General features: G+C 53.1%; 4 protein-coding genes and 2 non-coding genes across 10 annotated transcripts; 4 read left to right on the top strand and 2 right to left on the bottom strand.

Annotated features, from left to right (window-relative positions):
- Window positions 1-2,737: 2,737 nt before the first annotated feature.
- TRNAP-AGG (transfer RNA proline (anticodon AGG)) lies at window positions 2,738-2,809 on the top strand. The gene has a single exon. It is a non-coding gene; the product is annotated as a tRNA-Pro (tRNA).
- A 1,240-nt stretch (window positions 2,810-4,049) lies between these two features.
- TRNAP-UGG (transfer RNA proline (anticodon UGG)) lies at window positions 4,050-4,121 on the bottom strand. The gene has a single exon. It is a non-coding gene; the product is annotated as a tRNA-Pro (tRNA).
- A 719-nt stretch (window positions 4,122-4,840) lies between these two features.
- LOC133341331 (COP9 signalosome complex subunit 9) lies at window positions 4,841-9,541 on the top strand. Its single transcript, XM_061549873.1, has 3 exons — window positions 4,841-5,088; window positions 7,282-7,354; window positions 8,579-9,541. The coding sequence occupies exons 1-3, from the start codon at window positions 5,020-5,022 to the stop codon at window positions 8,614-8,616; spliced, it is 180 nt and encodes a 59-aa protein (XP_061405857.1). The 5' UTR covers window positions 4,841-5,019; the 3' UTR covers window positions 8,617-9,541.
- Window positions 9,542-14,093: 4,552 nt separating this feature from the next.
- On the top strand, window positions 14,094-24,480 carry LOC133341873 (ectodysplasin-A-like). The gene is made up of 7 exons (XM_061550674.1): window positions 14,094-14,624; window positions 16,981-17,080; window positions 20,250-20,312; window positions 22,389-22,408; window positions 22,808-22,865; window positions 23,268-23,395; window positions 24,202-24,480. The coding sequence occupies exons 1-7, from the start codon at window positions 14,346-14,348 to the stop codon at window positions 24,478-24,480; spliced, it is 927 nt and encodes a 308-aa protein (XP_061406658.1). The 5' UTR covers window positions 14,094-14,345.
- Window positions 24,481-38,251: 13,771 nt separating this feature from the next.
- LOC133341213 (uncharacterized) lies at window positions 38,252-50,575 on the top strand. Of its 5 annotated transcripts, none has more exons than XM_061549710.1 (8): window positions 38,252-38,660; window positions 39,455-39,636; window positions 41,050-41,121; window positions 41,896-42,023; window positions 45,943-46,079; window positions 47,003-47,082; window positions 48,134-48,204; window positions 48,914-50,575. In XM_061549710.1, exons 2-8 carry the CDS (start codon window positions 39,489-39,491, stop codon window positions 49,007-49,009), a joined length of 732 nt encoding a protein of 243 aa, XP_061405694.1. In that variant the 5' UTR covers window positions 38,252-38,660; window positions 39,455-39,488; the 3' UTR covers window positions 49,010-50,575. The 5 variants fall into 5 exon arrangements, with proteins under 5 accessions (XP_061405694.1, XP_061405660.1, XP_061405676.1 ...); XM_061549676.1 differs by having other exon boundaries at window positions 38,654-38,755; XM_061549692.1 differs by having other exon boundaries at window positions 38,654-38,755; window positions 48,134-48,268; window positions 48,914-48,936.
- Window positions 50,576-55,764: 5,189 nt separating this feature from the next.
- Window positions 55,765-67,881, bottom strand: GRK1 (G protein-coupled receptor kinase 1). Its single transcript, XM_061549896.1, has 9 exons — window positions 67,528-67,881; window positions 63,398-63,811; window positions 62,977-63,104; window positions 62,313-62,470; window positions 61,837-61,920; window positions 61,537-61,661; window positions 60,060-60,261; window positions 59,235-59,395; window positions 55,765-56,053 (listed from the first exon to the last, which is right to left on the bottom strand). Exons 1-9 carry the CDS (start codon window positions 67,828-67,830, stop codon window positions 55,913-55,915), a joined length of 1,716 nt encoding a protein of 571 aa, XP_061405880.1. The 5' UTR covers window positions 67,831-67,881; the 3' UTR covers window positions 55,765-55,912.
- Window positions 67,882-69,465: the final 1,584 nt, after the last annotated feature.

The raw sequence follows: 69,465 nt of genomic DNA, 5'->3' as shown, positions 1-69,465 counted from the left end.
TTCTGATGGATAATTAATGAGATCTTATTGTCTCAAGCACTCCTTGTTAAATGAGACCCCATTCACCGCAAAATGCAACACTAATGTTTTTTTTAATATATAGCCTCATTCATGCCAATATCTTGCAATCACTGAGGAACCACCACACACAAGCGGGGAGGCAGTCGTCAGGCGATGAGTCGGTGCCAATAATTGCCCGAGCTTTGCAATCCTCTTAAGATTATATTTTCAGCCAATAATGAGTGTTTATGCATGTCCGAGGAATCGGGAGCCACCGGATAAAAGCCCAAGTCTGCCATGGGACAACACTCCATTCCCATTCCATAGGGACAGATGGAGATCAGTCCTCACTGCTGTAGTGGCTTCTGGCGAAGCCAGGGTATGGCTCATCGACTTCGACTGCAAGGGAGTTTCACGACATCTGTGTGTGATCCATCAACCTTGCTGCCTCGACAGCACTGGGTCACAAGCGCGCGATGACCAAGGGTTGGGGCCCCACTTGGCAGCCAGCATGATGTTTTAAGCAGTATATAGGGGTCGTCCATAAATGACGTCACGCGATTTTGGAGGATTTTTGACCCCCCCCCCCTTCGTCACACGGCGTCACAAAAAGTCAGACTACCCCCCTCTCAAATATGACGTCACAAAGCTCTGCCCCCCCCCCTCCAAATAAAACATGCTTCAAATCGCTTTAAACTCTTGTCATTGTAGTGCGTATTTCATGTGGCGCTGCACTCTGATGTTGTAGGAGAAAACATTTATTAAAAAATCTTTAAGTAAGTAGAACGTGTTTATATTTATTTTAAGTTGCGCATTTTCATGTGACGTCACATTTCTCACCCCCCCCCCCCCCCCCATCGTCACACATAGTCACAAATGTCTGACCCCCCCCCAGGTGCGTGACGTCATTTATGGACGGCCCCATATAAAAAAAGTATTTAAAACGGAGCGCCGCTATAGCGCTAAATGTTTCAGTTTCAGTTCATTTGGTATAACCCTGTGAGCCATTCGGCTCTTGAATCGGGTGCAACCGCAACAAGCAAAAACATGAACAAGAAAACATCTTAAAGAGACTATGTGACTATGTGCAAACAGAAAAATCCAGGAAAAAATTGCAAAGTCTTCCAGAAAAAGCAAAAAAAAATGTTCAAGACCGTGGGCGTAATGCTGTGAGTCGGCAAGAGGAGCCGAGATATATGGACTGGGTGCCGCCGTGCGAGACAAATCACAATCTTGGAGCCAAACAGATTGTGATACAAACAACTCTTCCCATGGCAGTGACGCCACTGTCATGGTCTTAGTAAAACAAAAGCACGATTCCGTTTGTCTCCATATACAGACAACACGTGACATACATCATACCCGTTTGTCCATCAGCCTCAGGTGTGTCGACCGTGAATAAGGACCAGTACCAGACACGTCGGATATCATATTTAGGGGCCGTCCATAAATGACGTCACGCACCTAGGGGGGGTGATCAGACATTTGTGACGATGTGTGACGAGGGGAGGGGGGGGGTTTGAGAAATGTGACGTCACATAAATATAGACAACACGTTCTACTTAATTAAATATACGTTTTTATAAATGTTTTCTCCGACAACATCAGAGTGCAGCTCCACATTAAATACGCACTAAAATGACAATAGTTTAAAGCGATTTGAAGCATGTTTTATTTTTGGGGGGGAGGGGCAGAGCTTTGTGACGTCATATTTGAGGGGGGGGGGGGTCTGACGTCTTGTGACGAAGGGTGGGGGGGTCAAAATCGTCCAAAATCGCGTGACGTCATTTATGGACGGCCCCTTAACATTTCAAGGCCACTCAGTGCAATTGAAGAATGTGTTGAGCAATTGTTTTAGAAACGTGCTTTTAGAGTACAGTAAGTATAACATTTGGCCGCTTTACATGTCCACATGATGAGCCACTTCGTTGAGTTGTATCATTGGTGATTGCCAGGTCGCTTCTGAAAAAGTAATATTTAAAACAAATTTTTTTAAAACACGCTTTCATGAAATGTACTAGTAATGGAAGAACTCCACGACTCCAGGAAGTGGCCCCGAAGCTTGCTATAACGTAAGGGTCCGTGGCCAATTACAGCCAACGTCAGTTGAACGTGGACAATTAGACCCAAGCCGAAACATAACATATAAAAAATAATGTTTTGAAATATGTTTATTCTCATTTTTTATGATATAACATAGTATTGTCATCAGTATGACATAAGTATACCAAGTTTGCAGTCGATACCACATTGGGAAGTGGGTTACAATTGAGCTCCAAGATTTGAGGATACGACAACAACAGAGTTAAATAAAAGCGTGTAAATAGGTGCATTTCAAAATGTCACTGTCCTGGTCACAAAAGCAAAGTTTGTGGGGGCAATAACAGCCAATTTCTATACTTTGTAGGCATAAGCAATGAGAAAATAACACTTACTACCCTAGGAACAAAATAAATTTTGTTACACAGTGAGGGAGTGGATTATGAACATACATTGCCTTTGTGTGCTGGTCACAAAAGCAAAGTTTATGTGGGTCGAGTATATATTTTGTTGTCTTTTCTTGGATTTTCTGTTCATGTTTTTTGTTTGTTGCGGTTGCACCCGATTCAAAAAGCCGAATGGCCCACAGGGCTGTTACCAAATAAATGAACACTAAAACCGAAATGAAAATAAATATTTAAGTTGTCGAGATTGGGCGCCCTGTTAAGTGGCTGCGTGCCGGTGCGTTGGTATGAGCGGCTCGTTGGTCTAGGGGTATGATTCTCGCTTAGGGTGCGAGAGGTCCCGGGTTCAAATCCCGGACGAGCCCAGCTTTTTATTTTATCTTACCGACCAACTTCAACCGTGTTCCACCCGCAGTGTTCTTTCCACACGTTGCTGTGGTTATATATTTTTATTTTTTGTGCAACCTAAACAACATTAACAACATTGACTTGTGTAGATGCAGCACTGCATTCAAATTGTTAAGATTTTTTGTTGTTGCGGTTGATGGTGGCGGGGGGGGCTCTCGCGTGCCGCCACGTGGCCAATGCGCGCCAGTGACTCGCAAAGCGAAGTGACAAAGCAAATCATCCCTCTCGATTTGAAGATTTCGTGATTGCAAGGATTCATATTCTTAGGTTTTTTCGGTAAAGTCACGTAGGTAAAAAAATTAAAATTAATAAAAGTAAAATAAAATTAAAATCATCCCTCGCCGTCGACCACGACCACTCAACTCCACTGCTGGATGACGGCCTCCCTTCCCAGAGCCATCGACGCAACGCGCCAACCTAACACGATGCACCGATGTGTCATTATACTCCATCAAGTCGCCGCACGCCGAGTAGATGTCTCGAGCGGTTACACACAAGGCTGTGTCTTGGCTGTCCCTTACACTAAAACATTTTTAAATGTTATTTTACCAGGTAAGGCGCACGGAGCTGTTTTTCTAGAAGCGAAAGACTCATCATCACGTGGAAATGTAGCGCAGATAAAATACTCTCAACGCGTGTTGTGTCTAAATGTGGAGGGAGAAACCGGAGGGCCGGGAGAAAAATCCACGACATCACGGGGAGAGAGAGAACGTGCACATTCCAAATACACAGCAGCAGCAGGCGTCAGAGTCGGGATCGAACCCCAGGCGAGGTAGTTAATATCGGCGCCTCGAGTTCCCACACGTTACCCCGCCACACGCGGACCTGCCAATGGGACGGACACATTGCGGCTTTACCCATCACTGAGTGGACTGAAGCGGGAGGTGACGGCAAGAACAACAGCAGCAGCACGTGCTCGATGTTTCAATAGCCACGTCGGAAAACGTCAATGCCAACCGGCGACTTTCGGCAGGTTGCCCGAGCATGTTTTATTGATATTCTTAGGTTTTTTCGGTAAAGTCACGTAGGTAAAACATTAAAATTAATGAAAGTAAAATAAAATATTTTATTTTACTTTCATTAATTTACCGAAAAAACCTAAGAATATGAATCCTTGCAGTCACGAAAGCTTCAAATCTAGAATTCATGTTTTATTGATTTATCAATCGGTGATTAAAAAAAATAAAATAAAAATCTGGGCTCGTCCGGGATTTGAACCCGGGACCTCTCGCACCCAAAGCGAGAATCATACCCCTAGACCAACGAGCCGCTCATGCAGGAGCTTGGCATAATTCACCACTTAACCTCACCAAGCAGGGCACCGTGTTCAGATCGCGTTGCTTATAATCGAGTAGTCGAGTCGTAATGCGACGCGGTGATGTGGCATCAACTTTAAATTATTGTTCTCTTTGCTTCGTCCGGTTTTCTCTTGAGCCCGACTCCTCTCTTCGTCATTGGCCTGGAGCGTGACGTCACGCACGAAGGACCAGATGTCCGATGACGTCACAACACGCAGGATGACGTCATCTTCCACCGTCGAGTGCCTGGGAACGTTTGCTGGACGACGTCATCCCGCGTGTCTGTGTTGTCTGTCCGCGTGCCTTGGTGCACCTGGCCTGGCACGTTGCGCCGTGGTGACGTCACCACGACTCAGTTGTTATTGGAGTAGTGGCGCAGTGAGTGGATGATGAGCGCCCTGTTCACGGCTCACGTGATGACGTCATGTCCTCCGCAGGCAAATCGACATCATACATGCGTTTGTAGAATCGATTCGGAAACTTGGATGAATGTTACTAATCGAATCGCCTCTCAGTCTCATACAATAAGAATGGATTGACCCCGAATCGGAGTCGCCTTTTGTCAGCGCGGTGCTAACCACTGCGCCACCGCTCCCCACGGCTCCCCCTTATCGATGTAACCCCCTCTCCACGCCCAGCACACCGCGGGAATCGAACACAGCGCGAGGAATCGACGCGCATAGAGTCGAATCGCACAACGTAATCGATTCCATCGTCACCAACCCGGTCCTCTCTCGCCAGGCCCCCGAGTGAGGATTGTAGCGATTAAACAACAACAACAAAAACAACAAAAACAACAACATCCTCGTTATCGTCGTCGCTCTTCACCACCGTTGTTGCCGTCGCCCCCGTCGCTCGGCGCCCCCGCGATGAAGCCGTCCGTGGTGGTGGATGAGATGTTCCCGGAGGGCGCGGGGCCCTACGTGGACCTGGACGAGGTGACGAGGCCCCGCCGGAGCCGGGCTCTCTCCACTGCTCGATGGGGCTACGGCCTCGCCGTCGTCATTGTTGTTGTTGATGTTGTTGTTTTTGAGCTTCGTGTGCACGGCCCCCACGCAGTTCGCCATTCGCGCCCTGTGTCCGTGACGTCGGTGCCGGGCTCGGCTAGTGCGGGGCCTGTAGCATTTGGTGTTATAAAGGGGCCCTGAATAAATAAATAAAACACGCAAATATTAAAACACAAATGTTTAACTTGCTTGGTAAAGTAATTGTATGTTTTCATTCGCTATACAGCCAGATAATACGGCAAATCGCTCACCTTAAACACCCGCTCGTTCGTTCAAGTTAAAGGCGGTGTAGTACTATAGTAATAGAGCAAGTGCAGACTCACTGAACCGGAATTGATAGCTTGAAAGCGTTTCGCGCGGGGCCCTTGAAAGTGCGGGGCCCGTAGCTACATGTGTAGTAGCTGCATGTGTAGTAGCTACTACATGTGTTGTAGCTGCATGTGTAGTAGCTACATGTGTAGTAGCTACTTGTGTAGTAGCTACTTGTGTAGTAGCTACTTGTGTAGTAGCTGCATGTGTAGTAGCTGCATGTGTAGTAGCTGCACGTGTTGTAGCTGCACGTGTAGTAGCTGCACGTGTAGTAGCTGCACGTGTTGTAGCTGCACGTGTAGTAGCTGCACGTGTAGTAGCTGCTTGTGTAGTAGCTACATGTGTTGTAGCTGCATGTGTAGTAGCTACATGTGTTGTAGCTGCATGTATAGTAGCTACATGTGTTGTAGCTGCATGTGTTGTAGCTGCATGTGTAGTAGCTACTTGTGTAGTAGCTACTTGTGTAGTAGCTGCATGTGTTGTAGCTGCATGTGTAGTAGCTGCATGTGTTGTAGCTGCATGTATAGTAGCTACATGTGTTGTAGCTGCATGTGTTGTAGCTGCATGTGTAGTAGCTGCATGTGTTGTAGCTGCATGTGTAGTAGCTACATGTATAGTAGCTACATGTGTCAATATCTGTATATCTATATCCGGGCAACCGCAAGTTATTTTAATTATTTCATATTCGCGTTGGCTAGGTCATGTAGCCCATATCCATAGCCACCACATGTCCCGAGCACCTGTTTGACCGGATCGAGGGGGCTAAACGTGGCGTGGAACTTGCTAGAGAAGAGATGGAGTGATGCGGTACAAAAGGATGTGGATCTGAGTGGACTTGCCGATGACCTGTACCAGCGGTGTCAAGATCGGCCTCTGTGGAAGAGGCTCGTGAAGGACGCTGCTGGGCAATCGAAGGCAGTCGCCCTCCAACAACAACAGAGGCAGAGGAGCGACGCTTGCAATAACGAGCGGAGCGCCGTGCGGCCAAAACGCGGCAAGTTGGCACAGTAGGGGGCACAGGTGGTACATCTGCCAGCCATCTCAGTCGGTCAACCCATGGCACTTGGGTCTGTTCCGTGACCTGCCAGGGGGTCTTCGACATTTCTTGTACCCTCAAAGTGCACCTAGCTTGGCAAAGCGCTGTCGTGATGTCGCCACCACTTAGTGGCGACCGGCAGTTTTATCTGTGTGTGTCTATGTGTGTGTCTATGTGTGTGTCTATGTGTGTGTCTATGTGTGTGTCTATGTGTGTGTCTATGTGTGTGTATCTGGGTGGGGAGCGGTATTGTAGTGGTTAGCGCGCTGCTCCACAAACCCGACGCCCCGGGCTCGATTCCTGCTCAAGGTCAACACCAGTGACGATTATCTAAACTGATCCTGGGCCTCCCCTAGGTCGACTCAGCATCTGGTGCTGTGTGTAAACATCGCTACTAGGGAGACGGGCGGCCAGGCGTGGTGCTAGCCACCCACCCTCCCTCGTGTGCCGTGCCGACCTTCATATGTGCTCGCTAACAGCCCGATGATGCTGGATGCAATTACCAGCGAAACGTCGTACTCAAATTGTAAATGTTGTGGCTTCAACACACCGGTGGGCTAAAGCAGTGAACTATTTGTCTTTTGTCAACGTGACACTTTTTTACTGATTGGCCGTGTCGGGTGGTGGAGGGTTACGACACATTTATAAATAACGTGATCTAAACCCAAAAACGTTGATTATGAATAACAGCACTCGTCTCCACAGTCTGTCAAGGCTGTACGGGGGATCTTTGTCTTTGTACGGTACAAATCTCCGTGTGTCTCTGTGTGTGAGAGAAGGCAGGAGGCAGCAGTGGGCTGCTCATGGACCTGGCAGCCAATGAGAAGGCGGTTCACAACGACTTCTACAATGGTCAGTGCCCTCTTCAACCGGGCGGTGGTGGTGATGCTTCACGTGGCCTGTGCTCCAGCACTGTGGAGGCAGCGAGAGTTGGTGGCGTGTTATAAGTTGAAATTAGGGGCCATCCATTTAGTACGTACGCAAAAATCTGTCAAAACCTGACCCCTCCCCTCCCCCCTGTACGCACACGGACTTTTTACCCCCCCCCCCCCCCCACCTGCCCGAATCCGATAGAACGGCCGATATTTAATCCACGCAGAAACGATCAAGGATTAATAATATTAACGTGTTTAAGCAAACAGATAGTCCACCGCCGGCTGCATTAAAGAATTAAGTTGTGTACCTTGGTCACTTATTTTGCTGAGCTGCGTGATAGCTCGTAGTCAGGGGGTACGGTGGCATACAAGTGACACCTCTCCCACAGTCCCACTTCTCCCGGCAGTACTTGTTGTCTGACAGCTGGAGACACTGAACTATGGCTCATTTGAAGGCCAAAATAAATTATTATCAAGGCTTCACCCCCCCTCGTTTCCTGCGTACATTGTCAGTAGACCCCCCATACGTAAGCGTACGCATTTGGGTTAACCCCCCCTCCCCCCTCCATGCGTACGTACTAAATGGATGGCCCCTTACAGTCTTATTATTATCTGCACCCTCACCACTCGCCGCACCCGCCTACCACCACACACTCCCCACGCTCTTCACAACCCCACACACTCTCACCACACTCACCACACACTCAACACAAAACTCATCACACACTCAACACAAAACTCACCAAACACTCAACACAAAACTCACCAAACACGACACTCACACTGCACTCTTCTCATCCACACTTGCTGCTCACCACACACTTGCCACACACTCCCCGCATACCACACCAAACACTTGCCACACACAACACTCACTGCGCACTCTTCTCACTCACAGCACGCTCTGTGGCTCGTGCATATGCGACGCTAGAGCCTCGTATCTCTGAGCATGTGCGGCCCACTTGTCAATCCACTGCTGAATGAGGTGCCTGTCTCCCACGCTGTGTCGGTCAGGGGAGCTATTTGACCGCACTTCAGACCAGTCGGTGGCAGGTGGTGAAGTGGGGAGGGGGAAGCCCCGGACTGCTTCGGATATCGCTCACCACTGCCGATAGCTCCACTGTCGCCGAGTTGGTGAGCGCAGTGCGCCTCCCCGCACGCTCCACCCGCTCCGATTGTTTCTCTCTCTTTCTGTCGCCAGATTTCGATGATCTCTTTGACGATGACGACGTCCAGTGAGGAAGCTCCTACCACCCAGGAGCCGCCGGCCAATCGGAACGCGACTTGCACAGCCATGCCACGCCCACTCCCAGCTCGGCTCCACCCCCCAACCTCCCCTGCTGATGATGTCGTGACGCGTGATGTCGGCTTGGAGCGTGGCGTTTCCGCTAAATAAAGATTTCCATAATAGAGGTTTTTTTTTGGGTTAGAGTGCGTAAATACGTGTCGTTAAAACCCGCCATCACCCAACACAGCCAATTAGTAAGGGGTTGTCACTTAAACAGAACGTGCCAATTCAGGCGTCGCCTGATGAAGCTGGTTGTAATTACTGGCGAAACCTCGTACTCAGATTGTTAATGTTGTGGCTTGGCTCTCAAACACACCGGTGTGCTGTACTAGTGACGAATTGGCCACGTTCTGTTTACGCGACAACCCCTTACTAGTTGGCTGTGTCGGGTGGTGGTGGGTTTTAACGACACATTTATATATTTACGCGATCTAACCCAAAAAAACCCTCTTATGGATGATATTGGTCGCGAAAGCCGACGTGTTAAAACTAAATATTTCCACGCGGTACAGAACTCATGCGTGCGCATGATTTTTCTTGTATCCGTACCTTACCCGCTTTTCCTCCCCCCATGTCCCCTGGGTGATCGAGAGTGGACTGCAGATGTCACTTTTTTCCACACTCGGAACTTTGTTCTGTTCCTCTTTACGGGAGGGGGGGGGGTTCTGAACTCGAGGCCCAAGCAGTTCCTCTGTCAATATGAATGTGTTCCGCTCCCCTTGTTCCCGACTAGTGGCTTGTTTGTTCGGAACAGGCATCCCTGGTGTTAACACGCATTTGTTCGTGATTTCATCACCGTTGTGGTTTCCGTTGTGATGATGCGTCAAGTTTCATTGATAACCGTGGCAAACTGTACAAATACAATTCGGATTTGTTGAGCGTGTTAAGTACGACTAATGTTGTGATAAAGATGACCTTGTGTGTGTGCGCAAGCTGGCAGACGAATGGATTGCTGGATGGATAGACCGACGAAGAGATGGATCAGGCTAACAGATGGACAGACGCACAAATTGGATGGGCAGATGTGGTGGTGGGCGACAATAGACGGACGAGAAAGACGCGCGAAGCGACGGGGGACGGCCGATCACACACCGACGGGAGGACAAGACGGCCAGAGAAACGGAGGGGAAGGGGCACGTGGGTTGACAGGACGGACAAAGAGACACGCGCTCCCGTGGCTGGCGATAGGGGGGCTGCCCGCTCCTGCGCTGGGGGGGGGGGCAGCCCGCTCCTGCGCTGGGCGGGGGGGGGTGGAGGACGCGCACCACTCGCAGAGACCCGATCCCCCGGACTCGAGGCATGGCCTGCTAAGTTTAGCTCCGCACCTGTGTTTGTGGCAACCGCTCCCACAGTTGCCATGCGTGCGGAGAGCGCACGCGCGCACGCACGGGCACACGAGCGCACGCACGGTCACACAAACGCGTGAATTCGCACAGACGCATGCGCACACGCGGCCACGCGCTTGCACACACTCCTAAAGACAAAAGGCAGATCCCCCGAAAAGCCTTTAACGGGCTGTTGAGGCAAGTGCTGTTAGCGAGTAGCACCTACGAAGGCCGACATGGCACACAAGGTGGGGTGGTGACTGGCCAGTCGGCCGGCCGCCTTTGTCTCCCTACTGGCAAGGATTACACACTGCACCAGATACTCATTTGAGGCCGAGTCGACCTAGGGGAAGCCCAGAACCGTTTGAGATAATCGCCACTGGTGTCGGCCGTGAACGGGATTTGAACTCGCTCGCCTGGTTGGCATTGCAGTGTGCTAATCCCTGCACTAATCGCACAAACAATCACACTGTCACGTGCAATTACATGTGCACACCACTCTTACACATGTTTGGTAACTTAAAAATTCAGTACGCGAACGACCCCATCATCATCATTGGGATGTTTGGCCAATACAGTACCATACTCTTTGGTCCTTTCGGTAAAGTCATGTCGGTATAAAATAAAATAAATCACGACGTTTCGGGCGCAACACAAGCGTACATCATCAGGTGCTTGTGTTGCGCCCGAAACGTGATTTATTTTCTACCTACGTGACTACCGAAAGAACCAAAGAGTATGGATTCCTGCAGTCACGAAAGCTTCAAATCAAGATTCAATACAGTATCGACCAAATCGTCTTCCAGTACGCTGGAGTGTTAGCTCCAGTGCGCTATTGCCGCTCGCGAGTTGACTCCTCGCAGTAAGGGAATGGTTCATTCAGGTGGTCAGATGAATTTGGCCGAGTACACGCGATTGGGTCCCATGGTGAGGGCATTGATATCGTCGGCACCTGTCTGGGTGGAGATGTTATTGAGTCGGCTGTGGCCTTCAGGGGGGAGGGGCGGGGGGTAGAAGGGGCGAGGGGCGGGGTTTCGTGGGTGGATCTGCGAGAAAAGTTTTTGCTGTCACAGTGTCGATGCTGCTGCTGCTGGCCATTGTGAACCACGGGTTTAAGTTAATATTTAGATGCAGCAAGTGAGAGCGCAAAAGACTAGCATGATACTTTTTTTCGGTAAAGTCACGTAGGTGAAAAAATCAACGTAGCATTGTCCCCACCAGAAGAAGGACGCTTGTGTTGCGCCCGAAACGTGATTTAATTTAGTTTTCATTTATTTTTCTTCTTGGTTCTTTCGGTAAAGTCACGTCGAAGGGAAGTAATAAAATAATAAAAATAAAATAGTGTGAATTATATATTATTTTATTATGTTTTATTTTTATTATTTTATTACTTCCCTTCTACGTGACTTTACCGAAAGAACCAAGAAGATGAATCCCTGCAGTCACGAAAGCTTTAAATCGAAATTCATTTATTTTATTTTTTTCACCTGCGTGACTTTACCGGAAAAAAAACCAAAGAGTATGAATCCTTGCAGTCACGAAAGCTTCAAATCTAGACTAGCATGAGTCATTCGCAAACGTGACCTCGGCATTAGTCTTGTCAGTAGGGGACGATGATTATGTACTGTGTTGTCATTTAATAATTTGCGGGTAATTTTTTCATTCGGCAAAGTTTGACCCTGACGCCGGCACACAAGGTCCTCCTCTTGCAAATGACGTCAGGGGGTGTTTCACGTTGACTGTGAAGCAGACGGCGCGTAGTATCGTTGCGGTGATTGCACACCGCAGTGATGACCAGGGCTGATTGCACACCGCAGTGATGACCAGGGCTGATTGCACACCGCAGTGATGACCAGGGCTGATTGCACACCGCAGTGATGACCAGGGCAGCCGCTGGATGCGATCCGCGGACCTCTGGAACATTCGGCGAACGCGCTCCTGTCAGCCAATGTCACGACCCTTGAAAAGTTAATGGAATTATTTGGCGATGCTGCTGCTGCTGTTGGCAGTGGTGCACACTTTAATACTGCGGCTTTAAAATGAATAAAAAATACAATAGGCGACGTTTTGGGCAATGACCCTTCATAGAACATACAATTTTACTTTTGTATGTGCTAAGAGAACGTCACCTGCAGAGGCGGCACGATGCATTCATGTCGTGCGCATGTGCTTGGTGAATGTTGAATCGTAGGCCCGTGAGAGATGGCCATGGCTTGGATAGCATCCATCCACCAGTGGCTAGATCGTGACTTTGGCCGATTCATCAGAGCGGCTCTCCGCTTCCATGGGAACTCCGGCTCGTGCCCCGACGCTGGAAATCAACTCGGAGCATCGCTAACAGGTGCAGCCACGGCGGTGATAAATGAGGAGGAGGAGGGGGGGGCGGGGAGCTGGAGTGGAGGGAGGAGGAGGGAAGGTCGAGGAGGATGGAAGAGGATGCTTAGGAGGAGCAGGGTTGAGGGATGGATGAGGAGGAGGAGGAGGGGTGATGAGTGAGGGGTTCGAGAGGAGGTAGGGGAGGAGGTTGATGCTGGAGAAGATGGAGGAGGGTTAAAGGATGAGGCTGTCGAGGAGAGAATGAGTTAGAGGGTTGAGGCTCTGGAAGAGGATGGAGGAGGGTTGATGGGTGAAGAGGGAGGGGTCGGGGGTGTTGAAGGATGAAGCGGGGGGAGGAGGGATGGGGCTGCAGAGAGGTGGATGTCCCAGGAGCTGGGGTCTCTGTTCCCCGTCGCAGCTCGGGTTCTCGCGCTGTGGATGGCGACAGCTGCCGTCGTGAAGCCCTCGCGCGGGACACGCGGTGCGGCTCGCGCGGCCTCCCGGGACACTGCGGTTCCAGAAACACCGGACGCACACACGCACACACACACACCTCCGTGTGTCGCCAGTGTGTTTCTCTTTTGTGTATGCGGAGAGTGGTGGCGCAGTGGTTAGCGCGCTGCACTACAAACCCGGCGACCCGAACTCGATTCCCACTCACGGTTGAATATCGAAACGGTCCTGGACCTCCCCTAGGTCAACTCAGCCTCAAACTGAGTACGGTATTTGCTGTGGTGTGTAAACATCAGAACTGGGGAGACAAAGGCGGCCGGTCGTGGGGCTATTTTCACCACCATCTTGTTAGTGTTCACTAACAGAACTTGCCCCAACAGTGTAGGTTACACGGATGATCTTTGTCTCAATAGCGTATACGTCTAAGTAGAATACATGGGGGTAACTCATCATTATCAACACATCGCCATGATCATAATAAAGTACACATCTTTATAATAATCAACAACCAGTTATAATCACAATGAATTGTCAATCATAATCCGTTATCGATCAACCAATAATTATAATCTGCAATATTCGTAAAAAGACATCACCAATATATATTTGTATATCCGACCAGGATGGCTCAACCCATCATATTTACAGGATCGATAAAAAAATACCATTTTGTTGAAATTCAACAGCAGTTCTATGAATAGACTAGGCCCCGCCATTGGAACGTGGAATCTACCACTGGCTCAGGGCTGTAAACAGGAGGTAAGAACCGCCTCACTTCTCATTTGAGCTCGAAATCACTACGATTCTAATCTTGGTAACGACGAAGATTATCAGTAAGTCACCAATCGTTAACTTAATATTTCCAATAATCAATGAACGATGCCCACAATCACGAGTGCAATATTACCGTAATCCTCCCAAAAACATCAAAAACATGTTCGTTGATTTCACAGCACATTAAAAAAAATCTCAAATAACCAATCGTAATTATCATCAATAATTACGTACATCATTCTATCTATCTGGTCTTTCTTATAAATGTGCTATAAAGAAGGGCCATTGCCCGAAACGTCGCGAAATGTTAATAACTGGTTGGGTTTTCCGTTATCGCCTGGGTGGGCGGGGGCACGCCAGGGGGCGTGGTCTAAGCCGTAGGGGGGCGGAGTCTAAGTCTTAGGGGGCGGAGTCTAAGCATTAGGGGGCGGAGTCTAAGCTTTAGGGGGCGTGGTCTAAGCCGTAGGGGCGGAGTCTAAGCATTAGGGGGCGGAGTCTAAGGCTTTAGGGGCGTGATCTAAGCCGTAGGAGGCGGAGTCTAAGCTTTAGGGGGCGGAGTCTAAGCTTTAGGGGGCGGAGTCTAAGCTTTAGGGGGCGGAGTCTAAGTCTTGGGGGGCGTGGCCTGTGCCTTAGCCCCGCCCCCTCGCACCAAGAGCGCGGAGAGCGGAGCCCGAAAGCGGCTCCCGGAGTGTTTCGCGAAAACTTTGGACAATAAACTTTCAACATTCGCCAGTCGAGCGCGGGCGAAGGCGAGAAAGCCCCAATCAAACCCGCCCTCCTCTGCGATGCATTAGCCCGTCCGCGCGTTCCCAATGGCTGTAGACCCCGCGGACCGCCTCGCCGTGGGTAGGCCCGAGTCGGGACCACGAAGCTCGCCTAGAATCCGCGGCGGGGAAGGTGCGCCGAGCCCCGGCGACGAGGGACGGAGGAGAGGGTTCGGCGCGGGACTCCCGGGGCTGCCGCTACTTCTGCTGCTGTTGCTGCTGCTGCTGCTCGTGGTCGCGTACGTGGACGTGAGGCTCCGCCTGGAGGCGCTGGAGAGGCGCTGCGTGGCTGTGGCGGAGCGTGGAGGAGGAGGAGGCTGGGTGCAGGTGGGGTGTAGTGTGGTGTGTGTGTGGTTGGCACGTGTGTGTGTGTACGCGCGTTCGTGTGCGTGTGTGTGTTCATGAAAGTCTGTGAAGGCTATTCCGGGGATCTTTGCTGCTGCTGTTGTGTTTGTTGACCTTTGAGTCGACACGAGCAGAACGTGCACGTGCGTGTTTACGTTTGTGGGCACGTGTTTGGGAGCGGTGGCGCAGCGGTTAGCGCGCTACGCTGCAAACTCGGCCACCTAAGTTCGTCCCCCGCTCAACGGCCAACGCCGGTGACGAATGATTAGAACCAGTCCTGGGCCTCGACTAGGTCGACTCGGCCTTAATTGAGTACCTGGTGCGATGTGTAAAACGTCGCAACTAGTAGGACAAAGACGAACGGGGTTGGTGCTGGTCACCCACCCCCTCGCGTGCTGTGTCCAGCCTTCATATGTGCTCGATAACAACACTTTAAGCCAACAGTCTGCTAAGGCTATACGGGGGTGGGTGGGGGGGGTCTTTGTCTCGTGTTCTATATGTGTGTGTGTGAACACGTGGGGAGTCGTGGCGCAGTTGTTAGCGCACTGCGCTATAAACCCGGGTGACCCGAATTCGATTCTCGCTCAGCCAGGATCGCTGACGAATATCTGCAGTGCTTTGCTCGTGACTTTTCCAAATGTATTTCCCAATTGTGCAATCGGCGTCGGTCATTAGATAAAGAATCCATACGGAACCCTGCCAGAGAAGTGCATCACCCCAGAGCGGCCCACGGAAGAAGACATCACAGAACTACATCCGAGATTCTTTCAACCGACCTCTTATCCCCACTAGGGTGCAGCATATTAATACACGCCCTGCAATAGAGATGTTCGTTGCGTGACAGTCAAATCAGATTGATTTTAAACTGAAGAGCTGGAATGTTAATCTTACGCCTGTATACCTCGGAAGGCCGTGTCTCGTGGCTGTTTTAGCGACGTTTTCATATCGCGATATTGTTGCTGTGTAATGCCATTTGAGTCATTTGCGGTTCGTTTTCAGCATCGGGATGTTTGGCGAATATCAGTCAGTTATGGGATAAAGCCGGAGAATCTGGAAAAAACCCATGCAGAACAGGGGGAGAGGGAACATACGAACCCCACACAGAAAGGCAGCGGAGTCGGTAATCGAAGCCAGCGACTTTTTGATGTGAGACGTGAGTGCCACGACTTCACAATTGGGGGATCTCCCCAATAAACAACGTTGGCCCAACGTTGGCCTATCATTGGCCTATCAGTTCCAATGGAGTGCCAATGTTGGTTCAATTCTCTAGTCGCCGCGGTCTGCCTCTGCAGTCCGCTCTGACAGTGGCGCACTGCTATTCAGAGCCCGCTCTTCGTTTTATGGCGCCGATAGAAGAACAATGGAGACGACACTGGAGAAACGGTTGAGAGTATATACACAGTACAGTATTTCTTCGTTGTTCACGAACTTGCTATCTGCGATTTTAGCTATCGCGAATCACATCTGTGACTCTACACAACTGCATCGAGAGAGAGGAAAGAAATTGACGAGAGAGCATGTGATGTGAGAAAGTGATGAGTTAAACAGACGAGAAAGATGGAGAGAACTTCTTGAACCTTATAAGCATCTGCAGACATTGCGCATACAATATTCGTAGGCCAATATCATCCACGAGATTTACTTTTCATGAGCGTCTCCGGAACGTATCCCTCATGAATAACGAGGGAATGCTATACAAAAATATACACACACACACTTTGAGGAGTTGTCACCATAGCAGTTTAGTGTTAAAATGCAAAAGACTTGTCAATGGAATTGTACAAACACCCCAATGCAGCAGAAACCCTCCTGAAAAATAATCTTGAGACTGAGCGAGGGTCTTCCTGGGCAAGTATACACGAAAAAAGTCTGCTAGCTTTGGCATGGTGCTCATTATGATTGCTGACCTTGAGCCAATGGCGGGAATTCCACATTTCCCTGTTGGGCCAAGTCCATCACGGGAACACATCCAAGAGGATGACTTCCTGGGAGATGGAGTGATTAAATCAGTTCCTATTACAGATGCAGGGTGGATGATCACATTGCAAGAACGTGAGATGTGGCGGTGGCTTTGAGGCCTTCATTCAGCAGTGGATTGAACATGACCGACGATATAAAGTCTTTGTGTCGGGCACATAACAATGCGCGGATTAAGATCTGTTAAGCTCACGCCTGTGAGCGGGCCCTACATCTCGGCACGTCTGACCCGCAGCTATAAACGTGGCACCTCTGCCCTGTCATAAAGTTACGCAACCCTTGCCCCGTGTGGAACTGGTCGGGCAGTTGTGCCTTCGTAGCAATGGCGCCCTTTTACGTCTGACCTTTGTGCATGCGACAGCAACCTCTGTGGGAGGAGGAGGCGGCGGCGGTGGGCATGCGCGAGAGGAGGGAGGCACCGGGCCGACGGAGGGAGAGGCCCCGCGATAGGAGAAAGAAAGGTGGGTGCGTGTGTTTGTGCAGCGCGCTAACAGCTACACTACAGCGGTTAGCGCGCAGCGCTACGAACCCGGCGATCCGAGTTCCATACCCGCTCATGGCCAACAACTGTGACGATTGTCTGAACTGGTCCCGGGCCTCCCCTATGTCGACTCAGCCTCAAATGAATACCTGGTGCGATGTGTAAACATCGCCACTGGGGAGACAAAGGCGGTCTGGCGTCATGCTGGCCACCCATCTTGTGTAACCGTGATCACCTTCGTAGGTGTTATTCACTAACAGCACTTGCCCCTGTAGTCTGTTAAGGCTATATGGGGGATATTTATATTCGTGTTTGTTTGTGGTATGTGTCAATTTATCTTTGTGTATGCCTCTGGCCAGTTGCACCTCTATTCCACTCAACAGCCGAGCTAAGAAGGCACCAAGTTGTATTTTTCCGCTTCAGATGCCGAGCCGTGCCACTCAAGTCGCACGCGACGTGTGACTGAGATGCGTGTAGGTGACGACGAGGTGACACCTCAGTCCCGGCAGTGTTACTGACTCGCGTCACGCACGCTGCACTGGCCCTGCTTGTCCCGGAACCAGATTCGAATGTCTTGCGATGCCAGCGTATCGCGGGTTTCGGTTTCCGGCTCAGCACGGCAAATAGCCAGTGGAAAAAACGACCCGTACCACGAGGACCCCGTGCCGGCTCGGCTCGGATGGTGTCAGTGGAAGAAGAAATATGGGAGACCGTCGCCCTCCCGTGGCAATGGAGGGCGGTGGTGCTACGCTCGCGACAAACGAGCGGAACACCGGGCGGCCAAAACGCAGCCGCTTGGCACAGTGGGCAGCACAGGTGGTGCGTTCGGCAGACATCCAAGTCAAGCCGTAACACCTGGGTCTGTTCCGTGGCCTTTAATCAGAAGCGAGCCTTCAACGCTTCACGTGGTCTCAAGGGGATCGATCACCTGTGTCTTGGTTTACATGTTGTTTGGGTGTGTTTTCGTGCGTGATTATAATGTGTGTGTGTGTCCATCCCTATGTTGTGTGTTTGTATGGAGCAGTAGTAATAATAATCATTCCATCTATTTGCCTTGGAAAGCCTCCACTTAAGCCTTGAGATTCTTTTGGGATGTTTGACTGATTCCATGAATGGGAGTTTGGATCCACGTGGGAGGAAACCGGAGAACCCAGAGACGGCCCGCCAGGCGTACGCGGGAGTCGCACGCTCAACGCGTCCGCACAGAAACCCATTGCTGCGCCGCCATCGTTTCCTGTTCGTCTCACACAGCCCAAGCTTACAACGCCTGGCATTGCCTGGCAGCCTCCCACCCTAGTACGAACCAGGCTGCAGCCTGCTCGGCTTGTTAGAGATGTGATGAGGGCATTAGGGGTGAATTGGTCATGTACGTGCTCGTGTGTGTTTTGTGTGTCTTGTGTGCGAGTGGTCTGTCTATGTGTGTTGTATCTTTGCATGTAGTGTAACTTTGTGTCTGTGTGTGTGAGTGGTCTTAGCGAGTGTGTGTGTGCATGGTGCATGTGTGTGCATGGTGCATGTGTGTGCATGGTGCATGTGTGCATGGTGTGTGTGTGAGTTTATGCTGCAAGTGTCGTGTGCGTCATAATTATCTACGTGTGTGCACGCTGTGCGCAACGTGCACATTGTGCACGTGTGTGTGCTTGTGAGTGTGTAGCGTGTGTACACTGTGCCTGCGTACACTGCGCGTGCGAGTGTGAGCACACTCGCACGCGCGGGTAGGATTTCACACATTCCCCACTAAGTGTGCATTAGCGCCTGTTAATTTAGTGAGCTCCTCTCTTTGCATAACGGCTAAAATTAACCCTCGACTCTTGACAAGACGCCAAGTTTCGCGTCGGGCTTTGCACACGCTCGCCAGTTCAATTACAAACACAACGGCTTCTCAATTACTCCCACAATTCTGCATTTTCAGGGCCCATGGATTTTCTCTCCCGCTCTCTCTTTCTGTCTGTCTACGCATTGGTTGCATTTCTTCCGGTTTCTTACCAGTTGTGCTGTTGGCATCGCCCAGAGCTGACGGTTGTCGTACTGCGGCCAAACCGGTGACTTTTGCGATGGTTTTCACGTCGCCATGAAGAATACATTCGGAAACCCTTCGCAGAGCAAATGGCGACCCTCCGCGCTAGGGAACGCTCCCCCCGCAGAAGCGGTCACTGCAGAGCTACCGCTGAAGTCCCTTCTTCAAGTGACCTCTCCAGTTGACACCTCCGATTAGCACGGTTGGCTACGTACGGTGCGAAAGAAGTTCAACATACATACGACTACTATGCTTATTTTACCTGGTAAGACCCACTGAGCCATATAGCTGTTTTTTTTCAGAAGCCACCTGGCTATCACAAATGATAGCTCAACGAAGTGGCTCATCACGTGGAAATGTACAGCAGCCAAAGACTCTAAATGTAGAAATGTAGAGGGAAAATCCGGAGGACTCGGAGAAAAATTCGCGCGACCACCATGGTACCCACATACAGTCGAGGGCAGCACCTCCCCACCTGGGCTGAATATGTCCTCCCATAACGGTCACGTCGATATTTGCCATTTCCAGAGCGATACTTTTGCCAAATTCAATGGTCACGCTCGTGCCTCACAGTAAAAAGTGCCTTGATTCGATTCCCGACTCGGATGCCAATTCTCCCCCTGGTCCGTGAGGAGTTTGTTTCCCTGTAAGGCACGAAAACTTTAATTCGAAATTGTGTGGTTGTGTTTTACACGACTTTCCTTTAGTTTCACGTGTTTTCGCGTGTTCTACATTTTTTTGTTCCTAAAGAATGCTGATTCAGTGGATGTTGGCGACTGTGGAGAGTGTTCGTCTGTGGTGCATATATCTTTGTAATGTGAGTGTGTGTTGATTTACGTGTGTGTGTCTGCGATCGTATGTGTGTCTGTGTGTCTGTGTGAAAGCGTGTGTGTGAGTGTGTGCACGCTAACAACACTTGCCCCAACAGTCGGTCAAGGCTATACGGGGGGGGGGGGGTCTTTGTCTTTTTGCGTGTGTCTCTGGGGGTGTGTCTCTGGGGGTGCGTCTCCGAGAGAGTGACGGGGGTGCGTCTCTGGGGGTGCGTCTCCGAGAGAGTGACTGGGGGTGCGTCTCTGGGGGTGCGTCTCCGAGAGAGTGACTGGGGGTGCGTCTCCTTTGTCTTCCCTTCCAGGGCCCCCCGGACCCCCGGGAAGGGATGGGAAAGACGGAATCCCAGGACCTCCCGGCCCAGCAGGTGAGGCCACCGCCGCTGCTTCTGCTGCTGCTGCAGTTGCTGCCGCTGCAGTTGCTGCTGCTGCAGTTGCTGCAGTTGCTGCCGCTGCAGTTGCTGCCGCTGCAGTTGCTGCCGCTGCAGTTGCTGCCGCTGCAGTTGCTGCTGCTGCTGCTGCAGTTGCTGCTGCAGTTGCTGCTGCTGCTGCAGTTGCTGCTGCTGCTGCAGTTGCTGCTGCAGTTGCTGCTGCTGCAGTTGCTGCTGCTGCAGTTGCTGCTGCTGCAGTTGCTGCTGCTGCTGCAGTTGCTGCTGCTGCAGTTGCTGCTGCTGCAGTTGCTGCTGCTGCAGTTGCTGCTGCTGCAGTTGCTGCTGCTGCAGTTGCTGCTGCTGCAGTTGCTGCTGCTGCGTTTTTTCCCTCTGGGCTGTGCCGGCCCAAGGGATGGACCGGTTCCATTCCAGGGCCCCGATCTGCGTCCCCTCGCCCCGCCACGTGCCGTGAGCCACGAGCAGCGATGGAGAAGATGCAGTGTGCGCTGCAGTGTGCGGTTACGCGGCGTCTCAGAATCGGAATCTTTTATTTCGTCTGGAGGAATCTGATGAGCTGTGAAGCTCTTTTTATTTTGTTCACAGACGCCCAGTCGGGGCAGGTCAGTGGCGAGTTAGCACTGTTGGCTGCGTACGGTGCAAAAGAAGTTCAGCATTGATGCGTTGCATGCACACCGCATCGTGTGTACAGCTGCATCGGAACCCGGCCACATCTCAACACGCCGCACAGAAACAGTAGGCGTGCTACATTTGTGGAGGCGGTCAACAGACATGTTAATATTATATGGGTCTCCCTGTGTGAGTCGATGGATATCTGTACGAGTCTGTGAGTCTCAATCTTTCATTCTGCGTACGAGTCTATGGGTCTCTGCATCGGTCTATGGATTACTCTAAGTCTGGTATCTGTGTGGGTCTGGGTCTCTGTGCAGGTTAGTACAATGGGGATTTACACAGTGGAGTCCCAAGACGTTGAACAGAGAGACAGGGTGGGGTCTCTCCCCATGCCGTGCAGGTCGTGTAGGTCGTGCCGAGGTGAATTTACCAAAACGTTACCACTTCTGGCCATTCGAGAGTTGCCCACCGTGCATCCCCCGCGGCAAGCCCGGGACGAGCACCAAACCCCCAGCTCTCTGCGGGCTTGACCTCTGCTTGACCTCTGCTTGACCTCCCAAATCCGATGGGACCCCGGAGCGTCCGGGCCACGCGTCATTCCGTGGAGGGATCTCGCGTTGCCCGGAGAAGGCCAACGATAGCGCAGAGACTGATGGTGACGGTCGCTGACCCAGTTGCTCCACTGCCTCGTATGTACTGTGCGTGTGTGTTGAACTTCTTTAGCACCGTACATAGCCAACCGTGTTAATCGGAGGTGCGGGGGAAGGACAACAAACTAAACTACAAAAGCAGTTCTAAAGAACTGGGTTTTTTATCTAGATTTAAGTGCTTGGCTCCAATGGCTTCCTAATATCGAAAGGAAGTGCATTCCAGACGGCCGCAGACACGCATCTGACATCACGCGACGCAGTTGACCGTCTTTGTTCGATGGTTAGCCAGAAGCTGCGGCTGTGAGGGTGACCGGAGTTCACCAGATGTTTTATGCTCCTTGACTAGATCAGCTAGGTGTTGCGAGATATTGCAACGTGTTGCAAGGTGTTGCAAGGCGTTGCAAGGTGTTGCAAGGTGTTGCAAGGCGTTGCAAGGTGTTGCAAGGTGTTGCAAGGTGTTGCAAGGCGTTGCAAGGTGTTGCAAGGTGTTGCAAGGCGTTGCAAGGTGTTGCAAGGTGTTGCAAGGCGTTGCAAGGTGTTGCGAGGCGTTGCGAGGCATTGCAAGGCGTTGCGAGGTGTTGCACGGCGTTGCGAGGTGTTGCAACGAGTTGCGAGGCGTTGCAACGAGTTGCGAGGCGTTGCAACGAGTTGCGAGGCGTTGCAACGAGTTGCGAGGCGTTGCACCGCCTCGGCGCTGTGTCGTCGACCGTAGGCGGACGCCGCCGTCGCTCGGCGTGCCGCTGCTTCCCGCGCCGTGTCTCCTGACGCTCGTGTTGTCTTTGTGTGTCCGCAGGCTCGCCCGGATCGTGTGATGTGAGTACACGGCCGTGTTTTTTACACCTCCCCCCCCATTTGCGTTGTTGGATCTTCCACCGCGATCAGGAATGGGAAGCGTTGCGTGTCCCCGTTATGGCTCTTCCCGCGAATTCCGTGTCCTGGTTTTCGTTTTTTTTCCCAGAATGCCTTTTTGTTATGGTGACTGAAGTCCCACAATGGCACGTTCTCGTGGCGGGTATTCCACAATACGATTGTCGTGTTCCGAGTTTACATTTCCGTCATCTCTGTGGGGGTGGTGGTGATTGAGGAGGTGACGTGGTGGTGGTTGAGGAGGTGACGTGGTGGTGGTGGTGGTGGTGGTTGAGGAGGTGACGTGGTGGTGGTGGTGGTTGAGGAGGTGAGAGAGACTGTGGCCCCCTCCCCCCTCTCTCTCAGGACATGGTCAAGGTGGCCCATGTGCCCGGCATTGATGCCATCGTCAGCGTGGAGAAGGGTAAGTAGCGGGTGGGGTGACCGCACGCGTGTACCTCGTCGCACGGTCAGTGAGGTGGGACCCGAACACAAGGGTGTACGTGTACCATGGTGTGTGTGTGAGTGCGTGCCCCACGCTGTGTGTGTATGAGTGTGTGTGAGTGTGAGTGCGTGCCACGCTGTGTGTGTGTGAGTGTGAGTGCGTGCCACGCTGTGTGTGTATGGTGCTAACGTGCGTGTGTGTGCCGTGGTGTGCGTGAGATCTTAAAGGGGGTGTGTGTGTGTATGGTGCTAACGTGCGTGTGTGTGCCGTGGTGTGCGTGAGATCTTAAAGGGTGTGTGTGTGTATGGTGCTAACGTGAGTGTTTGCCACGCTGTGTGTGTATGGTGCTAACGTGAGTGTGTGTGCCGTGGTGTGCGTGAGATCTTAAAGGGGGTGTGCTCTCGGACTGGGACAGGGAGCGCCTCCTCCTCTCCCCCGGCGCGTTTCGCCTCCTGCGCTCCGGCGAGCTGGAGGTGCTCATGCCCGGCCTCTACTTCATCTACAGCCAGGTACTCGCACCGCAACATCAACTCGGGAAAACCACGCAGCGCTAAAACTACGAACAAAAAGTATTTTTTATTTTACTAGTTAAGGGCCGCTGAGCTGTACAGCTCTTATTTCTGAAGCGAAGTGGCTTATCGTGTGGACATTTACAGCAACCAAATACTCTTAAACGCATGTTTGATTCGAAATGTGGGTGGAGAAACCAGAGCACCCGGAGAAACATCCATGCAACCACGGATGGAGAGACACGCAAACTCCAAATATACAGCGGGCATCGTCAGGGTCGAGATCGAACCCACGACCTCCTGTATACCAGGCGAGGTAGTTAACATCTCTAGCCACCGTGATGATCTGTGTACACCTAGGCTGGACTACAGCATGGCATTGGCACCGTTGAAACGTGATGCTTCGTCTCGTTTTACAGGAGGTCGTGGGTTCGATCCAGACCCTGACGCCTGCTGTATATTTGGCATTTTCATATTTTTCTCTCTCCCTGTGGTCGCGTGGATTTTTTTCCATGTCCCCCGGTTTTCCCCCCCACGTTTAGAATCAACGTGCATTTAGAGTATTTGGCTGCTGTACATTTCCACATGATAAGCCACTTCATTGAGTTATCATTTGTGGCCATGTGATTTCTGAAAATTAGCTACATAGCTCAGTGGGCCTTACCTGCTAAAATAAAACTCGTTTATTTTTTTTGAGTTGCTAAAGCATTAAAGCAAGCGGCAAAGCCCTGCCCCCCCCAACCTCCCCCCCCCTTGTCCCCCCTTCCCTTTCCTCCTTCACCCTCTCACCCCCCCCCCCCCAACAGGTGTTCTACCGGAACTTCTCGGACGTAACTGGTCACGTGCTGGTGCTGAACGGCCGCGAGGAATTCCTGCAGTGTTCGCTCAGCGCCGGCGTCGGCCTGGGGGGCTCGGGGGGGGGCTCGGGGGGGGGCGGGGGGGGGTTCGGCACGTGCCATGCGGCGTGCGTGCGAGCCCTGCGCGCCGGCGACCGGCTGGCGCTGACGGCGCTCTACCCGCGCACGCACATCACCTCCCACCCGCGCGCCACCTTCATGGGCGCCGTGCGCCTCGGGGCCGGGTAGCGCCAGCGGTGGGTGGGGGGAGGGGGGGTGGGGGGGTGGGGGGGGGGCCGGTGATTCCGTGAAGGAGCGGTGGCGGAGCGGTTAGCGCGCCGCGCTGCGAAAGCGGCGAACCCGAGTTCGAATGCCCGGTCGCGGCCGGCAACGGTGGCGAATATTTGAGCTGGTCTTGGGCTGGCCTCCCCTAGGTCGACTCGGCCTTAAATGCCTGCCAGGTGCGGTGTGTGAACATCAACACTGAAGAGACGAAGGCGGCCGTGCATGGTGCTGGCCACTCACCCACTCGCATGCCATGCCGGCCTTGATAGGGTGCTGGCTAACGGCACTTGCCCAACAGCCTGTTAAGGCTTTACGGGGGGGGGGGGGGGGGTCTTTGTCATGTCTTTCTGAGATCTCGGTCCGTGTGTGTCTTTCGAGCCCTGTGCGTGAGTGCGTGACTGCACTACGATCCCGGACACCTTGGTTCGATTCCTGACCACGGCTGACACGAGTGGCAAAGTGGTGTCTGAACTTCTCCTGTGCCTCCTCGAGTTTGACTTTAGCTTTAAATGAGTACCTGGTGCGCTTTGCAAACATGTGCACTGGGCGGAAAGGTTGGTGGCCAGCTGTGGGGCTTGCCCCGGTCGTATTGACAGGTGCTCGCTAACAGCACTCGCCCCGACGCTCTGTGGAGGCTCCACGGGGGGAGAGCTTTTGTCTCTCGCTGTGTTCCAGTGCGTTTTGTGAAAAGTGCCTTTGGCTGACCACCAATTGCCTTGTCTCCAAGATTCCTGCGAATCGCCACGGGTCAGCTTGAATCATGAAGTGTGATGAAGGGGGTTTCGAGTGCTGCTTTGAGGGGGCTGAAGATAACCTCTTCCACCCTTGCGCTCACATGGAGGGGTGTGTTTGCGCTGTGTCGCTCTCCAATGAAAACAGTTACGCTTCCCCCTACTGGCCAAATGGGATGGCAGCCTCCAATCAGCTTGCAGGAGGAGGTCACATGACTACGAAAGGTTGCGTACACAGTCTGTTCTGTAACAACGTTGTAGTTGCATTCCTGAAGAACGCCGCGTTATGGAAAAATCGCGTCCTCGTATATGATGTCGGGTAAAGCACAGTCCGCGATAAAACGTGAGGTGCGTCCGCAGGCTGAACAAAGACTGAGGCTCGTGGGTAGCATCGAGAAGCATCCAGCAGCATCCCAGTGCCTCGTGCGATGATGCTACGCCGAGGCAAACCGCTTGCCCGCTTATCCCACTCGGTCACGTTATATCCCAATTGCATCCGCATTATAAACAAAAACGTGTTCCCCAATGCATTTATCGCATTGCATCTAAATTCGCGTTTTGAAAAGAACACGGAGCGTTAGAGGAGGACGGACCGCAATCCCGGTGATGGGCAAGCCGGACAAGTTGGTGGGGGGGGGGTGGGCGGTGGGGCCACGTGGGTACGACCCCTCCGTCAACTTCGGTAGGCCCCAAGCTTCACTCTGTGCTCGGTGCGCTCACCGTCACCCCACGCATCACCGTAGACACACCTAGACCAGGCCGTGTTTTTGGGGTTGGATCTCGTAAATATCAATATGTCATCTAACCCGCCACCGCCCGACACCGCCAATTTTAGTGAGGTTTTGTTCACGCGAACAAAACATGGCAATGTGTTACGACTTGGCCACGCACCGCTGCGTGTGCGTTGGCAAGAGTAAAGCCCACAGCATTTACAGTTCGAGTTCTGTGACGTGTCGCCGGAATTGTGAAGAAAGTCTTCCTGTTTCTGCTCTTGGTGATGTTAACGTTGCCGTGTGAGCCTCTTCAGGTGCGAAGACCCGGCAGCATCAACATGCTCCACGGGGCCGCATCGTTACCCAACCATTGCCCCAAGTCGACCCAACGGCAGTGTGTCGCACTCCCCAACGATCTCTCGTCTTCTTACCGCTGCGCCGCCGTCCGGCGCATTCGCGGCTTGTTACCGCGCCGCTGCCATCGTCGTCATCGTCTTCCGGGGGACAATGTCCGACGTTTCGCTCCGCGTACTCGGAGCAGCGCGCGTAGCGAGACGCCAGCTGACTCGCAGAATTGTCGATCGGATGTGATTGGTTGCTCGACAAGTCCGGGGCAGTGGAATAGGGGGGAGGGGGGGGGGGGCTTGTTAAGTTTGTGAACTTGATGCCAACTGATTTTTTTAAGTGTTTTCCGGATTTTATTCCGATTGTGCGTCTTCATCACCGCCGCTTTCATCATCACCACCACCACAGTCATCACCTCCGCTATCATCACCACCACAACCATCACCATCACAACCATCACCACAATCATCACCTCCGCTATCATCACCTCCGCTATCATCACCACCACAACCATCACCACAATCACCACTATCACAGTCATCACCTCCGCTATCATCACCTCCGCTATCATCACCACCGCAACCATCACCACCACAACCATCACCACCACAACCATCACCACCACAACCATCACCACCACAACCATCACCACCACAACCATCACCACCACAACCATCACCACAATCATCACTGCCGCTATCATCACAACCACCACAACCATCACCACCATCTCGACCATCACCACCACAATTATCGCCACCACAATCATCACCGCTAACATCACCACCACCACAACCATCACCACCATCTCGACCATCACCATTACCGTTAACCACACACTACTTGTAGCAAGATTCAGACTTGCTGCCTTGCAAGAGGTTTCTATTTGGTGTTTGAACATTTTAACACCTCCTGTTTTATTGCCAGAAAGGGTAAAACCTCTTCTTATTTCCACACTTGGATGGTGGCAAAAGCTCCCAGTGTATTGCGTATTTCACAAGCATGCAGTTGTGTAAAAGGCCAAGTCCTGTTTAGACCCCAGATGCGGGATGAGAGAAGTGGTCTCTGGGCACTCCTGACATCGACCCCAAACTCCTAACCATGAGCCCTAACCTAGAGCCCTAACCATGAGCCCTAACCTTGAGCCAAAACCTTGAGCCATAACCTCCAACCCTAACACTAACCAGTAAAAACCCCCTTCGCCCCAAACAGCTAAACCAAACGTATACATGACAACTACAAAACGCTGAACCTAAACCGTGATTCCAGACTCACCCTTAACCTCAAACATATAACCTGGAATCCTGACCCCTAACCATGACGACTAAATAACAAATTCATGACCTTCCATAGGTCAATCTTGACATTGTTCACCAACGGAAGCCCAAGAAAGCGCTGTCATTGGACGAACACTTGGCCTGCGATTGTACAAATATGTGCAGGGCCAAGAGTGGGCCCACAGACCCCTTTCCTTTACCCGCATCTGGAGGTGGCAGCAGCGTTTGGGACGGGGGGGGGGGTCAGTGTTGTAAATACATTGGATGTGTGTGCGTGTGTGGCGTGCGTGCGTGTACATAAAGCGCGTCGGTGCGCATCGGTGTTGCCCATTCTCGTTGTTATTCTGCCAAAGGGACGTTGAATGTAACCGCTGCGTGCCGAGCACAGGGCCGTGGGGGTCGCGCGACCTGCCAGCTCAGTTGCCAGGGCAACCGAGTTGCCAGGGCAGCCGAGTTGTCAGGGCAGCCGAGTTGCCAGGGCAGCCGAGTTGCCAGGGCAGCCGAGTTGCCAGGGCAGCCGAGTTGCCAGGGCAGCCGAGTTGCCAGGGCAGCCGAGTTGCCAGGGCAGCCGGGTTGCCAGGGCAGCCGGGTTGCCAGGGCAGCCGGGTTGCCAGGGCAGCCGGGTTGCCAGGGCAGCCGAGTTGCCAGGGCAGCCGAGTTGCCAGGGCAGCCGAGTTGCCAGGGCAGCCGAGTTGCCAGGGCAGCCGAGTTGCCAGGGCAGCCGAGTTGCCAGGGCAGCCGAGTTGCCAGGGCAGCCGAGTTGCCAGGGCAGCCGAGTTGCCAGGGCAGCCGAGTTGCCAGGGCAAATCGCTTCAATGTGCCAACGGCTACCGGTCGGAGTCCGTGAGTCGCTGCTTCCCCACACCCAGTGCCTCGGCTTCTCTTCAATGATTGTCCGGCGTGCGCCGAGATCCTTTCCCCTCGATGCAGCAGACTCCCTCCCGGGTGCAGCGACGTAGTTGTAGTTGGTGGTGCACCGGCTGTCACAGTGCACCCTGCGTTTAGCCACGTGCAGTGCCGAAAAAAGTTTGTGAACCCCCCTCTTTAGGATTTTGACATATTTTACTTATTTGAAACCTAAAATGTTATTACATCTGAATCTAAATCCGAACAAAAGATAAAGATGACATGTTTATAAACAAATGACGTAATAACACGATACTCTTTCAACATTTATTCATCGTCAAATGATTCTACATTCAATAAGCAGGTGTGAAAAGGTAAGGTTTCATTCAATAACCGGGGACATCCGCTTGAGCAGCAATGATTGCACCTCAGCATTTCCTGTAACCGTTCGTCAGTGTCTCGCATCGGATTTGAGGGATTTTGGCCCATTCCTCCTCACAAGATCTTCAAATTGGGGACATTTGAGGGTTGCCTTGCATGGTCGGCTCGCTTCAGGTCCTGCCACAACATTTCGATGGGGTTTAGGTCCGGACTTTGACTAGGCCATTGTATAATGTAGAATTTCCTCTTCTGCAGCCATTCTTTTGTAGCTCTGCTTGTATGTTGAGGATCAGTGTCTGGCTGCAAGACCCACGTTCGGTTCAGCTTCAGCTCATGGGCGGGTGGTCTGACATTCTCCTCTAGAATCTTCTAATGCAATGCAGAAATGTGTCTGATGCCAAGCCGTCCAGGTCCTGAGCAAAGCAACCCCAAACCCTCACATTCCCACTAACCGGGCTTGACAGTTGGGATGAGGTTTTTCTGTTCGAAAGCGGTGTGTGGTTTTTGCCAAACAAAACGTTTCTCACTGATGACAAAAGTTCCACCTTTGACTCGTCTGTCCAGAGAACATCGTTCCAGAGTTATTGTTCATCATCTGTGCGCTCTTTGGCAAACTTCAGACGGGCAGCAATGTTCTTGTTGGAGAGCGGTGGTTTTCTCCTTGATATCCTTCCACGAGCACCATTCTTGTTAGTTTTTTTTTTCCCGATAGTTGAGTCATGAATACTCACATTAGCCAGGGCGAGAGTGGCCTGCAGATCCTTGGATGTTTCTCTGGGCTTCTTTGTGACTTTCTTGATGATTTTACGGTCTTAAACTTTCTTCATTTGTAGACTCTCTGTGTCACAGTGGATTGGTGGAGCCCCAAATCCTTAGAAATTGTTTTGTAACCCTTTCTGGACTGATGAGCATTAATAACTCTCTTTCTGAGGTCCTCAGAGATTTATTTTGATCGTGGCACCACTTGTGTCCACACGCACCTGTATGGTGAGGCTCAAGCTCGCAAAGATTCTGATCGTTTTATCGGGTGGGGGCCTTCCAAACTCACCCCTGAAGATCTTCCTAATTAGCTAAACTCCTAATTATTCCCTTAATTGTGCAAATGAAACCAGTGGTTCACTTTTTCACACACCCTGAACCTTAATTTCTCATTAATTTAATTCGTACATGATTTTGTTTCAAAAGACATGTAATTGCTTCACTTAAACCCTATTGGATATTTAAGAAAATACCAGTTTTGATTCAAGAAGACTATCATGGCGGAACTATGGAATTCCATAATTATCATTGGGGTTCAGAAACAGTTTTCTCGGCACTGTTGTAGTGTACCGGCTGTCACGCTGCGCCCTGCACGTAGCGACATCTGATGGCGAGATGGAGATGGAGGCCGCGGATTTGCCGCAAGTCGCCGGTGAAGTCTGGAAGGCCCATAGGTGTGGCGTGAGTCTGTTTTTGTGTTGAAGGCCACGTGCAATCTGTGTCCGGCGTGCAGTTCATTTCCCACGAAAGTGCTTTCGCTTCGTACGTACGTGTGTACGTTGAGCTTCTTTCGCACCATACCATTGCACAGCCAACCTTGCTCATCGCAGGTGCGGTGGACGGGGGGTAGTGGGGGGGCAAGGGCGACAAACCAAACACAAATATTCACTTTAGTTCGAAGTCGCAATGTTGGGTCACTTTAAAAGCGTCGACTGTTTATTTCGAATTTTTTTTTACCAAACCAAACACAAGAGAGACGCTCGCCTGTTGCCCGTCTCGACAACGCCGACCAGTCGCGAGGCTTGCGCCTTGCATCGACGAAATCACATCTGGTGACCCCCCCCCCCCCCCCCTGGCAACATTATATTTCACCAGCCTTTGCGTGACAGGTGCGGTGATTAACACCATTGGTACCTCATTTGCCAGTAAAAAATATGATAATTGGGTTTTTACTCTGTTATCTGGCAACAAAACTGACACCTTTTTTGCAGGTATTGTGGTCTATGCAAACATGACTCCTCGTAAAAAAAGGTGTCAGTTTTGTTGCCAGATAAAAGGGTGAAAAAAACAATTATCAGGTGCGGTGATGTTCCTGATAACGTTGCTGGGCACATGCAGTTGGATGGAGAACAACAGGAACATTGAAAACGTCGTCGTCGTCGTTGTTGTTGCTCGGGGGAAATATGTGAAGGAGCCGAACAGAGAGGAAGGCCTAATCACAGAATGGCTTGATGGCAGCCTGCGAGATTGATGCCAGGATGATGCGCGCATGTTTGAGCGTACTGGCACCAAGGCAGAGGAAAGTGGAAACAATTGATTAAATGTGCAGTGGACACCTTCGGGCGATCTGCCCATGCGTCGTGATGATGATGAATGCTGCTGGAACATATTATTGATCTGGAAAGCCACATCGGCCGATGGCGTATTATTATTATTATTATTCATACGTCGAGTCGTAGACCAGAGGGGGGGGGGCGCTTGGTGGGCGTGCAGGGACCGCGGTGAGCGAGCGAGAGGAGCGCCACAGATTCGTCGTTCGTGGGATCGCTGGATACCAATGACCCCGTGTGCGTGTTCGGCGTGCGTCAAAACTGTTCCGCTTTTTTATGTTGCCAGCTCAGGCCCACTGAGGTGTGTAGCTCGTTTTCAGAAGCGACTTGGCCACAAATGACGGCTCGACGAAATGGCTTATGATGTGGATTCTTGTTTCTGTACAGCAGCCAAATACTCTAACGCACGTTCACTCTCAGTGTGGAGGGGTAAAACCAGGCGGACCCGGAAACAAATCCACACCACCACGGAGAGAGAGAGAGGCCGCAAACTCCAAATCTACAGCACGCGCCCGGGTCGGGATAGAACCCGCGACCTCCTGTATACCAGGCGAGGTAGTCAACATCTCACCATCGTGGAGGGTTAGCTGCAAAGCCTGCCTTAATCATTCACTCTTGACGATGTCCGTCGCTTTGACATTTCAGACCTCTATGAAAGTAACGAAACAAAAACCAAAATCGGAAGTCCCTTGCCACTTCGTGGCAAGTGGCGGCGTCACCGTGCCGATGCGAAGTCTCCTCCGGTAGTCGGTGCGTGCACGAGGGTGCAGTGACTCGGCTAGCCGGTTGGCGTCAGCAAGACACTGACCGGGCTGCAATCGGGGAGAGCCGGGAGACGAGAGACCACGGCCACACGCGGCTTTGCCACAAATCGGCTGTGGACTGCTAAGTGGTGCGGGGGGGGGGGGGCGATCGCAGTCCGCTAATCGGGGCGGCACCCGCAGCCCCCCATCAGTCGGGATTGGGTCTTTCACGAGATGAGCTCCGTGCATCGTGAAACTCGCCGACTTAAGCTGCCCCCCCCCCCCAGTTTTGTGAAACGCGACTCGGGGAATGTCCCCCCCCCCTGGTTCTCGATTCCCTGGCCGTCGTTTAGCGGCGGCAGCTTCTGCGCGCTGCTGCTGCTTGCTGTGAGCGGCGTGTTCGGGACGACTTTTGGAAGTTCCGGCACCACGACTTTTTTTTTTTGAAACTCCGCCGGGATTATTTTGTCGCGAGTTTTCCCCCCTTCCCACACCCTCACTCCCCTGTACAGTTTTACTGTTTACTGCCGGTTTTGTTTTCGCTCTCGCTCTGGTTTGTCCGATCTCGTTTCTGGAATTTGAAGCGAGCTAAATAAAACAAAGTGAATACGCAACGCACGGAGTTGCTGCTGCTTGCTGCTTGCGACCGCTGCCGTGCTCTTCAATGGGTTGCGGTAACCGGTTGCCTTTCCAGGATCAGAATCTTTATTTTAAACTGCAGGAGGAATCCGATGAGCTAAAAAAAATCTTCACGGATGGTGCCGTATGGGACGGGGTCAGCAAGTTACAACAAACGATCGATACGAAAAACCCGATCGGAGTGCAAAAACAGGGTAATAAAGTCGCTAATCATCGATAAAAAACGAAATCCATTCCAGAGGTCACCAGTTCAGTTCGATTTTCCTCGCGCGGCGGTTGAGCCCCCCCCCCCGCGTTGTGTCCACACAGCGGCACGCATGGGTCCAGCAGAGGTCAAGAGTCCATCGGTAGGTGTGCCCGTGGTGGGGTCAAGTGTGGTTGCCCCCCCCTCCCAGCTCTTCCTAGAAGCCGGCCTCGCCAGCGTGGAGGGAGTGAGGGTGGATCAGTGGCCACGGAACGCGCCCGAGAGAGGAGCGATGGATTGCGGAGATGGGACCGGTGACATCGGTTTGTGTCAGCAGGTTGATGATTAACGTCGCACTGATTGAGGAAGGTCACGGGTGGGGGGTCCTTAATCCAGCAGTGGATTGACCATGGCTGATGATGATGTTTACCTTTTACAAATGCATGCAAAACAATTGTGAATGTGTTACTGAATATCCACTCATGGCTAAATCTTCATATTCCAATGTTAAGACTCCACCTGTGAACACTGTTAAAACTCATGGTGCAGTAGGAGTATTCTTGTTACCGTGTGGTGGTGTTTCGTGCATTCAGCCTCTGGTGCCTCTGCTACGAAGAAGGACCATTGCACCAAACGTCGGCTATGGGGGGAAGTGTTTTTGAGTTGAACAGAATAATCCACGATAATTGTTTTTTTTACCCTTTTATCTGGCAACAAAACTGACACCTTTTTTTACAAGGAGTCATGTTTGCATAGACCACAATACCTGCAGTCGGAATGCAAACCAAAAACATAACTTTGATAATGTATGCACGGTCCTTGAAATTGATTGGTCCACACCCGAGTGCGCCTTTTGGCGTCATCTGGTCCAACACCAGGGTGAGACTAGGCTCTAAAGAAAGCTGTCTCTGGTGTGGACCAATCAACTTCAAGGACAGTGCAAACATCAGAATTATGTTTTTTGTTTGCATTCCTACTGCAGGTATTGTGGTCTAGGCAAACTTGACTCCTTGTAAAAAAAAAAGGTCTCAGTTTTGTTGCCAGATAAAAGGGTAAAAAACCTATTATCATATTTTGCTACTGGCAAATGAGGTTCCAATGGTGTAAGAGAATAATCCACGTGTGTTGATTGACGGCGATTTCGCGAATGGCCGGGCGTGGAGGTAGGAAAGTGAAACTTTTGTTTTACTCGGCAGGACCCACTGAGCTACACAGCTCATTTTCATAAGCGACCCGACCACAAATACTCACTCACCGAAGTGGATTATCACGTGGAAATTCATAGTCGCCAAGTACGCGTGATGTTAATTCTAAATGTGGAGGAGGAGGGGAATCAGAGGACCCGGACAACATTCCACGCGACCACGGGGACGGTGAGAGAGACGTGCAAACTCCAAATACACAGCAGGCGTCAGGGTAGCGGATCGAGCCCACGACGTCCTGTACACCAGGCGAGGGAGTTAACATCTCGGCACCGCGGCGGTTGGGTAGACGGGCAGGTGGGTAGGTGAATAGGTGGGTAGGTGAATCGGTGGGTAGGTGAATAGGTGGGCAGGTGGGTAGGTGAATCGGTGGGTAGGTGAATAGGTAGGCAAGTGGGTAAATGAATAGGTGGGTAGGTGAATCGGTGGGCAGGTGGGTAGGTGAATCGGTGGGTAGGTGAATCGGTGGGTTGGTGAATCGGTGGGCAGGTGGGTAGGTGGGAAGGTGGGTAGGTGAATAGGTAGGCAGGTGAATTGGTGGGAAGGTGAATAGGTGGGCAGGTGGGTAAATGAATAGGTGGGTAGGTGAATCGGTGGGCAGGTGGGTAGGTGAATCGGTGGGTAGGTGAATCGGTGGGCAGGTGGGTAGGTGGGAAGGTGGGTAGGTGAATAGGTGGGCAGGTGAATTGGTGGGAAGGTGAATAGGTGGGCAGGTGGGTAAATGAATAGTTGGGTAGGTGAATAGGTGGGCAGGTGAATAGGTGGGCAGGTGGGTAAATGAATAGTTGGGCAGGTGAATAGGTGGGCAGGTGGGCAGATGAATATGCGAGCCAGGTGGGCATGCGGCCAGGCAGGTGCAGATGTGAACATTCTGTCTCTGCTGGCTGTCGTGTTCCCCACCGCTAATCTCGTCAGCAGGAGATTATCTCCCTCCCTCTCTCCCCCGCGCCGCCCTCCCCGCCCGCCCGCCCGCCCGCCCGCCCGGGTTGAGCCGCAGTGGCGGCACTTGAGTTGATTGGAGCCTCTCAGGGGCTCTAATCTCGGGGCGCGGGGCGCAAGGACGCGACGGTGGAAAGCCGAAATATAAATACCGCGGACGCACCGTGAGCCGCCGGCCACGCCCGGCCGGGCGGTTTTACTCCGGCAAGGATTGACAGCCCCCCCCCCCCTCTCCTCTCTCTCTACCCCAGCCCAAAGACGGTCACCCACGGACTGCAGTACCCCCCCCCCCTCTCACCGCACCCCCCCCCTCTCACCGCATCCCCCCCCCCCCTCTCACCGCACCCCCCCCCCTCTCACCGCACCCCCCCCCCCTCTCACCGCACCCCCCCCCCTCTCACCGCACCCCCCTCACCGCACCCCTCCCCTCTCACCGCATCCCCCCCCCCTCTCACCGCACCCCCCCCTCTCACCGCACCCCCTTGAGCGGAGGGATTGTGGACCCCCCCTCCTCCTCCCTCTAGCCCCACTAATGAAGGCTTCAGAGCCTCTCTTGTAAATACATGTTTGTCAAGCTCTGGCCGCTGCTGCCGCTGCTGCCGCTGCTGCGTTATTATATTTAGCCGAAGAATGTTGCTGCGGCAACGGTGGCCTGCACTGCGCACGTGGGCCGTGTGCACGTGGTGCATGTACACTGGCGCGTGTGCACGTGATGCGTGTGCACGTGATGCGTGTGCGCACGTGGTATGTGTACACGTGAGCCGTGTGCACGTGGTGCGTGTGTGCACGTGGTGCGTGCGCACAGGGGCCGTACACACGTGGTGCGTGCGCACGTGGTGTGTGTAATACGGGAACACGAGAGCCAGAGCGGAATTCACGATGGGCAACAGCGGATTACTCAGTAATGTTTCACGTTCGTCTAAAGTTTGTTTAGCATCGACTGCGTCGTGCCCCCCCCCCACCCCCCTTTAAACAAGGTCACTTGGCAGAGTTGTTAATCTGGAGACGTGGCGGTGTGTGGACTCAATGGGGAGCGGTGGCGCAACGGTTGGCCCACTGGAAAGACAAAGGCGTCCGGGCGTAGCGTTGGCCACCCAACCCCTTCGTGTGCCGTGCCGGCCTTAATAGGTACTCGCTAACAGCACTTGCCCCAACAGTCTGTTAAGGCTATACGGGGGGGGGGGGGTTGCTTGGTTTTTCAGAGATGTATGTTCCATGTGTTTGGCACGTGTCCCAGCCAGCCCGTGTCGGCCGGTCGTGGGATGCACGAATCTTCGTTTAAAAGTCTGGACTCTTGCCACGGAGAGAGATTACATAACTTGTATTATTTTATCTTTCCAGGTTACGCCCACTGAGCTATATAGCGATTTTTATTACGCGACCTGGCTATCGCAAATGGCAGCTCAACGAAGTGACTTATCCACGTGGAGATTTATCGCGGCCAAATGAACGTGAAGGGGGGAAACCGGAGGACCCGGAGAAAAATCCACGCGACCACAGAGAGAGAGAGACACGCAAACTCTAAATCTAGAGCGGGCGTCAAGGTCGGGATCGAACCCACGACCTCCTGTATATCAGGCGAGGTAGTTCACATCTCCTAGCCACCGTGGCGCCCAATTCCTTCTCTCGTATAACATTAATCAGCCAGCGAGTGCTGCGCTCTTCCATACAACGCACGCGGAACTGGTGACCTGGGAAATCCGTTGGCCAGTTGCGGGCGATTATTGCCGCTGCAGCTGCAGCTGCCGTGAACCCAGCAGAGTGGCACGCGGTGTCGTTTCTCGGACCCGTGAAAGACGTCACGGTGTCTTTAACGTCCACGATGGGTGAAGCAGTCGGTGCGTGAGCGACGTGTCGTTATAATTCCACCCGCAGGATTAACCAGGGCTGCCGCTGTATATCGAACCCGCTGTAGGCCGCGTCACCGCCCTAGCTTGGTCGGCGATGGTTCAGGCGCAGCCGTGCAATTGCTCGCCCACGCCACTGCTGGCGAAGAAGCCGCCTCCACTAGAGGGAGCCCTGTAGCTACAGTGGTATTTGGCCTACTCTTCCAACCGCTGGCCAGATATCTCTGAAGATGCAGAAGTCCCCACACTCTGTAGTAATAGGGTTTTACCCTTTCAACTGGTACAAAAACTGACACCTTTATACAAGGCATCATGTTTGCAATAACCACAACATAAGCAGTCAAAATGCAAACAAAAAGAAACAACTCTGATAATCATAATGATATTTTGTTTGCATTTTGACTGCTTGTGTTGTGGTTATTGCAAACATGATGCCTTGTATAAATGTGTCAGTTTTTGTACCAGTGGAAAGGGTAAAAACCTATTACTATATTTTGCCACTGGTAAAGGAGGTGTCTCAGTGCAAATGCTTCCCCACACTCTGCTCTACCCCACCACCCGCGCCCGATACTCGGCGAGTACGAAGCGTGCAGGTGTTTGTTACCCATCACTCACAGCGCTGGGTGGGCAGAGGCGATCGGGGGTTCGAGAAACTCGCACCACGGATGCCACGGTGGCTAAGAGATGTTAACTCCCTCGCCTGGTATGCAGGAGGTCGTGGGTTCGAACCCGACCCTGATGCCCGCTGCGTATTTGGAGTTTGCGGTGTCTCTTTCCCCGTGGTCGCGTGTATTTTTCTCCGAGTCCTCCTGTTTTTTCCCTCCACATTTAGAATCAACGTCACGCGTTTTAGAGCATTTGGCTGCTGTGCATTTCCGCGCGATGAGCCACTTCGTTGAGCTATCATTTGGGATGGCCAGGTCGCTTCTGAAAAAAAAGAACTTCGTAAAATAATAAAACCAGGTGTAATAGTAATCACCATGCCAGAAGATCGAACCGGCGAGATTTTGATATTGCAAGTCCAGTTCGCGCGCCCCAATCATTCCATCACAGCGACATTATCCACGCGACTCTCGGGTTACGGGCTACATTACTAACTTGCCCTCCCCTCCCCCCTGGTTGGGTCATTTATTTTGTGTTCCACCCGGCGGCGCGCGAAAGTCATCCAATTCTCGGAGTTCCACGCAGCTGTTCCGCCAGCTGCGGTCCGCACAAGATCGCGAACCGCGCCTGCGATGTCTCTCGATTGTCTGCGTTGTTGGGGTGAACGGCGCCTGCGAGAAAAATGAACGTTCACACGACAAAGTGGCTTGTAACGTGCAACATTTATAGCAGCGAAATCTGAATAGTTGAAATGTACGTTTCTCAATGTGGAGGGTAAACAGTGAAGGACCCCACGGCGAGAGAGAGAGAGAGAGACAGCGCACACTCCACGTGTACAGCAGGCGTCAGGGTGCGGATCGAACACCCCACCTCCTGGCATGCCAGGCGATGTTGGAACGCGCCCGAAAGAGGACGACCCATGTGGAGACGGAACGACGAAGCCCAAACTCAGGCGCAGGGAGCTATAGAAGGACGTACGTGGATCGGTGGCATCGCGGGAGGATAAGAGTGCCTTCCTTGATCCAACAGTGGATAGATCGTGTTCGTGTCCAGAGATCGAGGTGGCCGAGGGCTCATTTAGCAGAGTTGGCTTCGTAATAAAAAATATTGTCTGAAAAATATATATATATGCACAGGAAATCTATTTCAATCCAAAATATGCTGTCTCCATAGCGATGAATGTGCGTGCAAAATATACACTGATCAACATTGGAAATTTGACAGCGTGGGAAGTGGGGCTGAAAGCCCCCCCCTCCCCCCCGTAGATTCCAGCCGATGTTTTGTAGTGAGCATCGGGACGACGACGGCGAGAGAGAGAGAGAGCGTTGATGAGTTCCTGCGAGAGGCTGGCGAGGGGGGCCTTTGCGGGTCTCAAGCTCCCTGAGGTGAGGGTCCCATGGGGGGCAATGTCCAAGCCTTGCTACTGCCTTGTGTGCAGGCTCCCTCCGTGGCGTGTGTCGGATGCTTCAGCCCTCGTCAGGTGAAGACCGTGACTACTCCACAGCAGTGGTTCGTAAATCTTCTTCTTGGTTCCTTCGGTAAAGTCACGTAGAATGGAAATAATAAAATAATAAAAATAAAACATGATTAAATCATTCTCCCGACGTTTCGGACCTCTTCTCGACAGGACCTGTTCTTCACCTGAGGACGGCTGCTTGCGTTGTGGTCGAAACGTCGTGAGAATAATTTATTATTTATTATTATTTTATTATTTCCATTCTACGTGACTTTACCGAAAGAACCAAGAAGGTTCGTAAATCGTTGCTGCAGTCTGCATCCCTGTGGTTCTGAATCGTTAAACAAATGTACAATGTCAATACATCGGGTTTTATGAAACAAAGTAGTTGTATTCTTGGTTCTTTCGGTAAAGTCACGTAGAAGGGAGATAATAAAATAATATAAATATAAAACAATAAACATTCTCACGACGTTTCCACTACAACACAAGCAATCATCATCACACTGGTGAAGTGGGTAAACATTGCCACTAGGGAGAGACAAAGGCGGCCGCGTGTGGTGCTGGCCAACCACCTCCTCGTGTGTCTAACAGCACTTGCCCCAACAGTCTGTCAAGGCTACACGGGGGATCTTTGTCTTGTCTGTGAAGGTGTGTGGAGTCCGTGAGAGTGACGACCGCGCGCGCGTGTCTCTGCATGTGCGGTGGCCGCTGGGTCAGTAGAGAGGTCACGACACGTGTGCAGATTGCCGAGGGGATGCTGGCGAGTGGGGGGCCGAGTTTTGGCAGGAGTCGCGGTGTCCCGGGGCTGACGCTGCTGCCGCTGCTGCTGCCGCTGCTTCTGGCGCTCATCACCCGCCCGGACGTGGTCGCCTCGGTGCGGACTGGCGCCGCCGCCGTCGACGGTAGGGGAGGACGCTCGCCCTCGTCTCTCTCTCGTCTCCCTCGCCTCCCTCCCTCGCTCTCTTTTTTTTACGATCAGTGGAAACAAGAAGATGCTCGGTGTATTCGGCACTTTGCTTCGTTCATCATTTCGTAATTTTTTATTATTTTTTTTTTAACTTGGCTTTATGTAAACCCCCCCCCCCCCCCGTCTAGCTCACTCTCTCGCTCGCTCGCTCTCGTTCTGCACGCAGCCCCCCTCGCAGTCCGACGGCCTCCGACGGGGGGTAGCTTACTCGCTCGCTCTCACGACTATCCCTGCGAGTGACGACGACGACTGTGATGGCGATGCTGCTGATTGCAGCAGCAGCAGCAGCTTTGTTTCAGGAGCTAAAGGGGTCAACGCTCAATGTCTGCCGCTGGTCACGGCGAGAATGTTCGTGGAGTGGGCTTTTATTTGGGGCCGTTCCACCTCGTCCGTGAAAAGAGCGCAGGCCACGGCGGTGTTGCATGTACGTAGGGTGTGTTATGTGGAACTTCTTTCACACCGTACGTAGCCAACCGTGCTAATCGGAGGTGCGGGAGGGAATGGCATCGTTCATAGGACCGTAAATCACCGGCACGGACGAAATGAGTTCCACGTAGCCCGCATGCCCAGCCACCGCGTGCCCAAGCAGCTTCTGTTTGGCCGCATATCGGGGACAAAAGGGACACGACACGGGCTGGAGAAGAGATCGAGCTGATGCGGTACGGGAGGATGTGGAGCTGAGTGGACTTGCCTACGACTGGTACCAGCGGTGTCAAGATCGACCTCTGTGTAGGAGGCTCGTGAAGGACGCTACTGGGCAGTTGGAGGCAGAGGAGCGATGCTCACATTGAGCGGAGTGCCGGGTGGATAAAATGCAGCAAGTTGGCACAGTAGGGGGCACAGCTGATGCATCTACCAATTATCTCAGTCAGCCAACCCATGGCACCTGGGTCTGTCCCGTGACCTCCTGTCAGCGAGCATTCGACACTTCACGTGGCCTGAAAGTGCACATAGCCTGGCACAGGTGTCGTGGTGACGTCATCGTCGCTCCGTGGCGAATGGCGGCTGTGTTGGTATTGGGTGTGTAGGTCGCGGTGCGGTGTGGGTCAGCATGAGCGGTGGCGCAGCGGTTAGCGCGATGCACTACGAACCTGGCGACCCGGGTTCGATTCCCGCTCACGGCCAACACCCAGTGACGATTATCTTAAACGGTCCTGGGCCTCCCCCAGGTCGATTACCTGGTGCGGTGTGTAAATATCGCCGCTGGGGAGACAAAGGCGGCCGGGCGTGGCGCTGGCCACCCACCCTGTGCCGTGCCGGCCTTCATAGGTGCTCGCTAACAGCACTTGCCCCCACAGTCTGATGAAGCCGATACCAGGGGGGGGGCTCTTATCTTCGATGCGTGTAGATGGGTGCACTCGCAACGGCGTGGTGGCTGTGCACCTGGTGCCCCAGGACACGGACCCGGCAGTAAATCCAGGTGGGTGGGGTGAGCTCTTCAGCTCAGCGCGCTGCTCCTGCTGAGAAGCATGTGCTTCGAGTGTTTGGCATGATACGCCACTTCCTTGAGCTGTCGTTTGTGGGCAGGTCGCTTCTGATAAAGAGCTACATAGCTCTGGTAAAATATAATAATTAGTTTAGTTATTTACGTCTTGATTTGAAGCTTTCGTGACTGCAGGAATCCATACTATTTGGTTCTTTCGGTAAAGTCACGTAGGTAGAAAATAAAATAGATCACGACGAAGTACGCCTACTTCAGCAGTTGTTTCTTGCCGTGGTTGTCCCACCTGATGACGATTGCTTGTGTTGCGATCGAAATGTCGTGATCTATTATTTTTCTACCTACGTGACTTTGCCGAAAGAACCAAAGAGTATGATTTACGTAATAAAAAAAAATTGTTTCGTTTTATTAGTTTTTTTGTGTAATTAATTTGTTTACCTTTCCTCTACTCTGCACTCGCGTTGTATTTTTGCTGCATTGTTTGTTGTTGTCGTCACCTTCCGACTCGCCCCGACGTGCTTTGTAGCTCACCGGATTCCTCCACTATAAATAAACATTCTGAGTCCGAGCTGTGCACGAGGGGGCTGCCACACTCGCCATGTGCCGCGGCTGAGCCTCCTTCGAAATGTGTCCGCTTTAATAAAGACGACATCGGCGACGGTGATAATGTATTATGTTGAACTTCGTTCGCACCGTACGTAGCCAAGCGTGCTAATGACGACGGTGATGATGACGTTGGCGACGGTGATGCAGGTCCCGACAGGCTGTTCCGGTGGAGATGCACGGTCGACAGGGAGGCGGAAGCCCCTTGCCGGATTGAGTTGGTCAACAACAGCAAGATGAGGATCATCTGCCCTGGGATGTACTTCGTGTACAGCCAGGTACGCGGCCAGGAGGGCAGAGCCCTGACCTCGACCGCCCTCAGGCAATGACAGCGTGGGACCACAACAGGGACAGCTGGAGGAGGGAATGGGGAGGGGGGAATGGGGAGGAGGGGATGGGGTGGAGGGGATGGGGTGGGGGGGATATGGTGGGTGGAATGGGGTGGAGGGGATGGGGTGGAGGGAATGGGGTGGGGGGGATATGGTGGGTGGAATGGGGTGGAGGGGATGGGGTGGAGGGAATGGGGTGGAGGGAATGGGGTGGGGGGGATATGGTGGGTGGAATGGGGTGGAGGGGATGGGGTGGAGGGAATGGGGTGGAGGGATGGGGTGGAGGGAATGGGGTGGGGGGGATATGGTGGGTGGAATGGGGTGGAGGGGATGGGGTGGAGGGAATGGGGTGGAGGGAATGGGGTGGAGGGAATGGGGTGGAGGGAATGGGGTGGAGGGATGGGGTGGAGGGAATGGGGTGGAGGGAATGGGGTGGGGGGGATGGGGTGGAGGGAATGGGGTGGAGGGAATGGGGTGGAGGGAATGGGGTGGAGGGAATGGGGTGGAGGGAATGGGGTGGGGGGAATGGGGTGGAGGGAATGGGGTGGAGGGAATGGGGGGGGAGGGAATGGGGTGGGGGGAATGGGGTGGAGGGAATGGGGTGGAGGGAATGGGGTGGAGGGAATGGGGGGGGATGGGGTGGAGGGGATGGGGTTGGAGGGATGGGGTGGAGGGAATGGGGTGGAGGGAATGGGGTGGGGGGGATGGGGGTGGAGGGAATGGGGGTGGAGGGAATGGGGTGGGGGAATGGGGTGGAGGGAATGGGGTGGAGGGAATGGGGTGGGAGGAATGGGTGGGGGGAATGGGGTGGAGGGAATGGGGTGGAGGGAATGGGGTGGAGGGAATGGGGTGGGGGGGATGGGGTGGAGGGATGGGGTGGGAGGGAATGGGGTGAGGGAATGGGGTGGGGGGGATGGGGTGGAGGGAATGGGTGGAGGGAATGGGGTGGAGGGAATGGGGTGGAGGGAATGGGGTGGAGGGAATGGGGTGGGGGGAATGGGGTGGAGGGAATGGGGTGGAGGGAATGGGTGGAGGGAATGGGGTGGAGGGAATGGGGTGGGGGAATGGGGTGGAGGGGATGGGGTGGAGGGAATGGGGTGGAGGGGATGGGCCTGATGGAGGAATGGGGAGGGGGGGAATGGGGTGGAGGAAGGGGGAGGGGGGAATGGGGTGGAGGGGAATGGGGTGGAGGGAATGGGAGGGGGGGGATGGGGGGACGGAATGGGGTGGAGGGAATGGGGTGGTGGGGAATGGGGGTGGAGGAATGGGGAGGGGGGGAATGGGGTGGAGGGAATGGGGGAGGGGGGAATGGGGTGGGGGGAATGGGGTGGAGGGGATGGGGTGGAGGGAATGGGGAGGGGGAATGGGTGGAGGGAATGGGGAGGGGGGAATGGGGAGGGGGGAAGGGGTGGAGGGAATGGGGTGGAGGGTAATGGGAGGGGGGAATGGGGGTGGGGGGGAATGGGTGGGAGGGGATGGGGTGGAGGGAATGGGGAGGGGGGAATGGGGAGGGGGGAATGGGGAGGAGGGAATGGGGAGGGGGGAATGGGGTGGAGGGAATGGGGAGGAGGGAATGGGGTGGAGGGAATGGGGAGTGGGGAATGGGGTGGAGGGAATGGGGTGGAGGGAATGGGGTGGAGGGAATGGGGAGGAGGGAATGGGGAGGGGGGAATGGGGTGGAGGGAATGGGGTGGAGGGAATGGGGAGGAGGGAATGGGGTGGAGGGAATGGGGTGGGGGGAATGGGGTGGAGGGAATGGGGTGGAGGGGATGGGGTGGAGTAATCCAGCAAAGGGGCAGCGGAGAAATGATGGAATCACGGGCGTCCGAAGGGACAGGGACTGCGACGTGCCTCTTGGGGAGACGGCTCCTCACGGGGGCGCGTGGTGCTCCAGCGAGGGGGTTATTCACGACCCCTTTTCACGACCCCCTTTCACGACCCCCTTTCACGAGTGCTCACGACCAAGACGTCCTCAATGCCAAAGGCGCCGATGCCGCAACCATCTGCCCTGACTGCCTCTCTCCGCCATCTTGACATCTGTGGAAAAAGAGCTTCACAGCTCATCGGATTCCTTCCGAAATAAAACACATTCCTGCGGAGGGAGCTGGTAGGAACGTTGGGTTGCTCGGTCAATGGCCAGGGTCAACGGCGGCGTGATGTATTCCGCAAATATGGCCGACTGTGAGGGCGGGCACAAGCCGGCGTGAGTAGGTTAAACGTTGAGTTTTATAAGGGCACCACGGGGTGACCAGCCCCTCCCCACCCAGCCCCACCCCTCCCACCCCCCACCCAGCCGCACCCTCCCCACCCAGCCCCTCCCCACCCTTCCCTCCCCACCCAGCCCCTCCCTCCCCACCCAGCCCCTCCCTGCACGACGGACACAATAATCCCCTGTGGGCTGGTGTAACCAGGAGGTTCCTACCAGTATAAATATTCTGATCTGCTCTTAGGTGTCTTCCCCTCGGTAGCCGGGCCCGTGGAGACGGCCGCTCCCACGCCCGTCTCGGCAATCGGCCCTCAGCCCCCCCTCCATCCTGCACACGCGTCCCACTCAGCTGAACACAAATACATCCATCTCGTGATGAGCTCATTAAAGCGGTGTTCATGCGAACTGCGTGCTCACAATCGCCGAGTAGGAACCGCAGACAAGCTGGAACCCTGCCAGGTGAGCTGACGCTAGCGGCAAACAACTGCTCTGCGATTTAAAGCTTTCGTGACTGCAGGGATTCATCTTCTTGGTTCTTGGTTCTTTCGGTAAAGTCACGTAGAATGGAAATAATAAAAAAAACAGGTCTGAATTCAGACTCTGTCTTCTCGACAGACCTGTTCTCCACCTGAGGACGGCTGCTTGCGTTGTGGCCGACACGTCGTGAGAATTTTTTTATTTTGTTTTATTTTTATTATTTTATTACTTCCCTTCTACGTGACTTTACCGAAAGAACCAAGAAAAACTGCTCTGCGGTTCTATACGTGTTAAGATGTTATCAGCCCGACCGCCTTTGTCTTCCCAATGGCTATGTTTTTCCACACCGTGCTAGATACTCTTTTGAGGCTGAGTCGACCTAGGGGAGGCCCAGGACCGGTTCAGATCATTGTCACCGGTGTTGGCCGTGAGCGGGAATCGAACTCGAGTCGCCAGCCCCGTCACCCCGGTGGTGAGATGTTAACGACCTCGCCTGGTGTACAGGAGGTCATGGGTTCGATTTCGACCCTGACACCTGCTGTATATTGGGAGTTTGCGTGTCTCTCTGCCCGTAGTCGCGTGGATTTTTCTCCGGTCCTCTGGTTTTCCCCTCCACATTTATAAACATGTGTTTAGAGTGTTTGGCTGCTCTAAACTTCCATCCGATAGCCCACTTCGTTGAGGTCGCTTCTGCAAAAGCTCAATGGGCCTTACCTGGTCAAATAAAACGTTTGTTTAGTAGTTTAGTTTCATAACGCAGCACGCGAACCCTTATACCACTGGCCCTGATCCACACACAGCGACACAGCCCGATAGCTCCCTGACAAGCATCTTCCCCTCTCTCTCCACTGACCTCTTGTCGTCTCTGTCATCTCTTACAAAGCGGTCTCCATAGCCCACTAACACACAAAAAGAGACACCTGACCCGCTGAAGCAATGCGCCTCTTCGCTAAACAACAACAACAATAATAACGATGACAACAATGACACGTTTCGATTTAAAGCTTTCGTGACTGCAGGGATTCATCTTCTTGGTTCTTTCGGTAAAGTCACGTAGAAGGGAAGTAATAAAATAATATTACTTCCCTTCTACGTGACTTTACCGAAAGAACCAAGAAGAACAATGACACCTCTTTCAGGCCATGACGATCGGGGCGTGTTGTGGTCGCCTGTTTGTTCGCACAGATCGCTTACAAGACGAACAGGTCGGTGGCGATGATCGGTCACAGCACCGTGAAGTTCAAGCGGCACTTCAGCAGCGTCCGCGGGGAAGTCCGCAAGGCGAGTGTGCTCATGGCGAGCACCCTCGTCAGGAGCTCCGGGTGAGGCCGCTGACCCCCATCGCTTGTCGAGGGTTCACAGTGGCCGGGTCAGAGACACCAGGGGTCAGAGACACCAGGGGTCAGAGACACCAGGGGGCAGAGACACCAGGGGGCAGCGCCGCTGAGGTCCTGCACGGGTTGCAATCTGCGATGGCAACGCAGTCAGCCGTCGCCTGACCGAATTGCGGTGTGCGCGTGGTGCGCTGATTTGTGATGTGGGTGGTGAGTGGCGTGGTGCGGTGGTGAGTCATTCTGTACGTGGCATGTCCTGCTTGTGGTGAGAGTGTGGTGAGTGTAGTGAGTCATTATGTATGTGGCATGTGATAATTGTGGTGAGTGTGGTGGGTGGTTGTATACGTGGTATGTGCTGCTTGTGGTGAGTGAGTGGTGAGTGAGTGGTGAGTGTGTGGTGAGTGAGTGGTGAGTGTGTGGTGAGTGAGTGGTGAGTGAGTGGTGAGTGTGTGGTGAGTGAGTGGTGAGTGAGTGGTGAGTGTGTGGTGAGTGAGTGGTGAGTGTGTGGTGAGTGTGTGGTGAGTGGGTGGTGAGTGAGTGGTGAGTGTGTGGTGAGTGAGTGGTGAGTGTGTGGTGAGTGAGTGGTGAGTGAGTGGTGAGTGTGTGGTGAGTGAGTGGTGAGTGAGTGGTGAGTGTGTGGTGAGTGAGTGGTGAGTGAGTGGTGAGTATGTGGTGAGTGAGTGGTGAGTGTGTGGTGAGTTGAGTGAGTGGTGAGTGAGTGAGTGGTGAATGTGTGTGTGGTGAGTGAGTGGTGAGTGATGAGTGTGTGGTGTGTTGAGTGAGTGGTGAGTGAGTAAGTGGTGAGTGTGTGGTGAGTGAGTGGTGAGTGTGTGGTGTGTTGAGTACATGATAACGGTCCTACTGACAGGCCCTCTCGCGGTGTCCCTCCCTGCCCCGACCACGGCCCCCAGCGCGGGCTGCCAGGTGGAGGGGTCTCCGTGTGGCTGCTTCGAGACCAGCTACCACGGGGGGGTCTTCTTCTTAGCCAAGGGTGGGCACGCACAAGCACAACACACACACAACACGCTACACGCACACGCACGCAACACACACAACACACACGCACAACACACAACACGCACACGCACGCAACACGCACACGCACGCACACACAACAACACACACACAACACGCACACGCACGCAACACACACACGCACGCAACACGCACAACACACACACAACACGCAACACGCGCACGCAACACGCACACGCACGCAACACGCACACGCACGCAACACGCACAACACACACACAACACGCAACACACACACGCACGCAACACGCACAACACACAACACACACGCACGCACAAGCACACACACGCACGCACAAGCACACACACGCAACACACACAACACGCACGCACACACGCACAACACACACGCACGACACGCACAACACACAACACACACGCACGCACAAGCACACACACGCACACACACAACACGCACAACACACACACACACACGCACACACACACGCACGACACGCACAACACACAACACACACGCACACACAACGCACACACGCACACACACAACACACACACGCAAGGCCCTGTTGTCCATCCACTGCTGGATGCAAACACTTCACGGACGCTGGCTTCGCGTGCGTTGGGTGAATGTGCGTGGGAGCATCGATGTGTGGCAGCAGCGCACGCGACAACAGTGGCTGCTGATGCTCTGCCCTCTGGCTGAGAAATCTGGAAGCTCTCTGTCAACAAAAAAGTGCATTGTGCTATAATCTGAATGGACGGTGGTGACAATGAGGGTGGTGATGGTGTAGCGGTTAGCGTGCCGAGCTACGTACGAGACCACCACAGTTCGATTCCAACACCGGTGACGGATGATCTGAACCGGTCCTGGTCCTCCCCCTAGGCCTGACTCAGCCTCAACTCGAGTAGCTGGTGCGGTGTGTGAACACATCGCCACTGCGGAGACAAGGCGTGGTGATGACCACCCAACCAACCACTTCGCCAACAGCCCCGTTAATGCTTTGCCTGGGCAATCTTTCTCGTTGCTGGTGATGGACGTTGATCAGATGAGGAGGTGGCTGTGAGGCCGTTCGACGCCTACATGAACACCGCGGACTTCTGCCTGGGACACAACGAGGTGTTCCTGGGGGCCTGGTGCATGGAGCCGCTGTCGCGCAGGGCGTCCCCGTGATGGTTCCACGGTGGCGATGAGTGGAGAGAGAAGCACGATTTCAACTCCCATACCAGAGCGCAGAGGAACACATATGGGTGTCAGAAATGAGGGGTTATAATTATACTGGTAGTAACAACCTCTGTGGGTTTTTTTTATTATATAACAGCGCCTTTCATTTTTCGATTTAAAGCTTTCGTGACTGCAGGTTCTTTCGGTAAAGTCACGTAGAATGGAAGTAATAAAATAATAATAATAATAAAAAACATAATAAAATAATTCTCACCAGTGAGAATTATTTTATTATGTTTTATTTTTATTATTTTATTATTTTATTATATTATTTTATAGCGCCTTTCATGTTGGAGTACTTGAATCTCAAAGCGCTGCACGTAAAACAAACTTGACTCGCAAGTAGAGATAGCGACATATACAACCTGGTAATAACAATGTCAAGTGACTGCTCTCCGAAATGCCAATAAGATGAAGAAGCTGCTGATGTAATCAAAGCGTCCTCTCATCCGGGTAGCTGCTGCTGCTGCTGTTCTCGGAAATCTGTAAGATCTGTAAGTGTTCCCGAGTCGACTGAGGCCAATTTTTTTGCCAATTTTTAAGATGATAAAAAAAAGTCTTTAGCCGAGATATTAATGATTTGGCGTTCTTGACTCTATTGCAGCGTTCTTCATTGCAAGGCCCGCGAGTCACTGGCGGCCCCCTGGTGGCCTTGAGTGCGGCCCCTGACGTCAGCCCCCCGACAAGACACAGCGAGTGAGAACACCCCCCACCATCAGCGTGCTGTCAGAAACCCAACAATGGTTTCAAATGAGTGGCGGGCCTGACACTGATGATGTCTTACCGGCGAAAGTGTCCCCCCCCCCCCCCCCCCACTGAACATGAGTGAAGAGCACTGCTCTATAGTACCGTGAGACACGGCCTTAAAGGAGGCCGTCTCTGGTGTTGGCCAATCAAAATCAGCCTCAAGCGCAATACGGCACGGACATTAGCCCGCATCTCCGATTCGCACGGTTGGACTACATTTTAAACCTACGTGAAAGCATGTTTGTTTGCATGTTTTACCACAAGTGTGTGTGCTTAATGCAGACTTGATGCCTTCTAAAGGTGCCTATTTGGTGTTTTAACATCTTAGCACCACCTCGCGGTGGCTGGGAGATGTTAACTCCCTCTCCCGATATACAGGAGGCCATGGGTTCGATCACGACCCTGACGCCTGCTGCATATTTGGAGTTTGTGCGTTCTCCCCGTGGTCATCCGGTTTTCCCTCCACATTTAGTAACATTCGTCTCGAGTATTTGGCTGATATAAATTTCCACTTGATAAAAAGCCACTTCGTTGAGCTGTCGTTGGTGGCCAGGTCGCTTCTGAAAAGTAGCTACATAGCTCAGTGCGACTTACCTGGTAAAATAAAAAAAAATAGTTGTAAAGTTTAATATTTTTCTCATCTTCCCGAGTTATTTAAATTCCTGGAGTTTCTCAGTTATGTAACAGTAGTACTGGAGTAGCAGTAGTGCTGTTACATAACTGACCACTCTCACAGTGACCACCACATTGCTGGTGGTGTCAAACACTTTGGCTTTATCCCTGATAAGACGCTTGGGAAAGGAAGATGCACTCCAGGCTTTGTGCCCAGTGTTAATAAACATTTTGCAAATACAAAGACAACGATCCCCCGTATAGCCTTAACAGACTGTTGGGGCAAGTGCTGTTAGCGAGTAGCACCTACGAAGGGTGGCATCCCACCCTAATGAGGGGGTGCGGTGGTCAACACCACGCCCGGCCGCCTTTGTCTTCCCAGTGGTGATTTTTATTTTTTTTACACATCGCACTACGTACTCATTTGAGGCCGAGACGACCTCGGGGAGGCCCATGACCGGTTCAGATAATCGTCACCGTAGCGGGATGTGGCACATTAGGAATGGACCACTCCTTTAATTATGTCCTTGTGCAGCAGCAAGGGAGTAAAGTGTGGTTCTGTGATGTGCTGCGCAGTGCATCAATGCATGTTGTGTCCAGCAGCATGTGATGACTGAGTTAGGCCTGTAGGTGGCTGGCAGGGTTATTGAATAACCGCACTAGTACACCAGTCACGTGGTTAATGGCGACTCGGTTGAAGAATTGCTGTGTGTGAGACACGTGCTGTTGCATCTTACAGATTGACCACAATAAATGTGTTTGCCCTCGATTTGGAGCACCTGCCCACGTCCTTCATTTCGAGTGTGCCAACAGGGATATCGAACTCGGGTCAACGCGTTCGCACACCGCGTCAACCCACACGGCTGACTCCGTAATCTTGTACAGGGACATTGAGTTTCCAGGTCCGTACGGCGTACAGCCGTTTCAATACGGGCAACAACAACAACAACAAACGCGTTTTGTCTTATTTGTTTGCGTTTCTCCCTTGTGATGGGACTTTGTAGGATGAACGTTGATATTTATAAGGGGCACGGGGGTGACCAATTGGTCTGTGATAAGGTAGGGCACTGATAAGGGATTGCCAGGCGTGGGTTCGTAACGCAGCGCGCGAACCACTCACGACACGACCGTAGGTATGCCGACACGGTCACACACAGAGACACGCAGATACACACACACACCAACACAATAATCAAATTATAAGACGCCGTCAGTAGCGCGTCTTATAATCCGGATAATTCGGCAGTGAACCCAGTCAGGCACCATCGAAGGCCATCCCTCCCTAAACACGCGAGTTTATTTACGTCCATTTACATCGCGATTGAAGGACAAATTGTCGTTTTAAAAGCGAGACTCACAATGACAGACCAGTCAGTACACATGACGTTGTTACAGCGTGGTGCCGGCACCCGAGTGCAGGGTGAGTGTGGGGGGGCGGAGGGAGAGGTGGGAGCGGTGGCGCTGCGATTAGCGCCACCGCAGCCACAGCAGCGCGGGTTGCAGCCGAGTGCGTTGTTGGAAAGCCACGTGGGGCTCGCAGGTGTAGCGGTACACAGGTGTAGTGGTACACAGGTGTAGTGGTACACAGGTGTAGCGGTACACAGGTGTAGCGGTACACACACAGGTGTAGCGGTACACAGGTGTAGCGGTACACAGGTGTAGCGGTACACACACAGGTGTAGCGGCACACAGGTGTAGCGGTACACAGGTGTAGCGGCACACAGGTGTAGCGGTACACAGGTGTAGCGGTACACAGGTGTAGCGGTACACAGGCAAGCATCGTGTCAGACAACGTCGACTTCCAGCAAGTGACTCGGTCGTGGCTAGCGACGACGATGGTGATGGCGGTGGGTGGTGATGAATTACTTTTCAATTGAATTCGTGCCACGTCTGGCGCAGTTGGGGTGCGACATGTACACACGCACATGTGTGTGTGCTACGCACGTGTTACATTGGTAAGCACGCGTGCACCATGTGGCTGGGAGGGGAGCGGTGGCGCTGCGGTTAGCGCGCCACGAACGCCCCCCCCCCCCACGGCAGCCCGAGTTCGATACCGGCAGGTATCGGGAGACAAAGGCGATGTCAGGGGGATCTTTGTGTGTGTGTGTGCACGTAGGGAGAGGTGGTGTAGTAGTTTAGCGCACTGCGCTACGGATTAGATGAACCGGTTCTTGATCTCCCCGAGGTCGGCTCGGCCTCAAATGAGTACCTGGTGTCGTGCACGTAATCATCGGCAGTGGGAAGACAAAGGCGGCTCTGGACGTAGTGTTGGCCACCCAACACTTTGTGGAGGGCACACGGGCCTCTCTCTGTGTGGGCCTCTGCTGTGCGCACACGGCGGTGGTACCGTGTTAACGTGTACGGTGGATTTTGTTGTTGTCAGTTTTTGCCCAAACCGACCTTCTAAAAACGCGAATTTCTTCCTAAGGTAGCCACACAAAAAACCCGTTGCTTTTGTTTGCTTTTAAAGGAATTTTTTTATTTGAAAAGTCGGGCCTCCTAAACCCTCACGTTGCCATGAAAACAGAGGCCCCCAGGAGGCAGACGGGGTCACGTGATTTCACGCTGCCATTTTGTTTATCTCAGATTTTCAAACGCCGTCGACAAAATCGCTTTAACAAATTCACATCTATCCGATTCATATTTAGTATTTTTTTCTTTTCGTTTTAGTATTCGGTTAGGCCTCGTAAATGATCCGACCAAATTTCTCTTGCGACATAGTTAAACAACAACAACAAAGCTACGATTAATTATATCGCCCTGTAGACATGCCACCGTAGCACCAAAGTTGTTGGCCCAACGTTGGCCTAACAGTTTCCACAGTTCACTGGGTGACTGCGGAAACCCAATACAGATTTAGCGGTTGCACGCTGCACACGCTGAACACGTTCCTATGCTAAGAAAAGCGCTAAATAATTTAAAGACGGAGGGAGAAAAGCTCTTGTCAAGTGCGCATGTGTGTGGGTGTGTTTCCCACGAGCTTATTAGGGCTGCGGTACCTCAAATATTGGCAGAAGTGCGACGTGGCGATCTGAAGTCTGAGACCAGGAAAAGCGCTGCGCAGAGACGATCTCACAAGTGAAATGCTGTGGAAGGGTGGCATCTGTGTGCAGACTGCCCTACATGATATCACCACAGGATTGGAAGGATGCCCTGGTAGGTCCCCCTCTTAAAGAGGGGGGACCGCACGTATTGTAACAACTATAGTAGCATCTCTCTTCTCAGTGTGCCGGGAAAGTTCCTGGCAAGGATTATGTAACATCGCCTTGCCAGGCAATGCAAGAAGCTTCGGGTCTTCTCGGCCACAGTCATGGCCTCCCTTCTCTATGCTTGTGAAACATGGACCCCTCTAATGGAACATCTGCATTCGGTTAGAAACATTCAGGCTGGTATGCCTACGATCCATCCTGCGCTTAACCAGGCTAGATTGTGTGAGGAGCTCATAAACCTTTGAAAGATCTGGACACATTCCCATCAGTGAGCTCTTCCAGCAAGCAAGTCTGTATTGACTGAGTCATGTAGCCCAGATGTCCAAGCAGCTTCTGTTTGGCTGTATAAAGGGGGCTAAACGGGCACGACATGGACTGGAGAAGCGATGGACTGATGCGGTACGGGAGGATCTGGACCTGAGTGGACTTGCCAACGACTGGTACCAGCGGTGTCAAGATTGGCCTCTATGGAGGAGGCTCGTGAAGGACGCTCTGGGCAGTTGGAGGCAGTTTCCCTCCAGCAACAATGGAGGGTAGAGGAGCGACACTCACAACAACGAGCGGAGCGCCGGGTGGCTAAAATGCAGCAAGTTGGCACAGTAGGGGGTACAGGTGATGCATCTACCAGTCTTCTCAGTCAGCCAACCCATGCACCTGGGTCTGTCCCGAGACCTCCTGTCAGCGAGCCTTTGACACCTGAGGTGGCCTCAAAGTGCACCTGGCCTGGCACAGGCGCCATGGTGACGTCACCGTCACTTAGTGGCGAATGGAGGGTATTGGTGTTAGTTTTGGGTTTTCCCACGGGACACCCCGTTACTCAGAGCAGTCTCTCACGCACGACGCGTTTAGCAATCATCAGGCATGTGCGACGTGTTGAGACTTAAAATCGTTTTTTGAAGTGGCCTGAATGGGGGTGAACCCGACAAGGCGGTGGTGGGTGACGGTTGTCACCGAAGCCCTGCTGCGGAAGGTTCTGGATTTGGTGCCAGAGGCGTTTTGTAACACTCCGGGCAGAGTTGTGAAAGGATTTCACGCTGCGGTTTAGGAAAAAAAATGTCCTCCACAGATGCAGCCCAAAACCATTGATGATACGGTCACCTGTACTGACGACTACCTGGACGGTCCACCGTCTGTCTTATATCCATGATGTACTCGGGCTATTATTGCTCGTAACACCTTTATCCTACAAGCAACTATGGCAATTTGATTTTATACGTAGACTTTCACGACTTGATATTATGTATGTTGAACTTCTTTCGCACCATACGTAGCCGACCCTGCTAATCGTAAGTGCATTCATGATTCATAGCTTCTTTAGGATTAGATTGTCGTGTGGATATACTGTCAATTATTTAACTATAGCCCTCCACCAACCCGAACAGAGCCAATCAAATCAAGTTGTCATGTCGGCAATTATGCCAATTGGATTGGTTTTTCAGCAAAACCGGAGGAGTGGAAAAACGAGCTAAATGCTGACAATTTTGCATGACATTTCGCTGAGATTACAACCAGCATATGGCAACTTGGTACAGCAATGGCGTAAGATGACGTAGTTCCATCAAGCCAACGAAAATAAAAGTTTGGTTCTCCCATGTGGTTTTGGTTTGCACTGCGTGTCATTTTACGGTCCAATGTCCAACGTTTTTCTTCACGTACTGGGAGCTTCTTTAGCAACTAAGTGCAGTTCAATTTGGGAAGAAGCTCCAAGCACATGGAACGAAACCCTCGGATACGGCGCCGAACAACGACGACGACACGCGTTGCAACTTGAGAACGCACCGCAGAGAAGCCGTACAGCAGCTCAACCTAGAAAAAACTACGCAGGAGAAGACAAAGAGTTTGTTGACAAGTGTAACGATGCGATTGTTTAGAGGGAGATCGTGCAACCTTGGGTAGTCCATGTGACGACTATCTGAAATCTAATTGGAGGTTGCCATCTCCTTTTCCTAGTATGGGGGGAGCCATTTTTTTGGGGGGGAGCCATTTTTTTTGGACGGCCATTTTTTTAAACAACCGTTTCCTGAAACAATTGCCGGTAACAATTCCCCTAAAACTTGCCATCTAGCCATGGTCTTCGGGCAACATGCAAATGCCGCTTATGAGAGCTCTGACATAAAACATCCTTATGTTTCATTGCAACTGTGATAATTTGCTTAATTGTACATACAACGACGCTGGCAATGTTAACTCGATTAGTTATCCAGGCTGATAATTTAAGCGATTGCTTTATGAAATAATTTAAAACGTCGACGTGTTCTACGCTGACAGCCCATTCCACGCAGGTAAACTACGAATGTGTTCTCAGCCGAATATCACACGTGCGGTAAGTTTTCGTTTAATTACAGCCGCAACACAACACGCGACATCGCCTGGTGACGCTGCCTGTGCTTGCCTCATCGGATAACGCACGCATGTAATGTGTGACGCCATCATCACCATGGTGGGGGGGAGGAGGAGGTTATTTACTGTTTTAAAAATGTTCATCCAGTTTTGGGCCAACCTTGTCAATAATTGGACTAAAGGGGTAGGGGTCCCTAATATCGCGACACAACTTTAAAATACGAATAAAAATACATTTATATTGCATCATGTTTGCGCACATTATAGTTGTGCCCCTTTATGGACAGATGGATGGAACTAATGCCGACAGCCTTCGTTCGAAAGCGTTACAAATGATAAAACTATAAACATGATGCACGTTGACAGGTTGTACCGCGTGTTTGTTCGGTACGATGTCCGACGTTTCAGCAGCATGTGCTGCTGGGAACTTTTTCGGGAAGTAAATTCGGTTTCCAACAAAAGACTGCCCGAAAATTCACAACACATAGGAAATCCGTATCCAGTGGCTGAAGAAGCTCCCAGCACGTGGGGCGAAACGTCGGATGTCGCGCCTAGCAACGTGCGGGATGACCCGACAACCGCGAGAACCTACGCCGGTGGTATCTCTCTAGGAGGCTCTCTAGGAGGGGTAGTACTCAAGATTCTCCAGGAGCTCCTTAAATCTTCCCTCTGAGTGGCCGGGCAGCACCGCGGGCTCACAGCACGGTGCATGTGGAGGAGCGAGCGCCGGCTCCATCCGATGTCGGGACCTTGTCCTTGCAGAGGTCGTCAGGCAGGGAGCCATTGGCCGGCCAAAGGTTTAGCTCCCCGAACACACCCGTCTCGATCATCTCCTCCTGCCAGGGATGGACAATCGGGAGGCACGGAGAGGGGGGAGAGACGGCGGGATGGTCGTAATGTTCGCAATGACGCACCAGTGCGCCCTTCAAAGTCATTGATCCGCACCTAGCACGATTGACTGCGTACAGTGCGAAAGAAGTTCAACATACGTACGTACATGACACCCAAGTATTCCCGCATTGACACGAGTGGCTCAGATATCTGTGTTGAACTGACGCTAAGATCCTGGGTTCAGTCGCCTGTCTCCGACGACTGAACAACAATACCCACTTTGGTTCCGCACTTACGTTCGCTACATTTTATCTCTAGACATTAAAAATATAAGTTTTTACTTCTCGTGTGACGAATATTATTCTCTGTGGCAGGGCAGGTGGGAGAGTGTTATAGTGGCCCCTAGTGTGTGGGCCAGCAGCCACTTGAAGGGATCCCAGAGGTAGCTCTGCGGTATCCACTTTCCGCGGGCCGCCACCAGCGATTCGTGCAATAACGATCGTGGACCCCTGCTTCTTCTTCGAGACAAAACAATACCAAAACCTCTCCCCCCCTGCCCCCCCCCCTGTTTATTGTTTCACTTTCCAAAGCAGGCAGCTGTGCGGCCGAGAGAGCGTGGTGAGCGGCGATCGAGGTGGAGAATGCGAGAGGGAGCGGTGGAGGACAAGGGCTGTCAGCGTGGCCCGTCAGCTGCCACAAGGCCGCGGGTATCAGGTTAGCATCCTTCATCGCCCGCCCGCCCGCCCCTCGCGGACGGTCCGATCGGCACGAGGTTAATTTCTCTTTAACGCTTTCCAACTTAGCTTGAAAGCGTTCGAGCGTCAGCTATGTCCCTCCATCAGTAGCTGGGGGGGAAGGGAGGGCAACCATAACTCACGTAAAGACGATCCAACATGAACAGAACTTTAGAGTGACGTTGCGTTGCTGTGAAAGATGAACCCCATTGGAAACCGGCTGCATTGGGAATATAATTTTTTTGATTTAAACATGCCAACGCATTTGACCCTGATGGCTGTTACCCAAGCAGACTTTTATGCCGCTAATGAAACGCTTCCGAAAGGGTTAAGCACTCCGCGCGTGTGCACGCGCGTTCCTCGCAACGCGTTGAGGCGCCCGTACGGCTTTTGCTGCTGTTTGTGCTATTTGTGTTCAAGTGTGGTTTTCAAGAAGAAGGGATGTTAAACATTGCACGGACGGAGACACATGATTGAGTAACGTAGTGTGTGACGGATCACAGCAGGGTACACAACAAGATTGTAGAGGTGTCAGGGGAAGGGAACCCACCAATAGGAGGGTTAGTGGGACGGTGACAGGAGAAGGGGGAGGGGTAATCGAGGAGATATAAGGGGAGAACGGGCGGGAAGAAGGGGCTTTTGGCGGGAACGAGATTGGGACGGCTGGGGACAGGTGTGGATGGGAGAAAATTATTAAAAGACGAACCCCCTGCAACCTTGTGTCGGCTCTCCTTTACAAGATCGTCAATTAGAGTAAGTAAAGAACGGTAGGGTTAGATTTCTTGAACGTGCAATGAGAAAACACGAGAGTGAACGTCAATTTTGACTGTGAACATTCTAGGGGCAGCAAAAAGTGTCACGGGAAAGAGAGGGAGAACTAACAGAGAGTGGCTTGGCCACACAAGAGATTGGTGCCAGAAAGATGTGCGCACTGCTTGAGCACATTAGCACCACCAGACAGAGAGGGGAGTGGAAACAAATGACGACATGTGCAGTGGTCACTCATGGGCTACCTGCCCATGGATCGTGATGATGATGATGACAGCAAGAGATTTAAGTTATAGAAGCAATCCGAACAATTGGATGCAACTGGGAGAAGTTGTTGAGTCAATATCATGGACAGAGAAGGGGGGAGGCCGCGATTGAGGACATCTTTGAGAGAGGCCACGGCGCACGGAGGGCGGGTTTATGATTGTGTTGTTCCTTGTTGCTCCTTTCAACAACTACCCCTCCTCGAGTATCCACGCTGTCAGACAAGTTTATTTCCAGGCGGTTTGAATGCGACAGCAGCCAACCCCTCCGTTAACCACTCCCACCTGTTCTCCCAACTGTCACCATAACTACACTTTTAATAACAACCCCACTCTTTGTTTAAACCGCCGTCAGACCATGTACAATTTATAATATAATTGTTGAGCAGCCTGGAATGATGAGGCGCTATATGAATCTATGTAAGAAGATAAGATAAGTCACGAGTGATTTGGATAAAGCGCTGTACGCGCAGCCTGTAATTGTAACTTGCGGCCTACGCGTTTGTATGCATGTATGTTGAACCTCTTTGCACTGTACGTAGCCAACCGTGCTAATCGGAGGTACGGGGGAAGGACAACAAACTAAACAGAAAAAGCAGTGCTAAAGGAATTAATCTTCAATCTAGACGATTTAAAAGTGCATAACTCCAGTGGCTTCCAAATATCGTAAGGAAGTCTTCCAGACAGCCGCAGAAGCACATCTGAAAGCTTGCGATGCAGTGGCCATCTTTGTTCTATGGTTAGCCAAAAAAAATATCTATACAAGAAGATAAGTCACGAGTGATTTTAATAAATGCTGTAAGCGCAGCCTGTCATTCTAACTCGCGGCCTACACGTTTAATGGCAACCTCGCAGGGTGCGCCACGGTGGTGAGATGCTAATGACCTTCCGACCCTGACACCTGTATATTTTGAGTTTGCGAATTCTCCCCGTGATTGCGTCGATTTTTCTCCGGATCCTCCAGTTTCCCCCCCCACATTTAGAGTCAACATGCATTTAAAGAATTTGGCTGCTATAAATGTCCACATGATGATAAACCACTTCGTTGAACTATCACTTGTGGCCAGGTCGCCTCTGAAAAAGAGTGAAATAGCTCAGTGAGCCTTACCTGGTAAAATAAAAAAAATAGTTAAAATAGTTTAGTTTACATGATCGTTTCCGTGATGAACACTGCCATTCGACTGCAAAGCTCATGTGAGCTGCGGTCGAAGCGCTCCTTCACCGCGTACACTCGAGCTGTGCAGGGAGATTGCGACGCGAACCGTCTCGCATCATATTAAAATATCCCCGAGCATGCCTCTTGTCCCGCAATGGCCGGTGATGCCCTTCCCCGGCACCTCCCATTAGCACGGTTGGCTACACACGGCGTGAAAGAAGTCCAACGTCGATGGCGGTGGCGCCGACTGTCGCCGGAGGCGCACCTGCCAGGGGATGGGGATACTGCCCGTCGAGAAGGAGTCGTAGAAGGCCTTGTCCTCCTCCACGAGGTTCACGCCCCTCACGGAGGAGAACGCCCCCACCTCGTCCACGTCCTTGGCGTACACCGTCTTGGAGTCCGGCACAAACGGCGGCTCCAGGAGCCCTGGGGGAGGGCGGTGAGCGAGGGGCAGCGAGCGAGGGGCAGCGAGTGAGGGGCATCGGGGGACATTGGGGAGCGGGGGGCGGGGGGTGCAAGGGCGAAGGGAAACGTGAAATGTGTATGCGTGTGAGGGCCAGTAGGCAGTGATTATAAAAAGGTAGTGTCCACCAATGTTTAGTGAAAATGCCCAAATGGGTGTCAGGTCGCTATGGCAGCTGCCTACTGAAGGCTATGGGAAGCTGTAGGATGCTGTGGAGGAGCTCAGGCAGCAAGGCTGTATTGGGGGAGGCTATGCGACGAGGCTGTGGTCAGCTGGACTGGCCAGGTGGCTCAGAGCAACAGCGAGCGACTCCCAATCGGAAAGTCGCGACCGTATGACTCGGCGATCCCTGCACTACGAACACGGCGAGCCGAATACATGTCCCGCTGTCGGCCGTCATCGGTGATGAATATTTGAACTGGTCCTGGGGCGTCCCTCCCCTAGGTCGGCTCAGCCTCAAATTAATAGATTATCCTGTGCGGCGGCCGGCGGCGTGGCGCCGACCACACCACCGCGCCGGCATTACGCTGGTGCCACTTCGCCAAGAGCGCTTGCCCACAATGGCCCGTGAAGATGCGGCACAGCGAGTGACTTTGTCCCCGTGACGACTGGGCGGGCCCAGCGTACCGGCCTGCAGGCGGCCCCAGTTGATGGAGGCGAACAAGCCGTGCTTCTTGAGCTCGCCGCAGGAGCCGTCGCGGAAGCCGAGGCGCTCCGCGGGGTCCTTGGCCAGCAGCGCCTCGCACGTCGCACGGCAGTCGGCGCTGAAGCGCTCCGAGTAGCTGGCGCTGTCCTGCAGGATCCGCCGCTTCACCTCCTTGTTCTCCACCTCGTCGCCGCCCAGGGGACAACAGCCAGAGCGTTGAGTCGAGGGGGCCCGGCTTTACGACGGAATGTATTTATCAACAATCAACTGGATCAATCAACTTCAAGGACAGTGCATACATTATCAGAGTTTTGTTTTTTGTTTGCATTACGACTGCAGGTATTGTGGTCTATGCAAACATGACTCCTTGTAAAAAAAAGTGTCAGTTTTGTTGCCAGATAAAAGGGTAAAAAACAATTATCATGTATTTTTCGATTTAAAGCTTTCGTGACTGCAGGGATTCATCTTCTTGGTTCTTTCGGTAAAGTCACGTGACTTTACCGAAAGAACCAAGAAGAATTATCATGTATTTATCAGTTTTCCATTGCCCGCAGACACCACCGCCGGTGGAAGAGGGCCTCCATCGGAGGCAGGACGCCACGGTGGCGAGATGTTGACTACCTCGCTTCTTATACAGGAGGCCGTGGATGCAATCCCGACCCGTGACGCCTGCTGTATATTTGTAGTTGGCGTGTTCAATCTCCCCATGGTCGTGTGGATTTTTCTCCGAGTCCTCCGGTTTTCCCCTCCACATTTACATTTCCACGTGATCCATTTGTGGCCAAGTCGCTTCTAAAAAAGAGCTATATAGCTCAGTGGGCCTTACCTGGTAATATAAAAAAATAAATTGTTCTGGAGGGTATTTGGCCTACTCTTCCACCTCGTCGTGACGAGAGGACACAGCTGGAACAATTAGGTCGGCAATGACCATTTGCAGGTCGGTGCCTGCTACATACATCTTACACCACACAGGGGCAGCTGCCACTGGGGGGGGGTCCCCTTGGCTATATGGCAGCAGGGCATTGGAATGGTTGAGATGAGATGTCATGTAAGGCTCTTGGCCTTTAAATGAAAATCCTAACCGTTAAGTTACTTTTAATGAACTATAAAGTAGAGTGTCCCCCCCACACGTCCCGCATATCCCCGTGCGTCCCTCCCTCTCCCTGTGCATCCCTGTGTCCCCACACATCCCTCCTTGGTACGGTATGTCCCCACATGTCCCCCGCTTGTCCCCATGTGTCCCATTGAGTCCCCACGTGTCACAACGTGTCCCTATTGCGTCCCTCCGCGTGTCCCCATTGTGTCCCCACGTGTCCCCACGTGTCCCCACATGTTCCCATTGTGTCTCCGCGTGTCCCCATTGTGTCCCCACGTGTCCCCACTTGTCCCCGCTTGACCCCTTGTGCCCCACTGAGTCTCCGCGTGCATCCCTATTGCGTCCCCCCGCGTTTTGAGCACCTTCTCCCCGCGGTAGCGGAACGGCCCCTTAGCCTGGATCATCTCGTAGATGGTGACGCCGAGGGTGAAGTAGTCGACCGAGTAGTCGTACGGCTCGCCCTTCAGCAGCTCCGGCGCCATGAAGCCTGGAAACGCACAGACGGACGGACGCACGCGCAATGACCACGCGCGTACGCACGCACGCACGAACGGCTCCTCATGTGTCGTGATACGGCGCCAGCGAGCGGCGCAATCGCCGTGCGGAACGAGGTGAAGGGAGCAGAGTTTACGAAGAGAAGCGAGCGGAGAGGTTTGCCGCACCCGGTGTCCCGGCGTAGCCTTTGGTCTTGTCCTGTCCCTCCTTCATCTCGATAGCGAGACCCAGGTCGGAGAGTCTCACGTGGCCTGCGGACACGCGCAGCGCGGGCTGTTAGCGAGGAACCTCTTGGTGTTGTTCACAGACGGCTGAGAATACGGCAGGGATTTCCGCAGTGCAATGCCTCACGATGATGCGGTGCAATATTAGTTTTCAGCGCATTGCTATTATTATTATTGCACAATCAGTTTTGCATTTGTATTCTTCAGTTCACGTGCCTTTGATGAACAAATAATGATTTGCGTCAAAGTTATTTCATGGGAGCAGACAAAGGAAGTGGACACGTGGACGACTACATGGGCGCGTGGATACGAGTAGGACGCGTTGGACAGGTAGCGTGGTGGAAGGACGGGCGAGTGGCTCGCGAGTGGACGGGTGGACACGCGGAGGAGCGGGGCCGGCAGGGTGGACGCGGTGTCACCCATGTCGTCGAGCAGCACGTTCTCGGGCTTGAGATCGCGGTAGACGATGCGGTGCTGGTGGAGGTGCTCGAGGCCGCACACGATCTGCGCCGCGTAGAAGAGGGAGCGCGCCTCCGGGAAGCCCTGGTTGGCGTCGTCCACATCGTAGATGTGGAACCTGCTTCGGAGACACCGCCACGCAGCACCACCACCGTCATGCACCACCAACACAGCACCACCACCACCACACAGCACCGCCACGCACCACCACGCACCACCACGCAGCACCACCACAACATGATCTCAGAAAACCACCCCAGAAGAAAGCGACTCCAGAAGATGACCCTGGGAGATGAAGCCGTGATATAGACGACGACCCTGGAAGGTGACCCTGCAACACGGACTCGTGTAATCCGCGACGTTTCCGGCATCGCCAAAACGTCTCCTATCATCTATTTTAGCGCAAAATGCCTTGGAGAAGACCCGTTGCCCGAACCGTCGCCTATAAGATGTTTTTTTCCTTTCAATGCCGCGGTGTTATTGGCGAAACGTGTTGAGTCTTTTCTCTCGCAATGACACGAACGACAATAGTTGTCCGGGCGAGCTCCGGTTGTTCTCGGAAGACAAGAGGCATCGTCTCCTCGTGGCGCGCCCCGACTCGCGAGCGGGCTAAGATGCCATCACCTGAGGTCTCCGCCGTTCATGATGGTCATGACGAGGCAGAGCTCCAGCTTGCTCTGGAAGGCGTAGGAGAGCGACACGATGAAGCGGCTGTGCACCTTCTCCAGGATCACCTTCTCCACGATCGCGCCCTGCGGCGAGAGGCGGCACGACGGCGAGCCGCGCCGACACACGCGAGAGTGCACACCGCGTCTGTGGCAAGCGCATCTCCCAAGCAACCGAATCTTTGTGTCCTAGCATCTCTCGCTGTAGATTTGGAGTTCTCTCCCCATTTGGTCGCGTGGAGTTTTATCTGGCTGTCATATCCTCGACATTGGCATTCAGCTCCTGAACCACATTGCTGCTACCGACATACACGAGAATAGAATAGAATCATCGCAATCGCCACCACCACCATCATCATCGTCATCCACCACCTCCTCACCTCATAGCCTCCCCTCTTCTTCAGCCGCTTCTTGTTGAGCTTCTTGTTGGCGTACAGCTTGCCCGTCGCCTTCGCCTGGCAGGCGCACACCTCGCCGAAGCCGCCCTTCCCGAGCACGCGGAAGTCGGAGAACCACTCCTCGCCCATGGGCTGCATCTCGAGCCACTTGAACTGCAGGTAGCGCAGGTAGCGCGGGCTCTCCACGTACTCGGCGAGGCTGCGTGACTGCAAGAACTCCGTCGTCTCCGCCAGGGCCTCGGCGAAGGAGCCGCGGGCCCGGGCAGCCTCCATGGCCGCGGCGCTCAGGAAGGAGCAGAACGAGGCGGGCTTCTTGTCGTCCATGTGCTCTGCGATGATCTTCTGGCCCTTCTTGGGCTTCTCCGACTCCTCGCTCGTGTCCAGGTCCTCGCAAGCCTGGCGGCGACGAGTCATCGTAGTAATGATGATGATGATAGTCGTCACCGTCATTTTTAACGTCAGTATCAACGTCATTGTTACCGTCATCATAGTTGCCAACATTGTCACGTTCGTCGTCGTCATCACCATCATACGTCCTTTGGCTTCAGTGAAAGATGAGCCGCACCGGCTTCACCAACGTGCACTGACCAGCGTGGGAAGGTATGATCAAATAACCACCTTGACACAACGTGGACTGACAAAAGAGGCTGGAAGACAATCGTTGGGGGGGGGGCAGGTGGTGGGGGGGAAGAGTGGTGGGATTGTGGTTAGTGCACCGGGTTATATGAACCCGGTCCATTTCTGGCCACGGCTAACGTCAGCGGCGAGTGACATCAGAACTGATCCCCCACCCCCCCGCCCCCATCCTATCTACCCAAGCACCACCATCCACCAACTCACAGTGAGCGGCCAGGTGAAAGTGTGGTCAAACGACCGCATATGACCTACGCGGCGCGGGGAGGGAGGCCTTCATCCGGCAGTGACCATGGTGCTGCCGACCAAGTGAACAGATCGAGAGCGCTCGTGTTGGCATCGCCGCTGCTGGTGGCACCGACGCCGCCGTGGGCCCATTGGGGGGGGGGGGCGGAGGGGCCCCCTAAGGGCGCGTGGGGAATTAATGATGAGAGCGACCGAAGCTGATTGTGGCTAAACCAATTTGGCCGACTCAGCAGAAGATCTGCAATTACCCCTAGGCGGGTGGACGCAAGCGGTCTTCAATTCAGTTCACGGGGGGGGGGGGGGGGAGGGGGGAGGTTAATTGCCTTGAGTGATTATTACTCGCGAGTTCCATGCTCCACATACTCGGGTAGAGCTAAAGTCCCAGCCCTCTGCAGTCACTCTAAACTACTGAAATATGTTTGTATTTTACCGAGTAAGGCCCACTAAGCTAGCTATTTTTCAGAAGCGACCTGGCTATCACAAATAATAGCTCAACGAAGTGGCTTATCACGTGGAAATGTATTGCAGCCAAATACTCTGAACGCGTGATGTTGATTGTAAATGTGAAGGGGCAAAAACGGTAGAACCCGAAGAAAAGTCCACTCGACCATGGGGAGAGAGACACCGCAAACTCCAAATATACAGCAGCAGGCGTGAGGGTCAGGATCGAACTCATGCCCTGCTGTATACCAGGCGAGGTAGTTAACATCTCCTAGCCACCGCAGCACCCTCGCTCACACGCACTGCCGGCAGAGAGAGCCTCCGCTACCTGATGTACAGAGACCCCCTCTCCCTCTCGAGAGAGCCCTCTCTCCGAGAGAGGCCAATCTCAGCAAGGCCACCCAATGTCCCGGTTTGTCTCTTGTTCCAGAACGGCTGTCCTGGTGCCCCCCCCCCTCCGTGCCCCCCCCCTCCGTGCCCCCCAGACCCGGAATGTATCTTTGTATGTATGTTGATCCTCTTTCGCACCGTACGTATCCAAACCGTGCTAAAATCGGAAGCATGGGACACCCTCAACCAATAAGAGTACGAGAGCTCAAAAGTGGGCAAGGAGGCATGGAGAGGTGCACGCATGGAATCGCATTGAGAGACCGAACCTGCGTAGCCCTCATCATCATCGTCAGCCATGGTCAATCCACTGCTGGATGAGAGCAATTCCCCACCCCCAATCCACCACCGCCACCTTCCACGACCCTGCGATGTCGCAATCCACTTGGCACACAAACTGATGTCACCACTTCATCTCCTCTCGGGCGCGTTCCGTTCCTGGGCCGCTGACCCACTCACTGTTCCCTGCTGGCTAGAAGCCTTGCAAGAGGCGGTAGTACCCGCGCTTTACCCCACCGCACGTGTCCCTGCCCATCGATCGGCTACGGGCAGAACTGGCGAAGTCGTTGTCATCGGCCACGACCAATCGACTGCCGGGGCGAAAGCCTCCCGTAGGCTGCAACCACCGCCTCGCGTGACGATCCTGCGACGATCGACTCACCATCCTCGTGGCCAAACAGGACGAGGATGCCCGAGGCAGCCGCGCCGGGCGCTTGCGGTGGGCCAAGGTGCAGGCGCACCGCCTGCGCACCCGCTAGACAATAGCCACTCGGCTTGCAACACGGGGGCCTTAATCTTGTTTCCCCTAACTGCTTGATGGCCGATGGTAAGCCAGCGGTGGCAGCAGCAGCAGCTCACTGCCAGCGTGTTGATCTAATTAGAATCTGGGTCTGCACATCCACAAGCTTCTGATCTCTTCTTGACCTAAAAATTCATCCTGCCCGCGCCGACAGAGATGGGCACAAGCGGTGAGCTGTATAGTATAATCAGATCGCCTGTACGCATGTACATATGCACCTGTGTGTGTGTGCGTGTGCATGTGAGTCTGCCGGTGAGACACTCAAAGTCGAAACGGATCGGCTTGTCGTGATGGAGATCATGCACTATCGAAAGTCCTTGGAGCTCACGGGATGTGTAGACAAATGCCGATCAACTCCCCACTGTAGAAAATTAAGATAATAAGATTGTAGCAGTGGCCCTTTGCTGATCCACTGCTGGATGAGGGCCTCATAATGTTTCGGTCTGGGACAGGTTTGACCATTCCTCACGTACATGGTCAGTGGGGATTGGCGAAGGGGCAGGGCCCAGGACTCTGTTCCGATATCACTCGCAACTGATGGTAATCGAACTTTGGATCGCCTGCAGACATATAGTGCAATGCGCTAACCGCTGTGCCAATACTCATCCACCCCATGCAAATGTTACACGTGACACGCACGCCCGGCACACCACATCCATGATACCTCTCGATATACGTGGCTAGTAATTGTTTATGAAGTTGTACGTTAACTATTATAATAGATCACGTCCAACTTCATCCAGTCGGCTGCAGGCAGCGACGCGGACGAACATTCTAATGTGTGTACGTAGGACAGTACTCGGCTTACGAACCTAATTCGTTCCTGAGACCCATTTGTAAGTCGAACGGCTCGTAAGTCGGAACACAATAATACACTGTATTTAAATGCCCACCCACACACAGACGGGAGCACGCGCACACACAAAGACAAAGACGCACACACACCTCAACGACAACGATCGGCCGTATAGCCTTAACAGGCTGTTGGGGCAAGTGCTGTTAGCGAGTAGCACCTATGATGGCCGGCACGGCACACGAGGGGGTGGGTGGCCAGCACCACGCCCGACCGCCTTTGTGATGATGTTGTAACACCGCACTAGGTACTCATTTGAGTCGAGCGAGGTAGGCTCTGGACCGGTTCAGATCGTCGTCACTGGTGTTGTCTGTGAGCCACTTTCCCAGCAGAGCACGTGAACCGCTACACTATCGCTCCCAACACACTCACGTTCACTTGTGCGTGCACACTCCCAGCGCGAGGGACGACTCATCACATCTTGCGGAGGGTCGCTCCTCTGAACAAAATAGTTCCACGGTTCAGTTTGCAATTGCGAGTTCGCGTTTCAAGTCAATGTTCTTTTTATATTTCATGGAAGCCGGTTCGTAAGTACGGGTGTTCGTAAGTCGGAAGTTCATAAGGCGAGGACTGCCTGGAAATTGAATATTTCTCTCACCGTAGGTAGCCACCCGTGCTAATCGGTGAGCAATCAGACTGCTATGGCGCCGGTGACAAACTAAGCGCCCGAACCGAGAGCGGTGCGGGTCAAACAAAAACAACAACAACAACCAACTCGCACAAAATCCACCCGCTCAGAGACAACCCCCGCACCTGGAGGAGCTCTCCGGCAGGCCGGAACTCCGCGTGCGTCTCGAGAAACTGGCGGAAGAGGTGGCGGCCGATGGGCTCGAGGTGGCAGACTTGCTCGAAGGAGGGCAGCGTGGGTTCCGTGGCCGAGGGGTGGAGCGCCACGACACGTGCCCGCACCTCGTCCAGACGCAGCACGTGGGGCAGCTTGAGGCGCGCGCGCACCTTGCGGTCGCGGCCGCCGCCGCCGCCGCCTCCGTCCGTGTCGCCGCGCGCCGCCACGTACGCCGAGTTGGCCACCACCGTCTCGAGGCCGCCGATGTCCATGGTGGTAGGCCGGGGCTAGGAGGACGACGACGACGGTGAGGAGGAGGTGGAGGATGACGAGGTGGAGGAGGAGGAGGCCCTGCGTTGCACGGAAGAGAGAGAGAGCGCATGGTACGCGCGCACATAGTGTGTGTGTGGTGCAATGGTCAGCGCGCTGCGCTACGAACCAGGCGACCAGAGTTCGATTCCTGCTCACGGCCAACACCGGTGACGATGATCTAAACGGGTCCTGGGTCTCCCCTAGGTTGCCTAGAAAATTAGTACCTGGTGAGATGTGTAAGCATCGCCACTAGAGAGACAAAGGCGGCCGGGCGTGGCGTTGCCCACCCACCCCCCTCGTGTACCTTGCTGGCCTGCATATGTGCTCGCTAACAGCACTTGCCCCAAAGGTCCATTAAGGCTCTCCGGGTGATCTTTGTCAATGTGGATAGGTCCCATAATCGGTAATCTCCTCCAGCAGGTAGAGAGAGGAAGCTGCGCTGGCTGGCTCATGTTGGCCGCATGCCAAGCCACCGCATGTCCCAAGCAGCTTCTGTTTGGCCCGAAATAGGGGGCTAAACGGGCGAGGCACGGACTACAGAAAAGATGGACTGATGTGGTACAGGAAGAGGTGGAGCTGAGTGGACTTGCAGACGACTGGTACCAGCGGTGTCAAGATTGGCCTGTGTGGAGGAGGCTCGCGAAGGACGCTGCTGCTTGGCAGTTTCAGGCTGTGATCATCCAGAACAGGCCGTGCAACGTATAACGACGCAATGCCCGATCCACAAATATGAAGGAGACATCACAGCGATGATACACACTGCTACACTCCTGACGCTTAACCACCTGAACGAATGTGAAATTGAAGCTTTTGCTCTGCATTTACATCAGCCATACGAAAGCAGAAGAAGTGCCAGGCTAGGTGCACCTCGAGGCTACTTGCGAGTTGGAGGCTGCTGCCCTCCCAACAACAGCGGAGGGCAGAAGAGAGACGCTCACAACAGCAAGCAGAGCGCACCGGCGGCTAAAACGCAGAAGGTTGTTAGAGCGCGGGGGGGAACGGGTGGCCCGTCTGGCAGTCTCTGTCAACCCGTGGCGTCCCTGGGTCTGTCCCGTGACCTGTCGTTGAACGGCTACGAGGTCCACCTAGCCTGGCACAAGCGCCGTGGTAACGTCACCCGCCGCTTAGTGGCGAACGGTGGCCGTTGATCAGTGGGGGAGCGGTGGCGCAGTGTGTTAGCACAATAGCACATTGCGTTAGGAACATTACGATTCTATTTCGATTCCCGCTCACGGCCGCCAACACCATTGACGACTATCTGAATCAGTCCGAGGCATCCCCTAGAACGACTCAGCCTCAAATGCCTACCTGGTGCGGTGTGTAAACATCGGCACTGGAGAGACAAAGGCAGCCGGGCATGGTGCTGAACACACCACCGCTCTCGTGCGGCCGCTATGCCGGCCTACATAGGTCCTCGCTGACAGCACTTGCCACAACAGACTGCTAAGGGCTATACGGGGGATCTTTGTCTCCTTTGTGTGTGTCAGCGTGTTTGTATAATTGTGCCTAAGCGTGTGAACCGCTATAGCTGATTATAGCACGTGTGTGTGTGTCACTGTATCGGATTAGAGCACGTGTCTCTCATAAGCGTGCGT

This window comes from Lethenteron reissneri, chromosome 2 (genome assembly GCF_015708825.2).
Source record: "Lethenteron reissneri isolate LAM-NWPU_2019-01 chromosome 2, ASM1570882v1, whole genome shotgun sequence".
Classification (NCBI taxonomy): domain Eukaryota; kingdom Metazoa; phylum Chordata; class Hyperoartia; order Petromyzontiformes; family Petromyzontidae; genus Lethenteron; species Lethenteron reissneri.
Note: the sequence above shows the minus strand (reverse complement) of the source record. Positions and strands in the feature narration are given on the sequence as shown.

Bases quoted from the DNA above. Each gene is read 5' to 3' on its own strand.
- LOC133341331 (XM_061549873.1), top strand. From the start codon at position 5,020: ATGAAGCCGTCCGTGGTGGTGGATGAGATGTTCCCGGAGGGCGCGGGG. The intron at 5,089-7,281 runs GTGACGAGGCCC...GTGTGAGAGAAG, and splicing joins CCTACGTGGACCTGGACGAG to GCAGGAGGCAGCAGTGGGCT. The intron at 7,355-8,578 runs GTCAGTGCCCTC...TTCTGTCGCCAG, and splicing joins TCACAACGACTTCTACAATG to ATTTCGATGATCTCTTTGAC.
- LOC133341213 (XM_061549676.1), top strand. From the start codon at position 38,682: ATGTCCAAGCCTTGCTACTGCCTTGTGTGCAGGCTCCCTCCGTGGCGT. The intron at 38,756-39,454 runs GTGAAGACCGTG...CTGGGTCAGTAG, and splicing joins GATGCTTCAGCCCTCGTCAG to AGAGGTCACGACACGTGTGC. The intron at 48,205-48,913 runs GTGTTCCTGGGG...ACTCTATTGCAG, and splicing joins TCTGCCTGGGACACAACGAG to CGTTCTTCATTGCAAGGCCC.
- GRK1 (XM_061549896.1), bottom strand. From the start codon at position 67,830: ATGGACATCGGCGGCCTCGAGACGGTGGTGGCCAACTCGGCGTACGTG. The intron at 63,812-67,527 runs GTGCGGGGGTTG...CGTCGCCGCCAG, and splicing joins CTGCCGGAGAGCTCCTCCAG to GCTTGCGAGGACCTGGACAC. The intron at 63,105-63,397 runs GTGAGGAGGTGG...CTCTCGCCGCAG, and splicing joins AGAAGAGGGGAGGCTATGAG to GGCGCGATCGTGGAGAAGGT.
- LOC133341873 (XM_061550674.1), top strand. From the start codon at position 14,346: ATGGCTGTAGACCCCGCGGACCGCCTCGCCGTGGGTAGGCCCGAGTCG. The intron at 22,409-22,807 runs GTGAGTACACGG...CCTCTCTCTCAG, and splicing joins GCTCGCCCGGATCGTGTGAT to GACATGGTCAAGGTGGCCCA. The intron at 22,866-23,267 runs GTAAGTAGCGGG...GGTGTGCGTGAG, and splicing joins CATCGTCAGCGTGGAGAAGG to ATCTTAAAGGGGGTGTGCTC.